Source organism: Miscanthus floridulus, chromosome 15 (assembly GCF_019320115.1).
Source record: "Miscanthus floridulus cultivar M001 chromosome 15, ASM1932011v1, whole genome shotgun sequence".
NCBI lineage: Eukaryota > Viridiplantae > Streptophyta > Magnoliopsida > Poales > Poaceae > Miscanthus > Miscanthus floridulus.
The window spans coordinates 74,334,300-74,406,388 of NC_089594.1; the positions used below are offsets into that span (position 1 = coordinate 74,334,300).

The 72,089-nt window shown below is 46.4% G+C and overlaps 1 pseudogene; it reads right to left on the minus strand.

The window, feature by feature from the left end:
* Positions 1-11,859: 11,859 nt before the first annotated feature.
* LOC136506517 (uncharacterized) lies at positions 11,860-59,346 on the minus strand (annotated as a pseudogene).
* Positions 59,347-72,089: the final 12,743 nt, after the last annotated feature.

The following is a 72,089-nucleotide window of genomic DNA, read 5'->3' on the forward strand; positions in this document are numbered from 1 at the left end:
TGTTTTTTGTCATTTATCTTAAATCACTCTTTTTATTGCCTATTTTCTTAAAAATAATTATAGTCTAAGGCAAAATATTTTGAAAAATATGAGGGTTTGAGAGAGGTCACTCACATCAGTCCCAATTGGTGTTTATTTGGATCTTATTGAAGTTGTGACTTGATTGGGAATAGGCAGCTCGAAGGATCATTAAAGATTTGCTGAAGAAGAGTGACCGAACGCTGCACCGGACTCTGATGTCCAGCGTCCAGTCAGTTCACAGGAGGTGAACCACTGCTGAGAAGAAGCGACCGGACACTGAAACAGTATTTTCCCTGCATCCGGTCAGATGGCGATCCAGCGTCCGATCAAGCGAAGGCGATCAAGGCAGTAGGACCGGACTCTGCCTGCGTCCGGTCGGGGTTCACCGGACGCGTCCGATCGTAATTCCAGGGGTTTTGGACCTCTCTGGAGTCGACCGGACTCTAGGTGGCAGCGTCTGGTCGTTGCCACCGGAGCGTCCGGTCAGTAGAAAATGTTTGGATCATAGACTCTTTCTTCTTTCCTAATCCAATCCGTCGGGGGACCCCATATAACTCAATCGCCGCGCGCATTTTTGACCTAACCCACCAACTTCGCCGTGCTGCTGTGCTTCCTCTCCCGCGCCGCATTGCCCGAGCCGCCTCCAGCGCCGCCGTGTTGCTCCTCCACGCCCGCACTGCACCTCCACGCACCAGCACCGCCGTCTCATCGCGTCGCCCTGCTCCCACGCCAGCGCCGCCCACACGCCACCGTGCTCGACGTCCACGCCCATGCCACTGCTCCCCACGCTCGCCGCTCTCCAGCACCACCATGCCCTAGCGCCCACTTTGCATCCTCGCCGGAGACCCCAATCTCCATCCAGTGCCACCGTCTAGTGCCTCAGAGCCGTCGCCAGAACCCTAACCTCTAGTTGCTGACCCGGTGGTTCCCCGATCTGTTCCTTTTCTAGTCGTTTCACCGGTTCGTCAGGTAGCAAGCCCTCGTTTCCAATTTCGTACATAATTGCTTGCTTCCTAGGGTTTCGTATCTCTAGATAAATAATTAAAATTATTTGTATATCCTATCTATTCTATCGTGTAGCGAGTCAGTGCCGTTGTGGTCCTATTTGCAGTTGTCAGTCAACTCAGGGCCAAGCTCACGAGTATAGATCGAGGCCAAGCCTCAGAAGTAATAGTTGGCAGTTGATCTTTGTTAGCGACAGTTATTCTTTTCAGCTCCATCAGATGGCTTGTGTCAAGAACGTCGGAGGTGGTCCCGGTGATGAGGATTCGAGGCCCCCGCCTCGCTTGCCTACTGATGCAAAAGGCAAGGCGACAGAGAAGCTTACAACGAAGAAGCAGAAGTATCCAGATGCCGACACAGCGAGAGCAGCCGTAGTTGCAGCCGTCGTAGAGCATGCAGAGAGAGGAGGTGCTAGGAGTGGTGTTGTCATTGCAGATTAGCTTACACCAGCACAGAGGGCAGCCATCGAGCAGGTCCAGTTGGGACAGCCATGGTTGGAGGATGGTGAGTTGTTTTAGAGGAGACTCAGCCTCAGGGGGAGCCATAGCAACAGACACAGCAGCAGTCTGAGGGCACTGAGCAGACTCAGGAGGGAGAGCATACGGAGGAGACAGAGCAGGCACCTCAGCCTCAATTACGCCGCTCTGGACGTACCCGTACCCAGGTGACACCGAGGCCAGAGATAGAGGAGGGGTTCTCATCCGCCTCCTAGACCACAGGGTCCGCCTCCAGTGACTCACTTGGATTTGAGGGCCGCCACGGCCAAGCAAGTGCAGCATCTCAGATTTGTGGACTTTGAGCAGTGGTTCCCATCGAGGAGGGATGACCGAGCTTTAGAGGGTTTCTACACACCACTGCAGGAAGATTTTTATAATGCATATCTTAATAGTGGGGCAGTATTCAGATCACAGAGGGTGTACAACATTGAGTCCATTGTAGCAGCAGCTGGAGAGCATATTCTCCCTTACCTTGCTTACTTGTCAGGGCTGACAGACTTACTCAGACGGACAGGCTTATATGTTCCATCTTGGGTCTGTGAGTTCTAAGCTTCACTCTGGATTGACCTGCAGTATAGATTTATACACTTTGCATTCAGAGGCAGAGATTACAGGCTGATGAGCTTTAGGGTCAGGGAGATTCTCAGGCTTCAGGAGTAGCCCGTTCGGCTACATGAGGTTTGCTATGGACAGACAGCGCCTCCCAGACGCCCTCATGGTGGTATTGTGCCTCCTACAGATCTAGTCTGCCATTGCTTCATAGAGCCATTCGGCGAGGGGTCGAGCAGGACTCCTAGGGATCTTACTCCTACTGCCAGAGTGCTTAATGCTATCATGAGGAGGACCCTGCTTCCGAGGATGGGGTATCACGAGGGCTTGACTCGTATACAATTATGGCTTCTAAACTCTCTGACGCAGCAGACTATGTTTGACATTTGGGATCTTATTCTATCAGAGATGGAGGATACTATTGCAGAGGGGTTTAGAGGTCACCGACAGCTGTCATATGCACACTAGATTACATTCTAGATTCACAGGGCAGTTACAGTGAGGCCTCCAGAGATACTGGCAGAGTACAGTGGTGCTACTATAGAGTTCCCAGCATACAACATGACTCAGATGCTCCACCATAGTGCAGTGAGGTCACACAGTCAGCCGCGCCATCGCCTAGAGGTGCTAGAGACTACAGCTCAGCAGGATAAGACTATCAGGGGCATTATAACTATAGAGGAGGAGGAGCTTGATGCTCAGTAGGAGGGTATGTTCGAGAGCGACCCCAGTGACAGCTCAGATGATGACTACCAGGCTATCCCTCCGATGCCTCCTCAGCGACATGACCATGAGGTCGGTAGCTCTAGTTCAGCTCCACCTACACAACAGACAGATCTCGCTCTACTTGCTATACTTAAGTGGATGAGGCAGGATCAGGCTCGCCAGGCTCAGGAGACGGCTGCCACATTTGCATAGTTTCAGACCAGGCAGGATGAGTTTCAGCGACAGCTGCAGGCGATCCAGCAGCAGCAGCAGGCTATGAAGCAGCAGCAGCAGGCCATGCATCAACAGCAGCTCCTCATGTAGCAGTAGTTACTCGGATTTATGCAGCATGTAGTTACTGCTATTGGAGCTCCACTGCCACAGCATACACCTCAGCTTGGTTAGGCTGCCACCACTTCACAGACTCTAGCTTTACAGCCCAGTGGGCTTCAGAGTCAGGGACAGACTACTACTCAGTTTGCTTCACCTACAGAGCAGGTGTCCCAGTGGTTTGCCTCGCCAGTGCCAGCCCCACAGTTCACACCTTTTTGTATGGGCTTCACACCGGCTCAGACTTCCTCACTGCTTGTGCTAGATACCTCAGTGTCTAGGAGCCTTGATGCTTCATTCAGTGAGTTGACAGGGCACCCTACACCGCCAGATCTACTTGCCCCTATACCGACCACCATTGCTCAGTGACAGGCATGATAGAGACGCTCCCTTCCTCAGTTGCATCATCAGAGCCGCCTGCTACAGTCATACATACAGAGTCACAGGCAGCACCAGTCCCTGATCCGACCCAGACTACTTCAGCCTCACTTCCAGTGATAGAGGGTCATACAGCTTAGAGCTCAGGATCAGATGATGATGGCACACAGTTCTAGATCGCTCATCGCACCTCAGCGCCTGACTCGTCCGCTACAGCCCCGCCGACCGACCCTTAGGTTTTGGTGTTTGACGCCAAAGGGGGAGAGGGATCGAGTATGTTAGACCTAGGGGGAGCGATTCATTTAGAGGGAGCTTATCTATTATATTTGGCTTTTTATGTGTGATACACTATTATGCATTCATGTGTTTACTTTCATGCATCGAACTATATTTATGTGATAGTGATATCTACGTGATTGTGATATTTATGTGATATGTGACATGTGTGCTCTCTACTTTGAATTATTTATATGTCATATCACTTGTGTTATGCTCATTTGCTTTGCTTCCGCATTTTACTCCGATGCAAATGAGCTTTATTACTTGTACTCATACTTATTTCATATGCTTTGAGTACATCATGTTGGCTTGTGTCATATAAGTTTGTCTAACTCTTTTGTTCTTATTGACAAAAGCTTATATGAATCAAGCATGTTAAAAACCTCAACTCTTTCACATACTCGAGGTGGTATTGTCATCAATCACCAAAAAGGGGGAGATTGAAAGCATCTAGGCCCCTAGTTGGGTTTCGGTGATTAATGACAATACGAGATTACTGTGACTAATGTGTATTTTGCAGATGCAATTAAGTTAGGTCATGGTAATGGAGATTGATTGGGCAATCATGGTTGTCATGCCCCTATGATGGAAATCATTTTGGTTTTCAAAGGATGGACGATAAGGTTAAGGATGGACTAGTTCTAAGTGTCGTTTGGTGTTGAAGAGACACTTAGAGTAGTTTAGGACTTTGTTTTTTCTTTGGCCGTACTATTAAGGGGGTATGGATGGGTAGCTTGACCTAGGTGAGTCTAGTGGGTTAGGTGTGGTGCACACTTATCAAATCTAGCAGTAGGTAGCTCCTAAATAGCCCTTAGATCAATTGGAGTAAACTTCATTCACATATGATCGCGAGTTGGAAGTGAATGGAGGGTCAAATGTTGATCGGACGTTGGAGCAGAGTCCGATCAGTTTATTTGATCGAGGTGATTTCGTCTGGTGAGACCGGACGCTGAGAGGTGAGCGACCGGACGCTCCAGTAAGGTTCCAGAGAGGGAAAATCATGACCGGACGTGTCCGGTCAGTGCTGACTGGACGCTGTCCAGCATCCGGTCACAACTTAAACACTGGGTTTCGGGGTAAACTGACCGGAGCGTCCGGTCACCCCGTAGAGGCACATAACGGTTCGTTTTGAACACGGATGTATAAATACTTCCTCCATTCATGTGAGGGGTTATTTTTGCTCATTCCAACAGCTGAGAAACACCTTTGAGAGTGCCAAAAAGAGCAAGGTCCTAGTGAGGTGATTGAGATTTGAGAATCCCAAAGAGAGCCCTCATTAGTGAAAGCAAGAGTAGCAAAGTGTGCATCCACCCTTCTCATTAGGCTTGTCGTGGTCAAGTGAGAGTTCGTGCTTGTTACTCTTGGTGATCGCCATCACCTAGACGGTTTGGTGGTGATTGGAAGCTTGGTGATCATCCGGCGAAGCTTGTGGATGACCCAACTCAAGTTGTGAGCGGTTGTGGGTGATTCACCGCGACGGAGTGTCGAAGAATCAACCCGTAGAGAGCACTTGATCCTTGCGCGGATCAAGGGGAAGCTACACCCTTGCACGGGTGCTCCAACGAGGACTAGTGGGAAGTGTCGACTTTCCGATACCTTGGCAAAACATCGTCGTGTTTCTCCTTCTCTCTTTACTTTGAGCAATTTAATTCTTGTCATTTACATTCATAGAATTGCCATGCTAGAGTAGGGTTGGAACATATGTTGCTAAACTTTTGTGCGGTAGATCAATAGAAACACTTTTTAGACACAAGGGGTTAATTGGGCTAACCGTAGGGTTTAATTATTATAAAGAATTTTAGAATTAGCCCAATTCACCTTCCTCTTGGACATTTTGATCCTTTCACCGCGAACCTTCTACAGTTCACAGCCTGTTCCACTTACACAGGACGCCACCAGATGAGGACGAGTCGCCTTCGCCCTCGTCTCCGTTCGGTTTCTTCACTCTTGACATGACTCCAGAGAGGGCCTTGCTGGCTTCCCGGTGCAGCACGCGCACAACGAAGCTCACAAAAGGTGTTCGCGCAAGGTGAGCACCGTCGGCGTAATCCTCCATTCCTGCAGGCAGTTATAAGGTCGATTACACTGCTAGAACAGGAAGCACCTTAGTTAAGGTATGTGTGTATCGCTTCCTTGTGAAAACAGAACTTACAGGTTCGTTTCGCAGATGGCGCAACGGTCGAACTGTGGAAGAATCTCCCTTCAACAGTGCCTTGCTCACAAGATGGCTTTTGACGTTGTCCACAATTTCGTTTATCAGAGCGCTATTTGGTGGTACATTCTTCAGGATAACCTAGAAGAGACCGAGACTATCAGATTGTTCAGGCAACCATAGTATTCCTATGCACGTGCGCTCACTCAGTCAAAACAAAACAGAACTTTTTGGTGAAACCATGCATGAGGTCACACAAAGGAAAGCAAATTGATATTAGGAAGTTACCTTGTCATCCATGATAGGAAGAGAGAATGAGAGAAAAGAAACTCTTTTTCTTTTTTTTAAAAAAAAACTGGTTTCAGATTCCAACTAGGTTTGAATTCAAAACCACACAACACTATCCTACACTCAAACAAAAACTGTGCACAAGCATGAATGCAACAAAATTGTTTCTAAGCCTTATATTTAATTTTAATATTCACAATAATTATTATTTTGCCTAAGTAAATCATGGAAAATTAAATAAAATGAAGCAAAATTATTACTATTTCTGAAAATGATTTTTAGGGTGTTACATTGTAGCGCTAGAATAGTTAGTTGCTTTTGTTAGTAGTAAATAGTTGTTAGTTGCTCTCTAGCTTACCTCTCTAGTGTTGTGTAGCTAGTAGCTTTGTGTGGTGAAGTGTTTAGGATAGAATTCAATTGCTACTAGAATTGTATAGGGAGCTTGCTTGGTTGAATTAGACCTAGTGCTTGTAGTGGCTATTAGATTCATATCTTGTACTAACCCCTTACTAATGTTTGTGCCTTGTAGAGGAAATTTTTATATAGGCCATTTACTCCATCCCTCTAGCCATCTAGGTTCTTACAACGAGCCCAGTTGGTGGTCAGACCACGAGACATGGTGGTCGGACTGGCCGCTAGGCCAAGTGCGTGGGAAAGTCCTTGGCCTAGCGCATAGGCCAAGGACTTTGATGTGACTATTGGTCTCCACCAAGGAGGATCTGATGTGCATAAGAGCAATCCTCTCAACAAAGCAGACACCTGCCATGTGAATCATGAACTGGAAAACGAATAGGACCCAAACCATGGTGCCCCGCCGTGGGAAGTGGCAGCTCATTGTTATTTTGTTGGTGAGTGTAAGTGGCAAGAGAATGAAAAGGGGCTTTGGTTATTTGGCCCCTAGGCCGGACAAACCATGGTGATATATATATAGATAGACTCCAGTGGTTTTTGAGGGAGAGCGAGCCAATATACGCGCTTCTCCTTTTGAACTGCAACCGTGAAAGCTGTTGGTTTACGGGTGGCTGTGTTTGTTCAGCTTTTGAAAATGTTTATGCTGCTAAAAGCAGAATATCAACCAAACCGATGAAATCTGAAGCTGTTTTTTTATAAACAATTGCTTTCAAAAGTATAATTTTTGCAGCACCTTAGATCCTATTTTCGGCTTTTGACTTTTTGCTTTTCGAAATGAGTGTAAATAGAGAAATATTTCACAGCTAATTAAGAGAAATAAATAGGTTTTATAGCTGTTTTAACTAAATAGATTACAGTTTTCCACAGCACATGGCACAACGGTTTTTTCACCATTCACAGCTTATAATATTCGTCAACAGGCAACTCACACTAGAAAGCAGTGATGATTCCATGAAGAACACTAAGTGTTGTGGTATCATACTTTGCACATGGATTATATTATCCTTGACAGGTATACTTTATTTACCAAGCTTTGATTGCAGCGGTATTGTAACAATTGACGTGAACAGTTACGTGTTTTCTTCAAGTTATACACTTGGGTCATGATCTAGTCTTATAATTGATGCTCCCTCCATCCCATAATAAATAAGTTTCTAGAAATTTTCGGACAGATTAAGGATGTTGGCAAAAGACAAATGCACCCTCATCTTCTTTCCTTTTTTGGAGGATATCTCTTGGATTTAGCAATTATTATTTGCATGCAACCATGATTAGCTTCCATATTAGGAGACAATATGTTCCATGTTTGTGTAGAATGTTATTTATTTTTGGACAAATTTTGAACCTTAGAATCTTATTTATTATGGGATGGAGGGAGTAGTTAATATTATGTTAGGCTCTCTCCTATCTTATTGTATTTAGATTGTGTTTTTATACAGTGATCAAAAGTAAATTCATGGTCATTATATCAACTTAATAAAATCGTTTCTTTATGAAAAAAAGTGAAGCACGCGAGTGTGAAAGAATGTTCCATTTCTTCTGCCAGCCACGACCACAACTCACGATAGTCTTTTCAATAAGCTAGTCTTTTATGTAGCGATTTAATTATTTGGGTGGCGACTGTTGTCGTCGTCGAGTAGTCGTCCAGGAGTAAAAGGAGATCGAGAAGATGGGTGTGGGTGATACGGGAAGGGGGCAGGGTTGGCCTTTTGGGACCTAATGGGGTGGGTACGAAGCACGTCCTGGCTAATATATACTACACTAATAGCTACTTGCACCACATAACACACAGCTGAGCGGCAACCGGGCTCTCAGCGCCCTTTTGACCTTTTTATCAGAGACTTGGGACATGTCCCTCTCTCGACCGTTTGTACCCCCTACTACGAACCTTTTTCAATGCTAATAATACAAGCAGCAGCAAACTGGACGTAGGGATATTCTGCCCAAATCAGTATAAACCTTGTGCCTTTTAGCACACCATCCGAGCCTAACACGCAACAAATATAAATTTACTAGTTGATGTTTATTCGAAACACGGTAAGCGGGAACTTGGACCGGATTACATGCCACGTGAACTCTCACACATATATTAAAGTTAATAAACAATTCCTTTGAAAAAGAGTGAATAAATAAATAATTTAAGACACCTCATAAATCACTTGGACCAATCTGCTCATTAGCCTGCTTACCGTTCGTGCGTGTGCTGCTGATACTAGGCGCCTGTACTGCTACCTGTGTGCTATACGCTATACGGAAGTGCTGCATGCCACATGGGCCACGGCCACACACCAGCAATTAATACTTTAAAAAAAAACCCTAACAGCATGGAAAAGTTCACACTAGCAGTAGCAGGCTTCCTACTAGTAATTAGCAAAGGGTACAGGATACGGAAGTTAGATGAAATAGATGGGCCGAACCAGTAGGCCTCATGTTTACGAAGCATGCATGCCAGCAGGTTATCCTGGATATATAAGCTGTAAACGGGATGAATACAGGATTATCCCGGTCAAAAACGGTATTCCGTAAATATGGATGGAAAAACCCTCATCCCGTTTTCGATCCTGGTCCCGGTGCATCTCGTCCCGTTTTCGGTGCCGTTTCCGTATTTTCCCTGAAAAACGAAAACGGTCGGGATGAAACGATAAACGGTTGCGGATGAAACGGGATCTATCCGGTCCGTTTTCAACCTTACATATAGGACCCACTCGCTTGTTACCTCACCGGACATCGGTAGTGTTGGAGTCTAGGAACAGCCTCCAGGGCCCAGGCACTTTGTCCAGGTTGGGCCACCACGCCCCCGCTAGGGTTGATTGGCGCCTGGTGAGTGGGAGTGACCGAAGGAGGGAGTACGTGCGAGACCCAAGCAAGAAGGTAAAGGCAAGAGTGAGTGTGAGATTATAGAAGAGGCTGTGGTAACCTCAAGTTATATTTTAGCCTAATGATCACTACTCCCTCCGTCCCTTAAAAAAGTTCTTTCTGAAGGTTTGGAGAGTTCTCACAAAGGAATTCGTTTTAGCTGTAGCACCGTGACACGAGACTAGTTTGCCCCTGCGTACTCTTGGTTTCGAGCGCATGATTAACGGCCTCTCGTTTCCGGCGCATGCAGTCATTAACACCCGGAAAGCCGCTGGCGAGCGCTGCATGCAGCTGAAAAACCGCTGGGGAGTGGGGACCGCTGCATGCAACGAGTACGCCCACATGAGCGCCATGCAAAAATAGAGCCAGAGGTCGAACCCGCACCAGCTAGTGCGCCTCGGTAGCCGGTAGAAGAGAGGTGGATATTCGTCTAATGGATGCCCAGGAGTCTAAGTCTATTTAATAAGGGAAAACACGGGAAATAGCATCTAATTAATCACTCCTTGGTATCCTATAAATCATTCCAAAACAAACTTATTTCTGGGATGGAGGGAGTACATCTCAAAGACTAGGGAGGTCCTCCTCTATGGCTCAAAATATTAATTTGTTTCATCCATGTGCGGTAGTGCTTGCAATTATACATCAATATAGACATGTCATAATATTTTAGTTAAAATGTATTAGTCTCTTTCAAACTAACAGTTGAATCAAAATTTTATTTTATGTTGGTTTTTCTATATCAGTAGTCAAAGGAATAGGTAAATTTTCTATGTGCAGTAGTGTTTTATTTACGGTTGTTTCAAGGGCGATAGAGATATGAGCTAGGTTTTATAGTTGTTTGAACCAAATAGTTTACAGTTTTCCACAGCATATAACATACATGGCTCACAACTGAACCAAACAGATTATATATAATATACCATCAAAAGGTAGCTCACTAATGATGAGTGATGATTCCATGAAGGACACGAGTGTTGTGGTACCATACTTGGCACATTGATTTCTCTTATATCATCCTCGATAGGCATACTTCACTTCTCAAGCTTTGGTTGTAGCCGAATCGTTACAATAATTGACGCGGACGTGTTTTCCCCCTGGTTAGACACTTAGGTCACAATCTAGTCTTAGAATTGATACTTATTATTAGAGTGCTAGGCTTTCTTGTCTTGTTCTATTTAGACTGTGTGTTTTTATATAGAGATCAAAAAAGTAAATTCATGGTCATTATATCAACTTAATAAAATCATTTCTTTATTAAAAAACGTGAAGCACACGAGTGTGAAAAAATGTCCCATGCCTTCTGGTAGCCACGACCACGACTCACGATAGTGTTTTCAATATGCTAGTCTTTTCTGCAGCGGTTTAATTATTTGGGTGGCGACCGCTGTCGGCTACTCAGCTTATCGCCGACTAGTCGTCGAAGAGTGAAGGAGAGAAGAGGTGGTCAGGTGGGTGTGGGTGATACGAATGATGAAAGGGGGCCCGTTTTTTTTTTTTTGAAACTGGGGCCCGGATTTGGGACTTAATGGGGGTGGGTATGAAGCACACGGCCCTGGCTAATATATACACACTAAATAGCTACTTGCAACCATGACAACGAAACGTAATTAGAGAGAAATCGATAAATAATAAAGCGGTAAGTATAGCTTTAACTCTGACAATGTGAATGTACAGCAGCAGGACATGCCATGCGCATGGTGCGTCAAAAAAAAAAAAGTCGTTCAACGCTGCATTCAACAGATAGGTAGGTGCGCAGGCACTACTACGAGTCTGCCACTCTTTACTGTCGAGATGACTGGAAATGACCGCTCTTGACATGGAGTCTCGCCGCATCGCGTACGCGCACTATATTTCTCACCCATCCGACTAGAATATTGGATTTAATTAGACCTATAAGCCGCACCGGCTCGTGTAGTGGCGCGCATAGTGCCACTATTTAAATGCCTAAACAATCTATAACGAGCTCACATGCCGATAGTTTATATAAGACATTATTGATTACTCTCTCCGTTTCAAATTATAAGTCGCTTTGATTTTTTTTACATCTATTTTACTATGTATCTATCTATATATATAAATAATATATGTCTAGATACATAGCAAAATAGATCAACCAAAAAATGTTAAAATGATTTATAATTTAGAACGGAGAGAGTATAATGTATTCCTTTTGTTCCAAAATATAAGACATTTTGGTTTTAAATACATTGTTTTTACATTGTATATTGTATATATCTAAATGCGTAGAAAAACTATAAATGTAGAAAAGCCAAAATGTATTATAGTTTAGAATGAAGGGAGTACTAATTAATGACTAGATCCTTCTGAATTTTATGAGAAAGTTTAGGATTCATTTTTTCTAGCGCACCTTGTGAGAATTAACATGGGCTTTATTAGAATCTCTATTTAGTAATAGTAAGATAAGATGGTTAAATAAATCAAGAGTTCCTCTCCCGGTAAGGTAGGAAAAGAACATGAAGTCAAGGAGCATGGATTAATTTTCGTGTTTGTATGGCAGCTTAGGTGCAAACATGATTTCCACATTCATGAAGCTGCAGAACGTTTAGGCCACGTTGACGGCGCCCGACGGAAGCTACGTCGATTTGCAAGGCAGTTGCCACTGGGGAGAACTGGAACTTGACGGCAGAGCATGCAAGAAACTGACGGAGAGAGTCACTGCACGTGAAGGCGCCGGACGCTTGGAACGTTTTTCATAGCCACACTTGCTGTACAACTCCCAGTTCGCTTGATCGTTTTTGTGGCTTATAAGCCGGCTGATTCTATTTTGTTGTGAGAAAAAAATACTGTATCATAGTTGATAAGCACGGCTGCGAACATGGCCAGTGTTTCTGTACACCAAACTTGCTGTACAACTCTGCAGTGAGCGGTCACGAGCACTACCACACCTCTGTTCCATGGTATGACTTATTTGCAGGTGACAGAAGACGAGGCCTTTTGTGCCGTGCCCGCCTATTCGTTGCCCCTGTTTTCGATGAAGCTCAGTAGAAACCCGCTCACGATCCTCCGGGCTATGGGGTTGGGTATGTGCCGGCACAGCCGACCATCTACATAGGCGACCATGCCTGAGGCCGCAAACCTCCCAACAGTCCACAGCCTGTTCCGCTTACACAGGACTCCAGCGGATGACGACGAGTCGCCTTCGCCCTCGTCTATAGTCGGTTTCTTCACTCTCGACATGACTCCAGCGATGGCCTTGCTGGCTTCCCGGTGCAGCACGCGCACAGCGAAGCTCACAAAAAGGTGCTTGCACAGGGTGAGCACCGTCGGTGCAATCCTCCATTCCTGCAGGCAGTTATAAGATCGATTACTCTCTCACAACAGGAAGCACCTTAGTTAAGTTACCAGCGCATAACTTCCATGTGAAAACAGAACTTACAGGTTCATTTCGCAGATGGCGCAACGGTCGAACTTACAGGTTCATTTCGCAGATGGCGCAACAGGAGTTCATCATGTAGAAAAGGAGTAATACCATGCCATTCAAACCATTTGTTTCTGCTCCTCTCACAACACTATCTGAAATTTCTGTGATGGCAGCAAAGAGAGCATTCGAACTTGCAGTTTTAACCTGCAGAAGACCCAACATTACATTGACCCCTTGGAAGAAAATGTTGATAGTAAGATTTGGAAGCTCACAGTTTTCCCAAGATCACCAAGGTACCGTTTTGTTCCAGAAAAACCACCCGACTTCATGTTCTTGCTTATAAATTTAAACATGCCTGCATAATCCAGAAATAAGTAAAGCAAACGGTTCAAACTATAACAGAGGAAAATCAGTCCATATTTTTAGATGCAATCCGATAACCCATTATGCAAAACCATAATACAGTAATTCAAATAACACAGCATCAATAAACACGCTATTGATTATTGTTCAATTATCACAGTGAGCATCTTCCAAACTACAAGGCCAGAGCTCCAATCAAGTAATTTTCCAACAGTCAATGACCATGGAGCATTCCTACAAATATCTGAACATATTTTCATTGTTTACCTATGGTAAGCCCAGGGACGTTGAGCGATCCATCAGAAGGGTCGAAGAAAACATCAAGAACAGATGAAGCAGAGTCATCAAAAATTGAGGCAAACGATGGAGGAAGCAACAAGCTTCCCTTTGTTACATAGACTGCCCTCAATACATACCTATCAATTACTCGAATGTCATTCATTAGTTTGGGATATCAAGATTCACCAGATGACAATGTAATAAATGGGAAAGATGTATCATACCATGAATAATGCTGAGCGCATTTTAGAAGTAGCTCACGAAATGTAACTAAAGCATGATTTAGGAGAACCCCATTGAGCTCCACAACTGAGTTGCTAATTTCAGGCACCTGAAAATGAAGAGGTAAGAGATGAAACTGTGATGTGAAGTGACGAAAGAGGTCCTTTAATGATAAAAAAAAGTGTCCACTTTAACAACAGATGAAATACGCTTTAAAACATACCTTTATAACACTATGAAGTAGTGCTCTCAGAGCCTCTTGAGCAGAACTATACGTTGTGCGTTGGCCACCAGGCCGAAAGCTTGCTATGATCTTTATACCATTGCATTTCATGAAAAAAAAAACCAATCAGTATTTCAAAATTAACAAAAAGGGCGTACCCAGTACAGAGAGCTCCCGCTCTGTGCGGGGTCTGGGGAAGGGTGTCAGTGGCGAGCCTTACCCTCGCCTGTGCAATGCGAGGAGACCGCGACTCGAACCCGGGACCTTCCAGTCATAGGCGGTAAGACTCTACCGCTTGCACCAGGCCCGCCCTTCTATTTCAAAATTAACACTACGAAATAATTACAGATGTGAAACAAAACGAGAGCAAGGAACCTTAATTGGATGTACTTCAAAATGTCTAAAATAAAATTGTGTACTCGCCGTGCCTGAAGGTGCAAGGGATGCTCTCCAAAATGGTACTAGCTTCATTAATGTTTCCTCATCAATCTTAAGATCAACAGGCTGTGACATCATATCTTTATTAGAGTTGCGATATTGCACTAGTTAACAATGTCCGAACCAGCAAGCCTAAGAACATACTGTTGTAGATGTTATCAAGGAGCAAGCACGCCATTTAAGTTACCTGTAGAATGATGGAACAATACTGTATTTGTTTGACACTGGAGTGGGTTGAATTCAGTACAAAGACCATACGAAGAATATTTTCATCGAGAGTAGCATCCTGAAGCTTGTTCCTTCTAAGAATTGACCCAAATGAAGCTCCTTCCCATTTTTCATCCACATTCAATGACTGCAGTTGTTTTGAAAAATCTTTATTTATTTACATACTAGCAAAATTGCTCTTGCATTGCAATGGAACAACAGAGAAAACAATTGTTATGACCGGCCTGCAGTACTTCAGGCGCCGGCCACCAAGTAGTGGCTAATAAGCCATAGTATTTATTTCGTGATTTATATTATTAGCAAATAGCCAAGGGGTTAATTAGCAAAAGGATTATTCATTAGCATAAATACTTGTAATCAGGATTATTGGAGATCAAGTAGAAACAGATTGTTTCCGGCTTCCTGAAGGGAGCCGGGAGACCTAAACCCTAGCCGCCTCTTCCTGCTCGCCTAAACCCTAGCCGCCTCTTCCTGCTCGCCTGAACTCGCGTGACCACGGCGCCCCGCCGCTGCCGCGCGACGTTCAAACCTCGCCCTCCAATCTTCCACAGCTACAACCTCCGATCGACGAGACACAGAGGACCGTTGCCTATCAACCTGGTATCAGCGTTTTCGGTTCCGATGTCGACCTCGCTGCCCACCTCCACCACTCCGCCGCGGGCCACCAACGCCTCCGCGCAGCTGCCTGTTCCGCAGATGTCCCAGCTGGTTCTGCCCGCGGGAACCCTGCCGCTCGTTCCTGAGACCTCGCTGCCGATGGCCGCGGGGGCGTCTTCCTCCGCCATTGGCGTCATGTCGAACGCATAATTGACGGCAGCGGTGCTCGACCTCGGCAAGATGGTGGCCGGGATTCATGCGTTTCTTTTGGGACCGCAAGGACCGCAGCCGAACCCACCGCCGCCGCCCACGCAGCAGCACCTGCCTCCGCCGCCGCCCCAATCTTCGGCCGCCCTGTACCCCTACGGGATGCCACCCGACGACACGGCGTCCACCACAACGCCGGCGCCGTCGGTTCCCCCCGGTGGTGTGCCGATCCAGCAGATACAATTTCCCCACTAGCCATCCCCATTGCCGCCATGGCTCACGGCGTCCTCGACCCCGATCTACTCCACCGCGCCGGCGCGCACTTCGATCCCGGCGCCCGACATCACCTCGGGCCTTGGCTATGGGGGCGTTCCGGCGTTGGGCACCCTCTACGGCGGCGTCGACGGGTCGCTCTTCCACAGCTCCAGCCTCTGGCCGGCGCACACCGTGCCCCCAGAGTCCGGCACGGCGGCCGCGCCCGCGGCGTTCGGATCGGCCGACTTCCAGCCCAAGGGCTACAAGCTCGACTTCACGACATATGACGGCTCTGCCGATCCGCTGAACTGGCTCACACACTGTGAGCAGTTTTTCTGGGGCCAGCGCACCCCGGCGGCGCAGCGGACGTGGATGGCCGCGTACCACCTCACCGGCGCCGCTCAAACGTGGTACTACGCCCTCCTGCTGGATGAGGGCATGCCTTCCTGGGAGCGCTTCAAGGAGCTGTTCCGCCTTCGCTTCGGGCCATCCATCTATGATTCGCGGTTGGCCGAGTTGGGTCGCCTGCCGTTTCACTCCACGGTCCAGGAGTTTGCGGACCGTTTCCAGACGATACTCGCGCACTCCAGGGACATCTCTACGCGCCAGAAGGCGGAGCTCTTCGTCGGCGGTCTCCCGGAACATATTCGAGTTGACGTCGCGATGCGCGCTACGCCCGACCTCCAGACGGCGATGTTCCTGGCCCGCGCCTTTGAGAGCCACGCCACGGCCACGGCCGCCCTACCACAGCAGCGCGGCGCTCGTCCACCGCCACGGCCGGGCCTTCCTCCATGTCCTCAGGGGGCGGCCGCGGCACCAGCAGCAGCGGGCGCACCGGGCCCGGGCGCCGCGGCCCCGGCGAGGCCGTTCCGCCGCCTTTCGCCGGCCGAGATGCAAGAGCGCCGTCGCCAAGGCCTCTGTTACAACTGTGACGAGCAGTATGTGCGTGGGCATGTGTGCCCCCGCCTGTTCTACCTGGAGGCGGACGACTTCGTCGACGACGACGGGGTGCCAGCGGGGGACGCCGCGGACGCGGTTTTGCCCGAGGAGCAGGCCGTCGACGGGGCCGCCCACGCTCACGCTCGTGGTCTCCATGCACGCTTTTGCACGGATCCGGACCTACCACACAATGCTCCTTCCGGTTACGATCAAGGGCGAGCGCCTCCTCGCCTTGTTGGACACCGGCTCCACCCACACCTTCCTCCAGGGCGCGGCCATGCGCCGCCTGGGGCTTGCTCCACAGGGGGGCGACCAGCTCCGAGTCACGGTCGCCAGCGGCAAGCGCGTGTCGTGCGAGGGGATCGCCCGAGACGTTCCCGTCGTCATCAGCGGGGCGCCCTTCTCCATCACCTGCGTCGGACTCGCGCTAGGCTGTTTCGACTTCATCCTGGGCGTCGATTTCCTCGGCGCGTTGGGCCCCCTCACCTGGGACTTCGAGGGGCTCACCGTGTCCTTCCAGCGGGATGGCCGCCGCGTCACGTGGCAGTGTGTGGGTGCCCCGGGCGCGCCCTCCCAGCAGCGCTCGTTGGCCACGGTCGCCACGGACCCGCGACAGCCGCTGCTGGACGCGCTTCTACTCCAGCACAGCGCCGTCTTCAACACACCACGGGGCCTCCCTCCAGCTCGTCCCTACGACCACCGCATCCACCTCCTGCAGGGGACCGCACCGGTTGCCGTTGAAGGGTCGAGATGGCGACTAGAGGGGGGGGTGAATAGTCCTTTTTAAAACTTAATCGCGTCGGCTAACCGATATAAATGCGGAATTAAACAATCGGTCTAGCCAAGACTATACCCCTCTATATATGTTCACTAGCACCTTGCAAAGATACTAATTATGCAACTAAAGTGCCGGGCTAGCTAGAGCTCTCCTAAACAATTCTAGGAGCAAGGTTACACAAACCTATGCCACTAGTACTTTAGGCTACAAGGGAGCTCCTACATATGCTAGTAAGCAAAAGCACAAAGCTAACTAGCAATGCTCAATAACAAGGCAACCAATGCCTAATTAGAGAGCGCAAATACTTAGCTACACAAACTAAGCAAAGTGACTAACAAGGTTACTAAAACCAAATTAGCCACGCAAGGGAGCTACTTCTATGCTACACAAGCAAGAAGGTAATTAGCAAGCTACACAAGCTATCTAATTACAAGAGCAACTACACAAGCTTAATATGTATAAAAGTAATTGCAAGCTTGTGTAATGGGGATGCAAACCAACAGGAAGAAGAAGGTTGACATGATGATTTTTCTCCCGAGATTCACGTGTTTGCCAACATGCTAGTCCCCGTTGTGTCAACCGCTCACTTGGTGGTTCGGCGGCTAATTAGCATCACCCGCTAAGCCCGCACGTCGGGCGCCGCAAGAACCTACCCCTTGAGTGAGGGTAGCTCAATGACGCTATACTAGAGTTGCTTTTCGCGGCTCCCGCGGGGCGAGCACAATGCCCCTCACAAGCACTTCTCCGGAGCGCCGCACAAGCTTCTTGCGCGCTTCGACGGAGACCACCACCAAGCCGTCTAGGAGGTGGCAACCTCCAAGAGTAACAAGCACCACCGGCTTGCAACTCGATCACCTAGTGCCACTCGATGCAACCTCACGATGCAATCGCACTAGAATCGCTCACTCACATAATCGAATGATCACTATCAAGTATATGTGTGATGGAGGGCTCCCAAGCACTCACAAGCATGGACACTAAGTCCCCTTAGGTGCTCAACACCAGCCATGGCCGAAGGCCACTTCTATTTATAGCCCCAATGGCTAAACTAGCCGTTACCCCTTCACTGGGCAAAAGTCGGGCTGACCGGACGCTCCGGTCGTGTTGACCGGACGCTGGACCCTCAGCGTCCGGTCGTTTACAGTAAGGTACCGACCTTGACCAGACGCGTCCGGTCGCATGTGATCGGACGCAGCCCAGCGTCCGGTCACTCACCAGCTTCTGCGTCACCGTACGTCAGCCTGACCGGACGCACCCTGCCAATGTCCGGTCACTTCCAGTACCAGCGTCCGGTCGAAGACCGACGCTGCATGCTCTCGGCTGTTACGAACCTTTGGGATCACAAAGTACAGATGCTCCAGAGGTGAAGGGGACCATATATAGAGAGCCGCATGGCTAATTATAGAGTGGGCCTATAGATAGGCCTAATAGAGTGGACCTATAGATAGGCCTATAGATAGAGCCTTAACCATACACTTAACACCCCCCTTCAAACTCAAGGTGGAAGTGGAGGATCTGAAGCATTGAGTTTGATCAAGTGAAGCCGATGCTGCTTCCGAGTTTGTGCTTTAGTGAAGAAGTCAGCCAATTGCAACTCTGAAGGCACATACTGGAGAGAAATTGTCTTCTGATGACAATGAGACCGAGTAAAGAAAGCATCCACACCAATATGCTTTGTGAGTTCATGCTTCACAGGATCATTAACAATTTGTATGGCTCCTGTATTATCACATAGAAGAGGTGTGGCAACATCACAAGCGATGCCTAAATCAGCCAACAACCATCGAAGCCATACAATCTCTGCAGTAGTAGTGGCAAGGGCTCGAAGTTTAGCCTCTGTACTAGAGCGAGATACAGCTGCTTGCTTCTTGGACTTCCATGCAATAGGAGAAGAGCCAAGAAGAATGCAATATCCAGTGATGGAACATCGATCTGTTGGGTCACTCGCCCAAGTGGAATCCGAGTAAGCATGAAGCTAAAGCGGACTATCATGCGCATAGAGTAAACTTTGAGATGATGTCCCCCATAGGTAGCGTAGCACGCGAAGTAAATGTCCAAAATGAACAGAAGTTGGGGCACAAACAAATTGACTCAAAATATGGACTGCATGAGCAATATCCAGCCTAGTGACAGTGAGGTAAACAAGGCTGCCCACAATGTGTCGATATCGAGAGGGATCCTTAAGAGGTACCCCATCAGTGGGACGAAGCTGCAAGTGAAGATCCATGGGTGTGGCAGCAGTTCGACTATCAGTGATGCCTGAACGAGCAATAAGATCTTGTATGTACTTAGACTGAGAAAGATGATAGCCCAGAGTAGATTGCTTGACCTCAATGCCTAAGAAATAACTGAGAGGACCCAAATCAGACATCTGAAATTCAGCACTGAGTTGTTGCTTCACATGGGAAATGTGATCCTTATCATCACCCGTAATCAGCATATCATCAACATAGAGAAGAAGCAACGTACGGCCACGTGGTGACAAATGAACAAATAAAGCCGGATCATGATCACTAGCTGAAAAGCCAACAGCCCGTATCACTGAGACAAAACGCTCATGCCAAGCACGAGGAGCCTGTTTAAGGCCATATAAAGCACGGCGAAGACGACAGACATATCCTGGAGGAGCAACAACACCCGGGGGCGGTTGCATATAAACTTCTTCAATCAAATCACCATGAAGAAAGGCATTCTTGACATCCATTTGAGATATGGACCAAGAAGAAGCTGCTGCAACTGCAATTAATGTACGAACTGTCGTCATATGAGCAACAGGTGCAAAAGTCTCATCATAATCTAGACCCTGAGTTTGTTGAAAACCTCTGGCAACAAGACGGGCCTTATATCTCTCTATAGAGCCATCTGACTTGGTCTTCACTTTGAATACCCACTTAGATGTAATAGGTACTGTGTGCGATGGCAATGGAACAAGATCCCAAGTGCCTTGACGATCAAGGGCGGCAAGTTCCTCAGACATAGCTAGCTGCCATTCCAGAATTTGAGAAGCTTCCTGATAAGTGGATGGCTCATCAACAACAGCATGCACTTGGGGAAAACCGTACTTCTCTTCAGGATGAATGGTACTGCGGTCTCGAAGATTATATCGTGGAGCAACCTGTAACTCATCAACATGTGAATCATCAATGTTATTATTAGAAGCATCAGCAGCGGGCTCATCTGGACTAGCCATGGTGGGAGAACTAGACGGAAGCTAGGAGGGACGACGGCTGTAGACACGTGTAATAGGTGGTTTTGAAAAAGATTGAGATGGAGACGAGGATGTTGTAGGAGGTAAAGGTGGTGTGATGGAAATAGGAGGATCAGATGGTGCAGATGCATCATCGGTGGATGAATTTGGAGGAAGGCTCAAAAAAGAGGTGGACTCTGTGGGAGAATATGAAGGGTTAGTGGAAGGGTTATAAAAGAAGGGGCGATCCTCATCAAAGGTAACATCACGAGAGATGCGTATGCGACGGGAAGAAGGGTCATAACATCGATAACCTTTATGCTCAGGACTATACCCTAGAAAAACACATTCAACAGATTGTGCAGTCAATTTTGTGCGCTCACGAGGTGCAAGCAGAACATAGCAAGTGCATCCAAAAACTCGAAGATGATCATAGCTAAGAGGAGTACCAAAAAGTACTTCACCAGGACAATGATCAGACAATTTGGATAAAGGTTGCCTATTGATGAGATAGACAGCAGTGGAAACAGCTTCTCCCCAAAAATGAGAAGGGACAAATGATGAAATCAAAAGTGTGCGAGCTGTCTCTATGAGATGGCGATGTTTTCGTTCAGCAACACCATTCTGAGCATGAGCACCTGGACAAGAGAGCTGAGCAAGTGTACCCTCAGACGATAGAAATTGGCGAAAGACAGCAGACAAGTACTCACCCCCAGAGTCTGAACGAAGAACTTTAATGGGAGCTGAAAATTGTGTGTGAACCATTCGAACAAAAGACTGATAAATGGAACACAATTGTGAACGATGTTTCATGAAATAAATCCATGTATAGCGAGAATAATCATCAATAAAAATGACATAGTATTTATGGCCACCTTTTGTAGCAAAAGGTGCAGGACCCCATGCATTAGTATGAATAATATCAAAAGGTCTAGCAGAACGAGAAACACTAGAAGGGTAAGGAAGTTGTATTTGTTTGCCAAGCTTACAACCCTTACAATGAAAGCTAGACTCAATAGAGGTATGATCTAAACAACCTTTATTTATCATGGACGACAAACGAGACCCGGAAAGATGACCAAGGCGATGATGCCACTTGGCAAATGAAGAGGCTGAAGACGATGCAGCGGATGAGACATGAGCTGTAGATGGAACGGACGAAGGAAGACGTAGAGTGTTCATAACATAGAGGCTAGAAGCACCTTTACGGCGATGGCCAGTCCCAATCACTTTCCCGCTGCGACGGTCCTGAATAAAACAAGATGAGTCATCAAAACCAACAAAGCAATTCTGGTCGGTAATTTGACCAACCGACAGAAGATTCATAGACAACTGAGGTACAAAGGAAACATTGGGTACAGAAAAGTGATTATTGCAAAGTGAACCCTGATGAGTGATATGACAATATGTACCATCAGCTGTCTGAACAGAAGCACCATCAGGGACCGGCTTGCAGGCAACCAGCTGGGACTGATCAGAGGTCACATGAAAAGAAGCGCCTGAATCAAGCACCCAAGCCGAGGGAGCACTAACAGTCGAGGAAGTAGCCACTGAAACTGAGCCTCTTGGAGTGGAACCAGTACCACGACCACGACCACAACCACCATGAGCAGCACGCCGTGCACGATACTCAGCCAACTTCTCTGGATGATGAGAGAAACAATTTTCTGAAAGATGACCAGTCCTGCCACAATGCTTACAAGGTTCGGCAGAGGTACTATTGGGTGCACTAGTCCTCCGAGAAGCTGCCAACACACCATGAGACACATTAGAGGACAGGGACTTGAGACGAGTTTCTTCTGCAAGCAAATCTGACAAAGCATTTGCCATAGTGAGATCAGAAGAACTGTGAAGCAACCGTGTACGGATGGAATCATACTCAGCTCGAACTCCCATGACAAATCTGTAAGTGAAAAACTTTTCAATAAATTTATGTGCTGGACAAGAATCAGCTGAACATTCAGGTACCATGGAAGTCAATGATCCCATCAATCGATCAAATGCAGAATAGTACTCATCAATGGACATATCATTCTGCTCTATGACATGAGTTTGCTGCATAAGACTATGTAAAAGAGCCCCACTGTCCTGTACATAGCGCTGCTTTAGATTTTCCCATATGGCCTTAGCAGTTTTGAACTTAGACTCATAATCAAGGATTGTTTAGTACTATTAACCATAGCAGCCATCACTTTGCCATCATTGATACCCTAATCCTTTACTGCAGTAGCATTACTACCATCCTCCTTAGGCTTAGGGGCATTGTCAGTTAAATGATGTAGTAAACCATGACCCCTTAAAGCAGTTTCTACACAGAAGGCCCATTCAGGATAATTTGGACCCTCTAAAGTGATACGGATGACAATTGCGTTGAGCTGAGACTGAGACATGATGGAAACAACTGCTAAGGAGGGAGGCAGCGATCTATTACCACTGTGGTATAAGAAGCAGACGACCCCCTCTATTTGCTGAATGTGCAAGACCTCCTCTGCTCTGCTCCCAACAGGCGGGCAGAGCAGGGAAGTTGGAGACTGAAGAGGCGTGGAGCAGCGACGAGCGGAAGCAGATGACGATCAGGACCTCCTCTACTCTGTTCCAACAACAGGCGGGCAGAACAGAGAAGCCGGAGATTGAAGAGGTTGAAGAGGCGATGAGCAGCGACGAGCGGAAGCAGCAGACGACGATCCCCGCAACGGAGACGAGTCGCGAGCGACGTGCCCCGCGACGGATGATCCGCGATGCAACTCACGAGCCGCGACGGAGAGGAGTCGCGATCCAAGTCGCGAGTGATGTGGACATGCGGACAGAAGCCTCGGGCGGGCGATGAGACGGCAACGGGCCGTCGGGCGAAGGGGCACGGCGACGGGCCACGCGAAGACGCGCGATGAGACGGCGACGGGCTGTCCACGCGGGAAGACAGGCGACGAGAGGGCACAGCGACGGGCCGCTCGAAGAGGAGAGGATCCCAAGGAAAAAAAATGGATCGAGGGTCAGACTAATCTAATCCTAACCCTAATCCCATAGCTCTGGTACCATGTTACGAACCTTTGGGATCACAGAGTACAGATGCTCCAGAGGTGAAGGGGACCATATATAGAGAGCCGCATGGCTAATTATAGAGTGGGCCTATAGATAGGCCTAATAGAGTGGGCCTATAGATAGGCCTATAGATAGAGCCTTAACCATACACTTAACATCGGCCACCACTGACCGGACGCAGGATCCCAGCGTCCGGTCACCACGTGACCAGCGTCCGGTCACTTCTGTGGGACCTTTCTCGTCTCCGTTTCTTCGCCGAGTTGATCCACATCAACTCTAACTTCATCTCCTTTGTAAATGTGCTAACACCACCAAGTGTACACCACCATGTGTATGTGTGTTAGTTTTTCACAATCATTTCCCAAAGGGTTAGCCACTCAACTTGCCACGCCACTCAACCCTAGCAACGATGCAAAGTTAGATCACTCAAGTGGCACTTAGATGACCGATATGCAAACAAGTTTGCTCCTCTTGATAGTACGGCCATCTATCCTAAACCCGGTCATAAACTTCTCTACACACCTATGACCGGTGAAATGAAATGCCCTAGGTTTACCTTGCGCATTCCATTCCATCTCCTACAACGTCGATGCAACACATGCACCAACACGATCAACAATGATATGATCCACTTCATATCATCATGTGATCATATTGGTTCATCGATCTTGACTTCACTTGCTCTTCACCGTTGCCATCGTCCATCGGCGCCAAGTCTTGCTCAAGCTTCACCGCCACGCGGTCCATCACTCCAAAGCCTTCGACTTACCCTTCACGCTTGCAACCGGTCTATCAAGTCAAGTCTTGTCTTGATCTTCTCCACCTTGATCACATGACTCAATGTCATGTCTCATGTGCATTTAAGCTCCTTCATCATCACATGTGTGAGCTTGCAACATCTCCAAGCCATTTTCACCTTCATGGCATCTGTTGCTCACACACATGTACCTGTGGACTAATGACCTGTGTATCTCACATAAACACAATTAGTCCACCTAAGTTGTCACTCAATTACCAAAATCAAACAAGACCTTTCAATCTCCTCCTTTTTGGTAATTGATGACAACTCTACAAAGATATATAAATTAAGCTCTTTTGGATTCATGTTGCTTGCCCAAGCAATTTTACCATGTGTAAATGATTTTGGACAAGTATCACAAACCCGAAATGGTAGTATTAGCTCCCCCTACATATGTGCTAGAGTATTTAATTTTAAGTTTGCACATATGCATAGATTTAAATTGTGGGAGAGTAATTACTACCGAATGATGCTAAGGTATATAGAATGAACCTTTGAAGCGTGATACCAATCGGAGTTGCACCTTTAATTTCATCCTTAGCACCATGGTTAGCTAGATATCACTTGAAAATAAAAACACTAGATACCTAATGAGATCAACATTAAAAGCAAGGTACTAGCATTACTTGTAAAGCATACCAAGTGCCTAGCTATCATCCTACGCATGCTAGTTATCAAATCATCATTCAAGTTCTACAATTAGCATACACCACACAAGCATGCATATTGAATTTAAGAACTTATGCAATGCAAGCAAGCACATGAATATGCATATATCAAATGCAATCAATCAAAGTTCATGAGCTTGCTCCCCCTATTTGTGTGCTTATCTTGTCCAAGACTTTTGATCCTTTTCTTTTCTTCAATGTTGCTCTCTCTTTGTCCATGTCCATGTCATATCTCTTGTACAATCTCTTCCCCATGGTACAATTTCTCCCCCATATATCTTTCACATTATATCTTTGTACAACTTCTCCTCCTTTGTCATCAATTTTCATAAAAGGTATGCTTCTTATTGATGCAAAGGTATGCACTTTGGGGTAGATGGTTGAGACTTGAATTTTACATTTTTAATGGACATTACTTGAATATTTGAATGACACCACATGTAGATACCATTTAGAATTTGCAACTAGTATTACTTGTATCTTATCATTTTTATGCATGGGTCATCCATTTTATACACTTAAATTCTTGTAGGTGAGGGATGTATTCTTCATTTTATGATCACTTAAAGTTGAGGATCACTTGTGGAACCATTGTTTTTATGATTGATACCAATTGTAGGATACCAATTGAAGGTGTGATATCATTTTAAAGAATTTTCTAGTATGGAATCACTTGTTGGATTTTCAAATTTGATCATTTTCTTGAACATTTGCTATCTTTATGAGTACCACTTATAGGATATCACTTGTGAGTTGATCTAGACATCACTTGTGAGTTCTTGATGAAATAATTAAGTCTAGATACTACTTGAAATATACAAATTAGATATCCATTTGAATTGTTGTCTTATGCTTGTACTCTTATCATTATCATGAGCTTCTTATGTGACTTGAACTAAATTGATTTTCTTAAGCTTTCAAGTCCGGTTTGAACCAATGACAAGCTTCTTCACACCTCATGTAAGGGTTATCTTGCCAATGTTGTACTTGTCACTTGTTAGCAATCCAAATTAAAATCAAGTACTTAGGTTAACTAGCTCATGAACAAATTCATATACTAACCACTAGATCAATTAATCATTCAAGCAATAGTGGTAGACTATGAATTTAAACATTTCATTTGTTATGCATGATCCTGTGAAACATGTACTATATGCACTAACTGCATACTAGTAAGGGATGAAATGATCATGCACATTACAATGATACGTTTGCTATGTTGGAGTAGAGGATAGTCACATAGATTCCAAGTCATTACTCGAATTTACAATGTGAAGTCCAATTATAAACTTGGTGAAGACCAATAGATACCAATTTGAATTCCCTTCTTCGTCCATATGAAATGAATACCACTAATGATCAAGTGCACTTTCTTGTTGTGGTTGACTTGCTTCATCTTTTGATCTTTGCTTGCATGAGAGCATCAATATGAGAATACTACTTGAAATACCATGATTAACTCTTTTTTAGGTGTTGCTTGCTTTTCTTAATCAATCCTTTTGATTGCTTCAACTAAGCATCTCAAATGTCCCTCGGATCACCACTTCCATGTTAGCCTTCCAAGTACCACACTTGGTTTACCTACTCATAGGCGGCAAGCCCCTACACTAGGGAGAAGTGACCTCTCTCCAAGAACCATTCTTGATACTCGCTTGAAATAACATGTTTGATTGATCCAAGTGATGGACTTAACTTGATGGGTAACCTTGATTCCTTCTTTAAGTCCTTTTCTTTCTACTTGTTTAAGTTCTTTTCTTTCTACCAAATGATCTCCAATCATATCTAGAACTTAAACTTCATCTTCATCTTTGAGTTTGATCTTGATCTTCTAATTTGAGTACCAAAAGTGTGCAAAGTACACTCCTCAATCAAATGGTCTTGTACTCTTTGTTTGTAATGCTTCTAGATCATCTCAAAACCAAACTTAGGTACCCCAATCACTTATGAACATGTTTCTAACTTGAGGACCTTTCAATCAAAGTGACTCTAAATCAATCCAATACTTGTCACTTTTCTGACAGATTCTGTACTATCCAAAGAAGTAAGCATATCTCTCAAAGCACAGATCACAGCTAGCTCAGATTTTGCAAGATGGGACAGATTTCAACACTTGAGCTATACTTCATCAAATATGAATCAAACTTGAAACTAACTTGTTTGAATACTTCCATAAGACATATATATCCATTCAAACCACTTTTCTAAAAATCAACTCATGAATTAATCCAACACAAATCAATCTAAACTTAATTACTAATCAATTTATCCAATCAAACATCTCATAGCAAGCAACATTGCATATTTATCCAATTCAATCAACTCATATGCACCGAAATGAAATGATCAACAAGAGATATACCTTGGTTAGCTCATGATCATCCAATTAGCAAGCTTCAACTCAAATATTTGCAAGCCATCAAATAATCCAATAAATCACCACAACTTGAATATGGCACTTGTATGTTGTATCACTTGGACTTCATTCAACTATCGTAGCATTGGGTTAGGATGTGCACTAGGCTTCATATCTTGATTCAACATTTGATGATCAATATGAAATCAATTGAATCAAGCCTCCAATGCCAATGGTACCTACACATATTCATTCACTTTTTGATGGTACCCAAACAACTTTGGGCCCTCTCAAGTTAGGAGCAACATACTTAGGCAATGTCTTAGTATGAGTAGCGGGATGTTTTGCAATTGCAACCAATGATGTACCATTGCCATCCTTTCTAAGCATATTATTATCAACAATTAAAATAGGCTTAGAAATTTTACCTAGGGGACATGAATGTGCCATGTGTCTCCTTTCCCGGCATGAGTAGCACTTCCTCTTTGATTGAGCCTTTTCTTCCTTGCTCATGTGGTGCTTCTCATTGCCTTGCCTCTCATGGATTGCTTAAGCCTTCTTCTTAAGCTTGGTAGGACACTTAGAGGCAAAGTGTCCCATACTTCCACACTTGAAGCACTTGATGTGAGCATAATTTTTCTTCTCATCTTCATTCTTGCTCATCATCTTGGCATCTTGAGTTTGCATTGGATGCCCTTGCCTTTCCACCCCTTCTTGTTTTCTTCTTCTTCTTCATCAAGTCACCACCATCTTCATGGTTGATCTTGATTTGAACTTGGGGTGTCTTCTCTTGCTCAACTTGTGGCTTTGGTTGAGGCTTCACTTGTTGCTTCACCAATTTCTTGGTTGGGCACATCGAGGTAAGATGACCCCAAGTGCCGCACTTGAAGCACTTGACATGCTTTAGCCTCTCTTCTTCTTTTATCTTCTTGAGCTTCTCAATGTTAGGACAACCATTTGCAAGGTGTTCTTACCTCTCTAACTTATTGCAATAAAAGAAGAAGAGGTGCTATAACTTCATCTCCTTTCTCAATGTTAGCACCTCTCTAACTTATTGCTCAAATTCTTCACTTCACTTTTGAGCTCATTGTTCTCCTTCAAAAGGTTAGTCTCATAAAACATAGAAGTATAACAAGTATCTATATGTGAAGAGCATGGCATATCTAATAAATCATCACAAAAGATGGATACATGCTTCTTGCCTACATCACAAGGGTTGTGATTGATCAATTGACCCATGTAATGAGCTCTCACTAGTTTTAGTCTTTCCATTTGAAATCTCCATACTGAGAAAAGCATGGTCTTGTACCAAGTTATTATGAGTAACACTTAGTTCCTCATGAGCCAATTTTAGCTCCTCATGTGAACAAGTAGTAATATAAAGTTGATGCTTTTGTTGTTCACATGTGTTCTTTAGAAAAGAGTTATCATTTTTCAATTTCTCGGTTTTAGCCATCTCTTTTTCTAAAGCTTTGATCATGCAACCATACCTATCTAGAAGCTCCTCATATGAATCAAGATCAATCACATTTACATTAGATACCTTAGTGTCACCTTGTGACATAAAGCAATGTGATGTAGTTGGAGAGCTTGTAGTAGCATTTTCATCATGGCTTAAGCATGAATCATTATCACCATCAAGTGTGCATGGGGTAGCATCATAACTTGCAACACTTGTGGCATCATTTCATCATGGCTTAAGCATGAATCATTATCACCATCAAGTGTGCATGGGGTAGCATCATAACTTGCAACACTTGTGGCATCATCATCAACCTTGTCAAGTGAACTTGTAGTGGATCGATCATCATCATCATCACTTGACCATGAGGTGAAGCAATCTTCCACAATCACCAAATTGTGGTCATGCTCAACACACTCATGTGTCTCCTTCTTGGGCTCATCCTCCTTCTTGAATTTGCCATCATCCCATGTGGAGGAATCACCGAAGGTTTCCTTGATGGACTCCCATATCTCACGAGCGGTCTCCTTATAGTTTACTTGCTTCATCAAATCAAAATATAAAGCATCCAATAGAAAACAACAAGCATGCCCATCAAATTCATAAAGGACTCTTTGAGATTTGGTTAGAGTTCTATGATCCAAGACATGGGTGAGACCACTAGTGACAACCCACCAAAATTTAGGTCCCTTTGCACGAAAATAATTAAGCATGTGATTCTTCCAAAGTGCAAAGTTTGTGCCATTGAAAATGTGATTCTCACAACCATCTAGCCCATTAGGCGCCATCCTCTCGGGTCGGTGAAGACCATAAATGAGAGACCGAGCTCTGATACCACTTGATGGGTTGAGATGACGACTAGAGGGAGGGTGAATAGTCCTTTTTAAAACTTAATCGCGTCGGCTAACCGATATAAATGCAGAATTAAACAATCGGTCTAGCCAAGACTATACCCCTCTATATATGTTCACTAGCACCTTGCAAAGATACTAATTATGCAACTAAAGTGCCGGGCTAGCTAGAGCTCTCCTAAACAATTCTAGGAGCAAGGTTACACAAACCTATGCCACTAGTACTTTAGGCTACAAGGGAGCTCCTACACATGCTAGTAAGCAAAAGCACAAAGCTAACTAGCAATGTTCAATAACAAGACAACCAATGCCTAAATAGAGAGCGCAAATACTTAGCTACACAAACTAAGCAAAGTGACTAACAAGGTTACTAAAACTAAATTACCCACGCAAGAGAGCTACTTCTATGCTACACAAGCAAGAAGGTAATTAGCAAGCTACACAAGCTATCTAATTACAAGAGCAACTACACGAGCTTAATATGTATAAAAGTAATTGCAAGCTTGTGTAATGGGGATGCAAACCAACGGGGAGAAGAAGGTTGACACGATGATTTTTCTCCCGAGGTTCACGTGTTTGCCAACACGCTAGTCCCCGTTGTGTCGACCGCTCACTTGGTGGTTCGGCGGCTAATTAGCATGACCCTCTAAGCCTGCACGTCGGGCGCCGCAAACCTACCCCTTGAGTGAGGGTAGCTCAATGACGCTATACTAGAGTTGCTCTTCGCGGCTCCCGCAGGGCGAGCACAATGCTCCTCACAAGCACTTCTCCGGAGCGCCGCACAAGCTTCTTGCGCGCTTTGATGGAGACCACCATCAAGCCGTCTAGGAGGTGGCAACCTCCATGAGTAACAAGCACCACCGGCTTGCAACTCGATCACCTAGTGCCACTCGATGCAACCTCACGATGCAATCGCACTAGAATCGCTCACTCACATAATCGAATGATCACTATCAAGTATATGTGTGATGGAGGGCTTCAACTGACCGGACGCTAGACCTCAGCGTCCGGTCGCCCACAGATGGCCACGTGTCCCGATTCCAACAGTCACTTGACCTGACCGGACGCAGCAGCTTCAACTGACCGGACGCTGGACCCTCAGCGTCCGGTCGTTTACAGTAAGGTACCGACCTTGACTGGACGCGTCCGGTCGCATGTGATCGGACACAGCCCAACGTCCGATCACTCACCAGCTTCTGCGTCACCGTACGTTAGCCTGACCGGACGCACGCTGCCAGCGTCCGGTCACTTCCAGTGCCAGCGTCCGGTCGAAGACCGACGCTGCATGCTCTCGGCCACCACTGACCGGACGCAGGATCCCAGCGTCCGGTCACCACGTGACCAACGTCCGGTCACTTCTGTGGGACCTTTCTCGTCTTCGTTTTTTCGCCGAGTTGATCCACATCAACTCCAACTTCATCTCCTTTGTAAATGTGCTAACACCACCAAGTGTACACCACCATGTGTATGTGTGTTAGCTTTTCACAATCATTTCTCAAAGGGTTAGCCACTCAACTTGCCACGCCACTCAACCCTAGCAACGATGCAAAGTTAGATCACTTAAGTGGCACTTAGATGACCGATATGCAAACAAGTTTGCTCCTCTTGATAGTACGGCCATCTATCCTAAACCCGGTCATAAACTTCTCTACACACCTATGACCGGTGAAATGAAATACCCTAGGTTATACCTTTGCCTTGCGCATTCCATTCCATCTCCTCCAACATCGATGCAACACATGCACCAACACGATCAACAATGATATGATCCACTTCATATCATCATGTGATCATATTGGTTCATCGATCTTGACTTCACTTGCTCTTCACCGTTGCCATCGTCCATCGATGCCAAGTCTTGCTCAAGCTTCACCGCCACGTGGTCCATCACTCCAAAGCCTTCGACTTGCCCTTCACGCTTGCAACCGGTCCATCAAGTCAAGTCTTGTCTTGATCTTCTCCACCGTGATCACATGACTCAATGTCATGTCTCATGTGCATTTAAGCTCCTTCATCATCACATGTGTGAGCTTGCAACATCTTCAAGCCATTTTCACCTTCATGGCATCTGTTGCTCACACACTTGTACCTATGGACTAATCACCTGTGTATCTCACATAAACACAATTAGTCCACCTAAGTTGTCACTCAATTACCAAAACCAAACAAGGACCTTTCAGCCGTGCGACCGTACCGGTACCCGCAGTTGCAGAAGGACGAGCTCGAGCGGCAATGCGCCGCCATGCTGGATCAGGGCATCATTCGCCCAAGTACTTCTCCGTTCTCCGCGCCGGTGCTGCTCGTCAAGAAGGCGGACGGGTCGTGGCGTTTCTGCATCGACTACCGCGCGCTGAACGACCGCACGTCCAAGGATAAGTTCCCGATCCCAGTGGTTGATGAGCTCCTCGACGAGCTACATGGGGCGAAGTACTTCACCAAGCTCGACCTCCGCTCCGGGTACCGCCAGGTGCGAATGCACCCGGCGAACGTCGAGAAGACCGCCTTCCGCACCCACCACGGCCACTTCGAGTTCCTGGTGATGTCGTTTGGGCTCTCCAACGCCCCGGCGACATTCCAGGCATTGATGAACGATGTGCTCCGCCCCTTTCTCCGCAGGTTTGTGCTGGTTTTCTTCGACGACATTCTCATTTACAGCTCGTCGTGGTCCGAGCATCTCCAGCAGATGGGCCTTGTCTTCACCGCCCTGCGAGCACACGGTCTCTTCCTCAAGAGGTCGAAGTGCTCCTTCGGGGCCCTCTCCGTCGCATACCTTGGCCACGTCATCTCCGCCGATGGCGTCGCTATAGACAGCGACAAGGTGACCGCAGTCGCCTCTTCGCTGACGCCATGCTCTCCACGCGGTGTGCGCGGCTTCCTGGGGCTCACCGGCTACTACCGGAAGTTCATCCGCGACTTCGGCTCCATTGCGGCGCCCCTCACGCGTCTCCTACAGAAGGAGGCGTTCGTCTGGACAGCAGAGGCGGACGAGGCCTTTGCTGCCCTGAAGCGGGCGCTATCTGCGGCGTCGGTTCTCCAGATGCCTGACTTCGAACGCCAGTTCGTGGTCGACTGCGACGCCTCCGGCGCCGGCTTTGGCGCCGTTCTACACCAGGGGGCCGGCCCCCTGGCCTTCTTCAGCCGACCATTCACCGCCCGCCATATCAAATTGGCGGCGTACGAGCGCGAGCTCTTTGGGCTGGTGCAAGCAGTCCGACACTGGCGCCCGTACCTGTGGGGGCGCCGTTTCCTCGTCCGCACCGACCACTACAGCTTGAAGTTCCTCCTAGACCAGCGGCTGTCCACTGTGCCCCAACACCAGTGGATCAGCAAGCTGTTCGGGTTCGACTTCACCGTCGAGTACCGCCCCGGGCGGCTCAACTCGGCCGCCGACGCACTATCCCGCCGCGACGAGGAGGCTGCGGCGTTGTGCGCCCTGTCAGGGCCCTCCTTCGACCTCTTCAACGACATCCGAAGGGCCACTGCGACCGATCCGGTCACCCGTGACCTACTGCAGCAGCTGGCTGTCGCCTCCCTGGACGCGCCGTGGGCAGCCGCGGACGGTTTCCTTCTCCACGGCAAGCGCATCTACGTTCCGGCTATCGACGACCTACGCCACCAGGTGGTGGCCCTTGCACACTCGGTTGGGCATGAGGGGGTCCAGAAAACCCTTGTGCGCCTCCGAGGTGACTTCTACATCCTAGGCGACTGGCAGCTCGTGCAGGACATCGTCCGTGCCTGCGACGTCTGTCAGCGCAACAAGGCGCCGACCACACAGCCAGCCGGCCTCCTGCAGCCCCTGGACGTGCCATCTCAGGTGTGGGCTGATATCGCCATGGACTTCATCGAGGGGCTTCCAAAGGTGCACGGCAAATCCGTGATCCTGACGGTGGTGGATCGCTTCTCGAAGTATGCTCACTTCATCGCCCTGAGCCACCCCTACACCGCCGCCTCGGTTGCTCGCGCCTTCTTCGAGGGCATCGTGCGTCTACACCGCGTCCCCAACTCCATCGTCAGCGACCGCGACCCGGTCTTCACCAGCAACCTGTGGCGTGATCTTTTCAAGTGTGCAGGTGTGAAGCTTCGTCTCAGCACGGCGTTCCACCCTCAGACTGACGGCCAGTCCGAGGTCGTCAACAAGGTGATCGCGATGTATCTCCGTTGCGCGACTGGTGATCGGTCGCGCTCATGGGTGGACTGGCTCCCTTGGGCGGAGTATTGCTACAACACCTCGTTCCACACTGCGCTCCGGGCGACGCCGTTTGAGGTGGTGTACGGCCGCTCCCCGCCTCCCCTTCTACCACACCAGGAGGGGGCGGCAACGACAGAGGCGGTGGACGCCATGCTGCGAGACCACGACGCATTCCTGGAGGAGGTTCGCGAGCGTCTTCTCCAAGCGCAGCAATACGCCAAGCGGCACTACGACGAGCACCATCGCGAGGTGGAGTTCGACGTCGGGGCATGGGTGCTTCTCCGCCTGCTACACCGCCCCACCCATGCCCTTGCCTCACCGTCGAAGGGCAAGCTGCGCCCACGCTACGCCGGGCCGTTCTAGATCGTCGAGCGCATCGGCCCGGTCGCCTACCGCCTCCAGCTTCCAGCCGAGGCGCGTCTCCATGATGTTTTCCATGTGGGGCTGCTGAAGCCCTACAACTACACCGGCGCTCCTCCTGCAGCCCCCGCAGTGCTGCCACCAGTCCAGGATGGGCGCCTGCTGCCGGCCCCCGAGCGTGTGCTGCGTGCACAGCTCCGTCGTGGTGATTGGAAGCTCCTTGTCAAGTGGCAGGGTCTCTCAGAAGATGATGCGACGTGGGAGCCTCTCCAGGACTTCAAGACCCTCTACCCCGATGTCCAGCTCGAGGACGAGCTGTTTGCCGAAGCGGGGAGAGATGTTATGATCGGCCTGCAGTACTTCAGGCGCCGACCACCAAGTAGTGGCTAATAAGCCATAGTATTTATTTCGTGATTTATATTATTAGCAAATAGTCAAGGGGTTAATTAGCAAAAGGATTATTCATTAGCATAAATACTTGTAATCAGGATTATTGGAGATCAAGCAGAAACAGATTGTTTCCGGCTTCCTGAAGGGAGCCGGGAGACCTAAACCCTAGCCGCCTCTTCCTGCTCGCCTGAACTCGCGCGACCACGGCGCCCCGCCGCTGCCGCGCGACGTTCAAACCTCGCCCTCCAATCTTCCACAGCTACAACCTCCGATCGACGAGACACAGAGGACCGCTGCCTATCAACAATATGTACAAATGATTAAACATGTAGATAATTGCTAATGCATGCAAATTAAATACGACAGTAAGCGAGTTCCTAATAATCAGCCTCAGTGGTGGTGATGGCATGGCAGCAGGTACACCATCATCATGAACTCCAATGGGTAAATCTAAATAAAGGGTGCAAAAACTGCAAACTTTGTTCCAGCCAACAGGTAATCTAGTTGCATGCATTTTTGCATTGAAATATAAAATTGCAGAGGGGCCAATACTTACATGAATTGCAACAGATACATGCTTGAATCTATTTGTGATAACTGAATCAGAAGAAACATGCTGAAGTCTTGCTGCTAAGATTGTAGATGGCGATTGGACATTTTCCCCATTCTTCAACAAGGTGAACATGAAAAGAAAAGGATATTTGAGACTGAGTTTGACTTGCAAGTATGAATAGATTACTGGCATAACAACAACAACAACAACAAAGCCTTTAAGTCCCAAACAAGTTGGGGTAGGCTAGAGTTGAAACCCAACAGAAGCAATCAAGGTTCAGGCACGTGAATAGCTGTCTTCCAAGCACTCCTATCTAAGGCTAAGTCTTTGAGTATATTCCATCCTTTCAAGTCTCCTTTTATTGCCTCTACCCAAGTCAACTTCGGTCTTCCTCTGCCTCTCTTCACGTTACTATCCTGACTTAGGATTCCACTACGCACCGGTGCATCTGAAGGTCTCCGTTGCACATGTCCAAACCATCTCAACCGGTGTTGGACAAGCTTTTCTTCAATTGGCGCTACCCCTAATCTCTCACGTATATCATCGTTCCGAACTCGATCCCTTCTTGTATGACCGCAAATCCAACGCAACATACGCATTTCCGCGACACTTAGCTGTTGAATATGTCGTCTTTTCGTAGGCCAACATTCTGCACCATACAACATAGCAGGTCTAATCGCCGTCCTATAAAACTTGCCTTTTAGCTTCTGTGGTACCCTTTTGTCACATAGGACACCAGACGCTTGCCGCCACTTCATCCACCCTGCTTTGATTCTATGGCTAACATCTTCATCAATATCCCCGTCCCTCTGTAGCATTGATCCTAAATATCGAAAGGTATCCTTCCTAGGCACTACTTGACTTTCCAAACTAACATCTTCCTCCTCCCGAGTAGTAGTGCCGAAGTCACATCTCATATACTCAGTTTTAGTTCTACTAAGTCTAAAACCTTTGGACTCCAAAGTCTCCCGCCATAACTCCAGTTTCTGATTCACTCATGTCCGGCTTTCATCAACTAGCACTACATCGTCCGCGAAAAGCATACACCAAGAGATGTCCCCTTATATGTCCCTTGTGACCTCATCCATCACTAAAGCAAACAAATAAGGGCTCAAAGCTGACCCTTGATGTAGTCCTATCCTAATCGGGAAGTCATCCGTGTCTCCATCACTTGTTCGAACTCTAGTCACAACATTGTTGTACATGTCCTTAATGAGCCCGACGTACTTCGTTGGGACTTTATGTTTGTCCAACGCCCACCACATAACATTCCTTGGTATTTTATCATAAGCCTTCTCCAAGTCAATAAAAACCATGTGTAGGTCCTTCTTCTCCCTATACCGCTCCATAACTTGTCTTATTAAGAAAATAGCTTCCATAGTTGACCTTCCGGGCATGAAACCAAATTGGTTCATAGAGACCCGCGCTATTGCTCTCAAGCGATGCTCGATAACTCTCTCCCATAGCTTCATAGTATGGCTCATCAACTTAATTCCTCGGTAATTTGTACAACTTTGAATATCCCCTTTATTCTTGTAGATCGGTACCAATATACTTCTCCTCCACTCATCAGGCATCTTGTTCGATCGAAAAATATGGTTGAACAGCTTGGTTAACCATACTACAGCTATGTCCCCGAGGCATCTCCACACCTCGATTGGGATACCATCCGGTCCCATCGCCTTACCTCCTTTCATCCTTTTCAACGCCTCTCTGACCTCAGATTCTTGGATTCTTCGCACAAAGCGCCTATTGGTGTCATCAAAAGAGTCATCCAACTGAAAGGTTGTGTCCATATTCTCACCATTGAACAATTTGTCAAAATACTCTTGCCATCGATGTCGGATCTCATCCTCCTTTACCAAGAGATGCTCCCTTTCATCCTTAATGCACTTAACTTGGTTGAAGTCCCGTGTCTTTCTCTCACGAACCCTAGCCATCCTATAAATGTCCTTCTCTCCTTCCTTCGTACTCAAATGTTGGTAAAGATCCTCGTACGCTCTACCCTTTGCCACATTTACAGCTCGCTTTGCAGTCTTCTTTGCCACCTTATACTTCTCTATGTTGTCCACACTCCTGTCATGGTACAAGCGTCTATAGCATTCTTTCTTCTCCTTAATAGCCCTTTGGACTTCCTCGTTCCACCACCAAGTATCTTTAGCCTCACGTCCCCTTCCTTTGGTTACTCCACACACCTCTGAGGCTACCTTCCGAATGTTGGTTGCCATCTTGTCCCACATATTGTTTATGTCGTCTTCTTCCTTCCAAGAGCCCCCTTTGATAACCCTTTCCCTAAATACCTCTGACGTCTCCCCTTTCAGTTTCCACCACTTTGTTCTTTCAATCTTAGCTTGTTTATCCCTACGGGCACGCATCTGAAAACGAAAATCTGCCACCAAAAGCTTATGTTGAGAAACAACACACTCCCCTGGTATCACCTTGCAATCCAAGCATGCTCGTTTGTCCTTTCTTCTTGCGAGGACAAAGTCAATCTGACTACAGTGTTGTCCGCTACTGAAGGTCACTAGATGAGATTCTCTCTTTCTAAAGAAAGTGTTGGCTATCATCAGGTCAAAAGCTACCGCGAAGTCTAGAGCTTCCTCCCCCTCCTGATTCCTACTACCATACCCAAAACCTCCATGAACTGCCTCGAAACCTGCGCTTATAGTACCTACATGCCCATTAAGATCTCCTCCTATAAAAAGCTTCTCACTACTAGGTATAGCTCTAACCAGGCCATCTAAGTCTTCCCAGAACTGTCTCTTAGCACTCTCGTCGAGGCCTACTTGGGGGGCATACGCACTAATTACGTTCAAGACCATATCACCAACGACAAGCTTGACTAAGATAATCCTATCTCCTTGCCTTCTCACTCCCACCACACCATTCTTGAGGCTCTTATCAATCAAAACTCCTACTCCATTTCTATTCGCGACTGTCCCTGTATACCAAAGCTTGAAACCTGTATTGTCCACCTCCTTCGCCTTCTGACCCTTCCATTTAGTCTCTTGAACGCATAATATATTTACACGCCTCCTAGTCGCGGTATCAACTAATTCTCTTAACTTACCTGTAAGTGACCCTACATTCCAACTACCTAAACGGATCCTAGTTGGTTCGACTAGCTTCCTTACCCTTCGCACCCGTCGACTCTGATGCGAAGACCCTTGCTCATTTTTCACTACACCCGGGCGCCGATGTAGCACGCCACTAAGGAAGCGACAACCCGATCCTTGATTACTTGACACCATGCCCAGATCACGACACGGCGCGTCACGGGGGTGACGACCCGGCCCTTGCCCATTTAACACCATACCCGGGTTCTGATATGGCGCGTCGTTAAGAGGGTTACGCCCCAACGATTTTCTTTCGGGTTTCATCTCCATTTAAGTGGCTAAGTTTTTACATTGGCTCGCCACGCCTAACACAACCCTCCTCCTTTACCAGGGCTTGGGACCTGCTATGCTGGGACACCAAAGGCGCCCCACCATAGGCGGAGTTTAATAGATTACTGGCATAATTCATGAAAAAATGGTTTCATGCTTAGGCCGGGTGGAAGTCCAAAGGAACAAACCTGGCCCTTGTCAAGAAGATGAATACACACATAAGAAATTCTGAACTGTACATTTGCTATTGGCCTTTGAATTTTCTCAATTTTGGGATTATCTGCATGTTCACATATTCGTAAAACTCTTGCCAAACCATCGGCATACACTTCATAGCCAATTTTGAACACTCTCAATCCAAATGATTCATCAAATCTTTGTTTTCTTGAATTGAATCCATCACTGAATGAGAAATCCAGATTAAGCCTGATATTTTGGCGCATCTTCAAAAATGGCTTCCATGGGCTGATTTTATCTATTTTAATTTCACGCAATGCAGGTGTGTCTGGAGAAGATCAATCGTAGTGTTACTTGTTAAAAACTATGATTGAAGAACCATAACAAAGATTAAAAGCACTAATGTGTTAGACAGGGACAGGGAAGTTAAGAGCAAAAGGGCATGTGAATAACCAGGAGGCATCTCACCGAAAATATTTTCCTAACTATACACACTGCAACTGAATCAGTGTGCTGCAAACCACTCTGATGTGGGCATGTGGCCAATCTAGTTTTATTTTATACTAGTTTAAAACTTTAAATAGTGTGAGGTGTAATTCGAGCTCACGTGTGAACTACCCACTTATGTTTCAAATTACCCCTCAGTGTATCCAAATTATAAGACGTTTTGGCTTTTCGTAGTGCAGACCATAGTCGAGGGTGCCCGCCACATAGCGAAGGATACGCTTCACGGCCTGCAGATGCTCCATCGTCGGCTGCTCCATGAACCGACTGACATACCCGACGGCGAACGCTAGGTCCGGCCGGGTATGGACCAGGTAGCACAAGCTCCCGATCAGTCGCCGGTAGTGAGTCGGATCGACCTCCTCCGCCGTGCTATCCCGACTGAGCATGAGCTGCTCCTCCATCGGTGTGTAGGCTGGATTGCAGCCTGTCATGCCGCCGAGCTCAGGGATGCGCTTGGCGTAGTGGGTTTGGCAGAGGGCGATGCCGCTGGCATCCTGGCGCACTTCGATGCCGAGGTAGAAGCAGAGGAGGCCGAGGTCGCTCATGTCGAACGCCTTCTTCATCTGCGCCATGAACGCCTCCACCTTTGCTTCATCAGTGCCGGTGATGATGCGGTCGTTGACGTAGACGCCGACCAGCAGGACATTGCGCCGCTGTCCCCCCCCCCCCCCCCTCCTCGGTAGACAGCCGCCTCATGCGCGCTCTGCTTGAAGCCCATCTTCTCGAGAGTGGCGTCAAGCTTTGTGTTCCAGGCGTGTGGGGGCTGCCGCAGGCCGTAGAGGGCCTTGCGCAGGCTGTACACCTTGCCTTCTTCTCCGGTGACGGCAAAGCCCAGTGGCTGACGCACGTACACCTCCTCGAGGTCGCCATTGATGAAGGCGGACTTGACGTCCATGTGGTGGACCTGCCACCCCTCCTGAGGCGCTAGCGCGAGGACGACCCAGACCGACTCCATGCGTGCCATAGGGGCGAAGGCGTCGTCGTAGTCGATCCCCTCTTGCTGGACGAAACCACGCGCCACCAGTCGTGATTTGTGTTTGATCATCGCGCCCTGCTCGTCCTTCTTGAGCTTGAACACCCATTTGAGGGTGATGGGGCGGTGGCCGCCAAGCAGTGGCACCAACTCCCAGGTGCGGTTCTACTCGACGGACTTGAGCTCCTGCTCCATCGCCACCCGCCATGCCAGATCACCCTACGCCTCAACATAGGTGGTCGGCTCACCGGCATGCGTCAGATGAAGCTGGGCGAAGAGCCGCTCTGCCTGGCCTGAGGCAGACTGGTCACCGAGGATGTTCGCCACCGTGCGGTACCGCAGGGGCTCATCGTCATAGTAGGCGTCCAGGTGGTCTTCATCGTCCTCCAGCGGCGTCGCGTACTTGATCTCCGGTTGGCCTACGTGCGCTGGTGTCGCAGCAGGCAAAGCAGAGGATGCCGCAGCTGGAGACGAAGGTGGTGTGGTCGGTTGTGGCGCCGATGTGGTCGGTTGCGGTGCTGAGGTGGTCGGCGGTGGTGCCGAGGTGCTCGGCTGTAGTGACGAGGTGGTTGGCTGAGGTGACGAGGTGGTCAGCGGTGGTGTCAAGGCGGTCGACAGTGGTGCCGAAGATACACTTGATGCTCCCCCGTCTTCTCCAATCCACGAGTACTCAATGGTGAAGTCGCGGAAATCCGCCGCCGATCCATCGTCCACCGCCTTGTCCCACACCCAGCCGCGGCCTTCGTCGAACACGACGTCGCGCGCCACCCGAACGCGCAGCGTCACCGGGTCGAGCACGCGGTAGGCTTTAGCCCCCTCAGCGTAGCCGATGAAGACCCCGGGTGAGCTGTGATCGTCGAGCTTGCCGACATGGTTGAGCTCCTTGACGAATGCCAGGCAGCCGAAGACCCGCAGATAGTTGACCGCCGGCTTGCGCCCGTGCCAGGCCTCATACGGTATCTTGCCGTCGAGGGCCTTGGTCGGAGAGCGGTTCAACAGGTGCACGGTGGTGATTACGGCCACGCCCCAGTAGACTGCCAGCATGCCCCGCTGCTTGAGGAGGGCGCGAGCGGTGGCCACCACTGTCTGGTTGCGGTGCTCGATGACGCCGTTCTGCTGCGGGGTGTACGGCGCGAAGTGGCGCTGGATCCCCTCGTCGGCGCAGTACGCCGCGAACTCAGCCGCCGTGAACTCGCCGCCGTTGTCCGTGACCAGCACCCGAAGCTTGTGGCCGCACTCCTCCGCAGCAGCTTGATGGCACTTGATGGCATCCACAGTTGCCGCCTTGGTGTTGAGCAGGACCGCCCACATGTAGTGGGACACATCATCGACGAGGAGGAAGTAGCGCCGTCCTCCACGTGTAGCCAGGGTCACTGGTCCACAGAGGTCCCCTGCACAAGCTCTAGCTTTTCCTTGGCGCAGAAGCTCGCCTAGCGGGGGGAAGGGGAACCGTCGCTGCTTGGTGAGGACGCAGGTGTCACAGAACTGCTCCACATGGTCTACGCGCGGCATGCACTGCACCATCTCCTTATTGCCGAGCAGCTTTCAGGGCCTCGAAGTTGAGGTGCCCAAAACGCTCGTGCCACCGCCAGGCATCGTCATCGCGGCGGACTACAAGGCACACGGGCTGCGCCACCTGCACATGGAGAACATAGAGGCGATTGGCGCCTCGGTTCACCTTGGCGAGGAGTCGGCAACAGCGATCCCATATGCGCAATACCCCGTGCTCGATCTCCACGCGCGAGCCGTTCTCATCCTGCTGTCCCAAGCTGATGATGGAGTTCCTCAGCGCGGAGATGTAGTAAACACCGGTGAGCAGCCGGTGCTCGCCAGTCTCGGCGGTGAAGACGACAGAGCCGACGACCTTGATCTCCACGGCGGAGGCATCCCCGAACTTGATGGAGCCTCGCACGCCGGAGTCCAAGTCAGAGAAGGGACTCGCGCCGACCAGTCATGTGGTGAGAGGCGCCGGTGTCGAGGTACCACCCGTTGATCTTATCGTCGCCGGTACCTTTGCCGAGAAAGGCGTGGGCGCGCGGCTCGTCGAGGTGGAGCAGGGCGGAGCCAGCCGACGCGGGAAGGGGAAAGTTTGGACCTTTCTCCTCCTCCCCTGCTTCTTGCCGCCGCTCAACGCACCCGTGCACCAAGAACAGAGCATAGTCCTCCTCTGTTTGCGCGACGTGGGCTTGCCCACCGTGGCGTGGAGGAAGGAGGCAGTCCTTGGCGCAATGGCCGGTCTTGCGCAGTTGGCGCACGTGTCATCCCGGTTCGCCTTGCGATCGCCGGCGACGCCGCCATCAGCACCGCCCTGCGCCCGGGGTCCCCGCTCCTCCTTGCCGCTGCGCGGACGCCGACGGCGCTCCTTCGACGATCCGGTCCCCTCGTCCTTCTTCTTGTCGAAGGCCCGCCACAGCTCGGCAGTGTAGAGTAGCTTGCCTCCGGCGGTGCTCGGCTCAGTGTAGGGCGCTTGCTCGCGATCTTGCACCGCCTTCACCCTCCCAGTGACCTCCTCGATGGTGAGGGCATCGAAGTCGAGAAGCGTCTCGATCACCAACACGATCTGGGAGTACTTCGGGATGCACCGCAGGAGCTTCTCCACCGCGCGGGCTTCGTCAAGGTCGGTGTCGCCGTTGAGCGCCATCTGCTCCTTCAGGCTGGAGAGGCAAAGGCAAAGTCCTCGACTTGCTAACCGGGGTTAAAGGCGAGACCTTCCCACTCCTATCGGAGCCGCAGCAGCGTCGCGCGGCGGATGCGGTGGTCGCCGAGACGTGCAGTGGCGATGGAGTCCCACGCCTGCTTCGTCGTGGCCTTGATGGCGAGGGAAGCGTCGATCTTCTGTAGCACGGCGGCGCACAACACCTCCAGCGCTCGCCGATCGTCGTGGTACTCGACCGCATCCCAGAGCTGCCGCGCCTGCATCTTGACCTTCATTAGCAGGCTCCACTCGTGGTAGTTGGACCTCATGAGCATCGGCCATGGCGTCCCCGCTCCGGAGTCGCGGTAGATGGTCTGCAACACCGGCTGCATCACCGGCGAGCAGCCGCGGCGTCCACGGCGCCGCTCTGGTGACGGCGACCGGGGACGACGCCCTGCTAGGCTTCGCGATCCGCCTGCCGGCTCCCGCTCCATCTGGACGCGCAGCGTGGCAGCGGTAGCCGCCGCGGCTTCAGCCGCAGCTGACGCACGCCTGACTGCCTCGACCACCGCCGCAGCCACTACTTCTGCGGCAGCGAGGCACGTGGCACGGTCGTCGGCTCCACCTACTGCTGTACCGCCAGGGTTGATCACCGCGCCGGCTGCAGCAACTGGCGGTGGACATTGCTGCTCTCTGGTCTCTCAAGAACCCTAGGCTCTAGATACCAATTGTTGGCCCGATTGAATCTCAGATTCAGATTGAGAGAAAACCCAGAGGGCAGCTTGGCCCTTGGCCGCTTGTTGGAATTGGAAAATGCCAGGTCTCTCTGCCCTGCTTTTATAGGCAGAGGGCATCTTCTACTTTCTACCAGCTCCAGCATATCTCCTAACCACTAAAGTGGATGCTGAGCATATTCCTAATGCAAAAGTAAATTGCAGAAAAGAAAGATACAAGTGCCAAGCACTAGGCTTATCTATCACGAATTGCACATTGTACAAACCATTCAAGCTAACAAAGTAACCTCCAGCCAATAAACCACATCCTGCCTAACAAACAAATCGAAATCGACTTGATGATGAAGGAAATAGTAAATGCAAGTTAGAGACATGTATAACAATATAATATCGAAAAGTAATGCTGTTTCTTTATGCTTTCCAGTTTCATTGGTTTTGTAATTAGTAATAACCACCAACATAATACATTAATCAACAGAATAACTATATGTTATTAGGAGTTAAGAACTTGCCAACAATGCGGACAACCAGTTTGCGAGGTGAACTTAAATCATCCCAAGCATATTGTTCTGACTCTTGAGGGCGTAATACATCTGAATCAACTGAATCCTAGAACAAATTAATATATGTATCAGTAATATCATGATAATGATTGGTTCCCTGATAGAATAGATTAAAAGAGCTAAAAAAGGATCTGCACCTTCTGGAAATACATGATAGATGATTCACTCAAGTAATTTTCTATTCGATATGGGAGTGCAACCTTTGGTGGTTTAGTGAAGTGTAAGACAAAAGAAGCTGTCTCTTGAACAACATCAACAGAAGCAAACAGTTTCAGCTTCCCAGCATTCAAAGGATCTCTTTTAATACCATCTGCCACCATTCCTTCTGATCTTCTAAATTTCAAGAAAAAACGACCAATTGATGAAACACAGATTGGTCCAGACCAACTGTATCCAGGTTCTTTTGGACAGAACTGGATAAAAATGTGAGAATCCTCAAAAACATTTCTGTGCTTCTTAACAAATAAATAAAAGTAATTTACTTCTCGCTTTTTCCCAGGTTTCCATGTCTGTAAGGTTGATAGGATTACGGATCCTACCGCGTAGATCACGGAGTCTGTAGAGGTGAGAGGGAGGTGGAGCAGGCTGGGAACCTCGCTGCCGGCGGCTGGACGCCGTGGTGGAGGATGGGCGGCTGCGGCTGTAGCCCTAACCCTCGCGTAGCTACAGTAACAGTGGCACTGTTCACACGTGAACAGTAGAGGCAGCTAGGGTTTCTCCCGGCTCCCTAAGGAAGCCGGAAACAATAATATATTTCTGCTTAATCTCATAAATAGAGTCTTACAAATATTTATATGTCTCTCTAATAGCGATAATTATAAAATAACCCTCTAGCAATACTATAATTGCGACAATTATATGGGCCATAGCCCTTTGATGGCCGGCTTCCCTCCTAGCCCTTAGCTGGGCTGCGACGGCTGTAGGGGACGCCGGTCATAACAAAGGTAGCCTGCTGTTTAGCTTCAACTGTCAATCCATCAATGTCGTGCTACATAATTGGTAACCAAAAACATTAGTATCAGATGAAGGCAACTACAAATATATTATCTTGGATCTCAACAAAACATGTTACAGCATAAGTGACGCACCTCAACAAAACATTGACGAACAGCAATTGCAGCATCAGACTCATTTGAAACAACATATCTTGGAACTATTAGTACTACTTGTGATGGCACAGGCAAGTTATAAAGAACAGGTTGCAAAGACACTCCAAAAGCAGCCATACGATGGGGCAATATATTATCTTGGATCTCAAGAAAAAATTCAGTGAAGCCAGACAGTGCTTCCAAATCAATAATAACTTCTGATCCTTTCTCACTATGTAGGCTTATTCGTAACTTGACCTGCCATGTATAAGTTACATAGTGTCGGATACCATAACAAGGGGTACCCTAAGCAAGGACCGAAACAACTGCTTAGACCTCATAAACACCAACAATCAGTAACAACCACAGGCCTCGGCCGATCCCCCGACTCGCTCGAGGCCCCCTCGCCGCAAGGCCTCGGCGAGTTACCAACCCCCCGCCTCGGCCGAGGCCCCCTCGGCCGAGGCCCCCTCGACCGAGGCCCCAAACCGCAAGGCCTCGGACGAAGTGTCAACTCTCCGACTCGCCCGAGACCTCGCCCGTAAGGCCTCGGACGAGTTACCGATTCTCCGATTCGCCCGAGACCCCGTCCGCAAGGCCTCGGACAAAGCACCGATTCTTCGCCTCGCGCGAGACCGGCTCGGCAACAACCTCGTCACCTCCGTCCCGACCGACTTCTCTGACAAAACGTCACGCATCCAACCACTCCCGCAGCGACAGCCACACGACGGCGCGGTACAGCGGAGTGGCCAACGGGACAGGAGATAAGACTGGGCAGGGGTTACCGGCCACTGTGCACGGCACTGCACCCGTAATCGACACCCGTACCACACTGTGCCACCTAACTCCTGCTCCGAGAACAACGCGGCATGGGGAGCCACATCCGGGTGACTGTGGTCTCGGAATCAGTGCCCAGGACCAACTGCTCCCTCGAAGGCTCGGCAATCTGCTTCGGGGGCTCGGCAGCCTCGGGATTCACGCCCGCCGAGCCCTCCACGATGGCTCGGCCTCGGCACCAACCAAGCCTCGATTCCTTACGACGTCAGCACACAGCGGCCGGCACGTCGCCCGCCATACCCTGCGACAAGCTGTCGCTGGAGCTCCCACGACGCACAGGATCGGGTGTGACCGGCGCATTGCTCCAGCACATCAAGGACAGGGCCACTCCATCAACCATACCGCCACAGTAGCAAGCTACAGGGCTCGGACACGCCATCTCTGCTTACAGGACACTGCGCAGCGAATACATGTATTACCCCGGTTCCCCCTTCGACTATAAAAGGGAGTGACCGGGGCCGATTAGAGAGGGGCACGGGCACAGACGGGTAGAGAGCTAGACGAGATAGACGAACACACGCTTGACCCCCTGTAACGCACACGCCTCCCCGCTACCTGAGATCAACATCTCAAGCAACCACGACCGCCCCACGCAGAGACCTGGGACTATCTCCCTCTCTCGCCTTGCTTGTAAATCCCTACTACGAGCACTTCGGTGCAAGGAATACAAGATCGATCTCTCAGACTGGACGTTTGCATTTACATTTACAGTAACACCGAATATATCTAACAAATGAAGAAAATGGAACCACTTTCCTAACTTTATAATCTATATCATCAATAATCAAAATTATCTTAGCCAATGAAGAATGTTTCACAATAAACAAAGTGTTAGCCTAAACGTTTAAAAGGACTAAACGGTACCTATTGTCTAGCTGTTTATTCGAGCTAAACGGACATTTAAATGGACTAAACGGTGATTAAACAGGATAAATGGCCGGTTAAAGGGACACGGCAAGCCATTGTGTAGCGTTTATGCGGCATGTAAACGGGCTAAACGGCCGTGTAGGGGAACAGATATGAATTAAATGGTCCTCACCTTGAATAAGACCAAAAGATAAGAAAAAATGTGTGCTTGTAAGTTGTAACATTGAACAGACGATGCACGTTGCTGTTTATGAAAAACTTTCTGGCAGGAACCATTAAACCTGCCATATGATTATGATAGCACATCAGGTGGACAATTGGCCATATATCAAACATTATCTATGGTAATGAAATAATTGTGTTATGATCAGGCAAGTCATCATTGGGCTAGGGCTAGAGCAAACAAACCAGCTCAGGCTTAGGGGAGGAACAAAGTGTTCATAACCATAGCAGATGACTATTTGCAAAAGCAAACTCTACGATACAAGACATGGTGACTGAATGAAATTTTGTGCAAAATAGCTAGCGCCACTGTGTTGAATCAAGAACCATTTTTCAATCAGCAGAGAACAAAGCCAATGTGACTGCTTACTTTATAAACCAGGAACTCATTGACATTGAGGGCAAAATACAACCATGTTGTAGAGGAAGGTTGATACTGTTCGTTCCAGATTCCAACCTGCAAGATTTCAGCATTTCATGAGCAACCATGTAAGATTGCTTACCTAGTACTCAAATTTACATACACAGGTAGTGGTTTTTGATGTGAAGCTGTGCACTGTAGCGTGTAGTCACTGTTATTGTGTAATGTGTATCTTGTGAATACAGCAACCTGCACAATCAAGAGACTAACTATCAGGTAGATCATTTGAAGTCTTCAAACTTTTTAATTCCCAAAGGCATGCGGTTTCATCAGATGTCAATGGGAAATTAAGAAGCAACAACATCAAAATCATCATCCTACCTCCAACAAGCCTTTCTCCTGACGTAGTAATCTTAAAGAAGAATGAAACTTCCCAGGAAAAAATTATAATTGCATGTCAAGAAACTGAGCTTTACTCTGCTTTTGCATTCTCTTAACCCAGTCACTACTATTAACTGTCTTAGACTTTGAACCATACGAAACCAGTGTGACTGAGAAATTAAATGGTGTAGGATTCACATAGAAATAAGCACTTGAACCACTTATGATCGTTGCCTGCTTGCCAATACCGCCAAAGCCATCTTCTATGACATTTCCTGTATTATAGTATATAAACAAATAAGTAAAACATATCCTTTTGTTGTTTGCTTCCTTCAATAGGAACATCCACTTTTTCAAAACTAAATGCTCATAGATAAGAGTTTACCCTGTTGGCAATCTGTTAGAACCACGTGTATGTCTGTTTGCAAGAAATTATACACTTGTACAGTTGGATATATGAAAATTTCTCTCTGGAACTGTAAAGCTACTGGTGCACTTCTTTCAGAAACGTGAATTCCATTTGTAGGCTGCACAGGCACATCTCTACCAAGAATATGAATTAAAAAATGAAGATCTGTAACATGATGGCCATTGGAAAAAACAGGGCAACTTAGAGAGCTGAAAGAAGACTTCATGGAATCAACATTGAAGGCTTTCCTTAGGTTATAGTTAAGCTTTTCTATAACCCCAGATATTCGGATGGTTTTTTCACCAGTGATGTCCTCTGACCACTTCACTAAAGCTAGCTGGCCAATATTTTCAGAATGTTCCGAAATATCAGGTCTAATTGACAACATAAAATTTCCTGAAATGGATTGGACAGCTGTCAGATAAGTGTCGTATAATAACTACTACCTGACCTGAATAATTGACATTTTAGGCTCATGCACCTGGATGCTTAATAAAAAGTTGCAACCACAAGGAGCATGAACAACACATAACACAGATAATGTATATGGGATGATAATATTTGAACTTAGTTTATGATCGGGATTGCATTTTATCAATATTCGAATATTAGAGCACTACCTGGCTATTTAATTGATAATAATAGCACTACATACAAAAAGAAGAGAAAATACATGATAACACATGGGTTATGAAACACATAAAATTTACAATTTGAGAGGAACCTTAATGCAAATAAACTTGCATCTGTTAGACTTCACAAGTGTTCATGTAATCGGGTGCAAGGTAAGTACTGCCTAATAATTTACCCATGAAAGGCATCTGAAAACACAAGAATGACTGCAAGAAGTAGCCAATGAGAGGGCCCTTTGGCTCTTGGCTGGGGCTGCAGCACTCTAGGATTTGCTTCTAAGGACACGCTTACATTGCAATCTAGTCGTGTTAAGTGAGTTGATCGCTATACCCAGGGCCTGTTTGTTTGAGATGCAGCTTTTGAGCTTTTGGCTCAAAAGCTAGTTTTCTTGCTTTTGGCTTCTGGCTGTTGGCTTTTTGTTATTGACTTTTGTAATAAATTTTTTTATTGACTTTTGTAATAAATTTTTAGCTTCTCAGCACAACAAAAGCCAGAAAAGCTCCTCTCATAGTTTATTTCCTCAAAAGCCAGCTTTAAAAAAGCCACCTCAACAGTTGGTCTGTTTGTTTCAGCTTATGACAAACAGGCCCCGAGTGTGGCGAGCGTTTTTAGCTTTACCCTAGGATGTGGGTGGGTGGGTGGGTGGGTGTCTTTGGGGCGGAGATGGGATTTAATCCCTAACCTTCCCATTTGTACTTATTTCTTCTTCTTAATGAAATGACACACAGATATCCAGCGTGTTCAAGAAAACCCATGAAGGCATTGAACATGGAAACTCTTTCTTGCGCAAGCTACATAGAGGAGTCTGCGGAATAACTGCTCTGCGGAATAACTGCAAAGTATACAACTAATGGTATGCAGAATTAACACTACAATAATGTGTAATCAAAATCATTCTAAGTACTACCATTTTCCAAGGTAAATAATGCTATTGCTAACAAGAATAAACAACACTGCAGTTTTGGGCAGCCAGCTGGGCCCTTTGGGCTGGGATGGCTTGTAGATGGCCCAAGCCCTGTAGCACTGGGCGGTACTGTAGCAGTGTGGGTTGTCAGTAGGGATAAGATTAGGTTGTTAGGGTTAGGGCCAGCTATAAATCTATATAAGCAGGCACTGTGCACCATTTGTAACCAAGCAATGAAGAAGAATTAATCATAAATGCCTCAATCCTCTAGTCTCCCTCCAAACCGACTCTGCTAATGATCTTAAGGATCATAGCATCTGGTATCAGCCATACGAAAAGATATAATGTTTGAATATACACTAAATAGTGAAGATAATACCAAAAGGAAACTAAGTAAAGTTTATGTACAGTGTGGTCCTATGGAGGGCCTTTCCTATCCCTTTTCTCCAATAGTTTTCCATCGATCATCATGCAATAACTTAGCAGCTAATAAGAGCTATTTCGTCATGAAAAATGGGAACCAACATCATGCCAAGATAATGTATAGTTACTTGCCAAGAGCTAGAGACATCAATGCTCTTTTCAGTCCACCAGACAAATCCATAGCGTCGAATACTCCAGTAGATTCATCAACCATATCTCCACTTCTAACTGTGACAAATGCAGCCTCTTCACTACCTTTGTTTGGCCTCTGAAACCGAAGTTCAAGAGGAAAGTCACTTTTATTATGGATCCTCAACAAAGGTTGAACTGAAAGAGATAAGCCTTCCTGCATTTAGTTAGCATTATGAGAAGACAAAATTAGAATACAATGATCATTATGCAAGGAAAAGTACAAAAGCATTTGCTTTCCTACCTCAGAATTATGGGACACCTTGACCACAATAAATGGTCCAGAAAAGGTTCTCGGGTCTACAGGGTTAATGGAAAGTAGTTCAAACCAAAAGATACTTTAAAGCAAGCAGACTCAGAACAAAAATATAACTTTGGAAACATATATCTAAAAACTGCTGAAATTTCTATGAATGAATATTCTCTGAAAGAAATACCTTTGACTGGTGACATGCGGGTTCTCCATGCAAAAATACCAGACTCAGAGAGAGAAATGCTGATTGGAATAGTTGAAAATACCCCCTCCTTGAGTAAGAAAATAGAAACCACATTTTGATCATGTGAAATATTATCATCAAATGTTAAGTGCCTGGAGGATGTGTAAACATGGAGTGTCAGACAAACCAGGAGTGGAATACAAAGCGCAAGCGAAGGATCAACATCCAGAGGACTGAATGAGTCATAATCCATTATCCAATGATGACAATGTGCAAAGCATTAAACATATCCCTTGCTAAGATGACAAGAATTATCTAAGTAACCAACAAAATAAACAGACCTCAAGAAAACTGAAGTTGACTGTTGCCCAGGAATTATTGCATCCCCATTATCTTTAAAATGACACACAAGTGCCAACCTTGAACCGTTCTCTATCTGCAGAAGTAATGGTTAGTATGGTCATACATCAAGAAAGAGGCAACAGGAAAAGACAGAGAGAAAAAAAAAGAACATAAGTATATATGCAATACCCTACTGTGAAATAATGTGTAGAATATGGCAAAATAGGATCGCAGAGCTGTCAGCCATATCATTAGAAAGGTAGATGTAACATTGTGGCTCATATTCATGCATCCAAAATGAAATTCAACTCTGGTTATCTTGAATGATATAAACAGAAGTTTCGTTTATACCTTGCAGGAGTTAGGAAAGATAGCCGAGCTTCTAACAGCATATGGACCCATCAAGTCTAACTTTCCAACCAAATATAGAAGGATGTCAAATGAAAGCTCATTAATAAATATATCCACCTGCAAGAACAAAGATGAACCATCTATCAAAAGAAAAGAATAAAGGTGAGATTAACTACATTGCAGCTAAACAATTATGTGCAGTTGAAACATGCATATTATTAAAGTATCGCACCTGCTTTAATTCAAAGAAGAAACGGATGGCCGTCTTTCCATAGTTAGTTACTGGGTCTGGGGTAAGAAACCTAAATCGAAAGAACGTATAGGAGGCGATAGGAGAGATGAGCTCTTCCCTGTGTGTCAGATAGCAAGAACTCAATTCCAAATCTCCTTGCCAGTTTGTACGAAACAGCAAAATACAATTAGACAGGAAAACTAATATAGATATTAGCAGAAGACTGACCACAGATTTCTTCGTGCGATGAAGTACTGCGCTGAGACTTTGAATGAACTTAGAGTCCTGATTTTAGATGGGAATATTTGTGTAACAATACGGATATCACTTATGCAGGTTTGGACAAGTGGGGAAACATTATCAGTATCAGATACTTCATGAGTGATGGTAAAAACAATCTTGTCAACATTGATGATTACATGTTGAGAACTTGCACCACTTGCCAATCTATCCCTCACAGAAAAAGGCACATCATCGTCCACATCTAAGTAAGTGTTATTGTCCAAATTCATATGGTTAACAGTTAGTCTTGAAGCATCAGAAAAAAAAAAAGATTCATCAAAAACCTGCACTTTAAACGGATTTCCTGGCTTTTTCACAAACTCTAGCAAGCCATCAACAAATGCAATGCCATAATTGTTTTTCTTGTTAACAAGATGGTACGAACTTCTTGGTATAACCTTGTAAGGTTTTCCATCATCGCTGTCATCATCAAAACTATCAACCCTGAAAGGAAGTGTGCTCCAAATTGAACATGGCTTGTCAACATCAGAAGAAATTTCAACGAGATCTGATCCTTGAGGAAAACTAAGGGCCAACTCTTTGCCTTCATTATTCTTTGCGCATAAAGACAAAAGAGAAATACACTGTGTGTTGGATCTCCAGCTCTTATGGTGTTTCACCTGGAAAAAAAGGTGATATAGTCTTTCTAAAAACCACATAGGCGCAGCATCCCTAGTAGATAACTATGATTAATAGCGAGAAATCAATTCCAGTATATAGGATTATAGGTATCAAGCGATAACATTAAATAGAGAAATTAATTCTAGTATAAGGTATCAAGCTATACAACCTTAAACAATGTGCATTCACCAGCAAGGGAATAATGGTATGCACCAACCACTTGGTATGTACTTCCAGTGTTTTTGACTGATACATACAGCTGTTGATTAAGATCCCTTATAGCAACAATAGCTCCTGTTGGCAGTAATACGTGGATTAGCACAGTGTTATTTAGGTCTATAAGATGCATGTCTGTCATTAAGCAGAATTGCCATCAGGTATAGTATAATCCATGGGATCTAGCTGTGCTTGGTGACTGGTGCCACCAGACTGTATTTTCTTCTGAGTTGAACCAGAACTCGTTATCCCATAAACAGGAGCAAGTAGCGATGAGATCATCTGCAGATAGAAGCTATACTCATTGGATGATTCGTAATTTCATAGAACATAATGTGTAGTAGACCTGGACCAAATCTGACTTGGATAGCCATGACCAAATGTTTTATACTCATAAACTGCAATGGATGCATTTCCATATTCCTGATGAGATATTTTTCTCAGTTTATGTCTCCAAAACTGAGTGCTTGTCACAGAAGTGGATGCAAATGGCACATGTTGGCAAAAAGATATATATTTTTTATGAAAACTTTTGCAAGGAATCATGGTTAAATGGGGGGAAAGTGTTCATAGCTGAAAATAAGGGTGTTAGTATATGACATTGTCCATGGAATTAATGATGAAAACAGACGTAATATGCAGTCATCAATGTGCCAAATAAGCTCCAATTCTGAACATGGAGAGGAAAGAACAATTGAAACCATTTGGTCTAGAATGTATAACAGGGTGTCAAAAAATGATGCTAGTTCTCCTAATTTTTATTGTATTCTCTACTTGTTTTTCTATTTCTAGAACTACTAGTCACCCATAAATTACAGACAAAGCATAATAAGTCCAGAGGAGAGAGAGAGATTGAGGCATTACCTCAACGTTTGAGAGTGACATTGCCACCTCCAAACCAGAAAGAGACCCACTTCCAGACCAATCACCACACAAATGTTCCAAACCGGAGTGACCATCCAAATTTTTTCTCTCGATCTTGAGATAAGTAGAGAAATGCTTCAGGATCTGATTTTCATGTGATGAAAAATCTAGTGATGTGTTGCCTGTTAAACTTCCAAGTGCAGAACTTGAGCTTGAAGGAGCTTCGTGATCATAAGTATGCATATTCTCTGCTTCTACAAATGGGAGATATTCTTGAATTTCAGACTGAGGTGAAAGATCAACAGACTTGCTGGATCGAAAACGAGGTCCTGGTACATCTCTTAATTGTTCATGGGAATTCTTGCGGATACTACTAACAGTGGAGATCGAAAGGCGCTTCAGTTCAAACAAAAACTCCATGCCAAGATTCATTTGTTGAAGACTCACATCAACTTCAAAAGTTAATCCCTGATGTGTACCTAAATGCAGGAAAAAGATATATAGTTTATTGGCAGCACAATTGAACTAAGGATAGGCATATAAAACAATTACCTGATTTATCCACGACAACAAGAGTCAGGGACAGCCAAGTTAATTCAATATCAAGGCATTTGATGACACTCAATTGGGATTCCTCACTTTGAACATGAGCACCTAAAGGCACTGTTGTTGCCCCTCTCTCGGTATACCTGTCGGTAACAATATAGTCACCTCCTGCAGAAATTGGAGCTACCTTATCTTTGACTAAGTTTGATGTTGCCCGCAGTGAGAGATCCACAAGCAGCCATAAGTAAACTTTGCAACACAGAACAAGCTTAGCTAATGAAATTGTTTCCAGAAAGATCAAGCCACCCTGTCAATAGCAGTTATAAAGTATGCCTTAAAAATGAGAGAACAAAAAGGGGGAGGGATGCCAATGCTTCATAGCTGGACATTTTCACGATAAAAGCATGCAAAACAATGTCAATATAGCTAATCAGAAACCATGTTAGCAGAATCAGCAGAAAAGACTTCAAGAGGAGTGGTGCACCTGGATTTTGCATTTGACAACCTGAAGATCATCATGGATCAACAGCGAGATTTTATGTTTGCTGTGCTGCCTCAATTCGGATAGGTAACTGTGTATTCTGTAGTCTCCAACAAAAACCTCTGTAAATTCAATTTTAACTGAATACCAATTTCCTAGAGAAGCAGATATGCGATGACTTCTAGATTCATGCTGTAATTTCTTGTCAGTCAAGTTGATATTGGAACCAACACTAATATGAAAGATGCATTCTGATATAATGAGCTGGTTCTTGCTATGCAGTAAGCCACTAGATATGTATCCATGCTGGAGTATATCATTATAAGTACTCGTTTGAGATTGATTCTCGAATATCACACACTGAATTCCAGATAAACTAACGAGGAAGTCTCTGCATTCTCCATTAAGCAGAAGTTTCACAGAAGAACTTTTGATGCAGAACCCAACACCTAGAGCTAATACATCAAGTAATTCCTGTGTTGCTATGCCCTCAAATACAGGTGAGCTGCTGATGTAGTTTACAAAACTATTGATAAACACAGCAGGATTTATCAAAAGTCCACCACGCGAAGCACTAAAGATGATGTCTGCTGACTCCAAATCAAGTTGCATTTCAACACTGAGTTCTACATGAGGATCCACTGTGTCTTCCTGGGCAATATGTTCAACAAGCTCCATTATGCTCCCCTTCATATTTTTTTTATAAGACGATGCTAGTCTTCCAATAAAATCTCCGGAATACTTAAAGTTTCCAGGATCAGACTTCAAGGCCTCCAAATGCATGCTTTCGATAAGCTGCAGAGTGTTGATAACCACCACAAGTAGAGTAAAGTAAAGTGAGTTAAAGCAGACATTATAAGGAGTAGAATACTTGGTTCAGAAATATAATCCATGAAATGATTTAGGGAAAAATTCCGATTGTTGTTCTTAATTCTAATTCTCACATGTACGCAAATCTAAGTCATGCATTATTCGTCCCACTGACAAAGCATAGATAAATATAAATCAATAAACGATTTAATAATGACAAAAAAAATGATATAAAATGCTGTGCATACCTGGCAAACCATGAAGAGTTCATCCATGCAGAAGAAAGCTAGGAAACCAATGATCCTTCCTTCTAAGTTAGTTGAGATGACGTTTCTCGCCCCAAAGAAGGAATAGACATAGTTCCTGCAAGGAGAAATAAAAGAATTAAATGCAGTTGAAACATGCAACCTGATTCCACAACAAATAGCAGTTGGTACAATAAACAACTTCAATTGTTCATCATAGCTTATTGGATTACATGCTACTATTATAACAGCTCTCATAAGACAACCTTTCAGACTCAACTTCTCATGCCAAATACCAGACCAAAAATATAGTTTAGGTAACATACTGAACGAAAATCTTTTCAGAGTCACACATCCACAAAAATGAAAGGTCAACAAATGCTACCTGCTAGCTGAAATCAGGAAACTGCATGACAGCGGTCCACAAATGTGAGACTGCTGATTTGCCTCTAGATTATCTATCAGAAGATTTAAACCAGCAAAGATGAAGCAAGCATCAAGCATAACATGCCCTGGATAAACATTCCTTGCACTACTTTCTATTTGTAGCTGATGATGTTCTTGGGGCTCCTTCGCACTAATAAATGTTTTATGTGATTCTTTGGTATGAGAATTTGCTCTTGGAGGAGTTGAAGAAAGAGATGCTGGCCAAAGAGCACATTCCACATATGCTAGACTGAAAACTATGCAGGACATGCTATTCATCTGAGAAAGCAAGGGCTTGTATACGTCTTTGCTATTTTGCAACATATTATATTTATCAAAGAATAACCGTACACTTGGACAATATGAAGAGTGTTTTCTGGAATCACATCCAACATTGCAACCTTTATTCTATTATTCGATTGTCTCAATTTGTCAACAAGTCCACTTGTAGAGTCTAGACAGGTATCACCACTGTTCGAAAAATCAGCTGATCTTTCAGTTAGTTCTTTTGGCTGTTTGTGGTGCATGAACTGTCTGTACAGCAGATAAGTTGATGAAGCACATAAATAATCCAAATCAAGGTTTAGTCTCCCAATTGTGAATCTACATTGCTGGTAACCACTTATACTTTTGTAAGGATCAATGAGAAAATATTTGAATTCAAAAATAACAGAAGGTTTTTCGTGATGAACCACACCGGATTCATTGTATGCATTGCTAACTATCATCCAATTTGACCATAACTCATCCATATTACTCTTTATAAGGGCAGTGGACAAATCATCATTGAAGTAAAAAGATCCGTCGGCTTGTTGTCGGGAGAATGGGCTCATACTAGCTGAGTCGCACCAGAGAATTATCCTAGAGTCGGTGTCCTTGGTGAACTCTGCTGTTCCAAAAGATGAACTCCTCCTGGGACTGTTGCTACTGTCTGCTTGTACCAACTTTGGGACACTGAAAAGGCATGTCTTCAGTTCCCCGAGAACTAGAAAAAATGATTGTGTGGTGCAACCAGCTGAGTAAAGTAAGCATAATGACTTCATTACAAGATGCACCAAAGCTAACTCAATCTGAGTGTTTCTTCTGTCTGATCTTTTCATATCAGTGCAACAATCAACGGCTGGTAACAAGGTTACAGACAGTTCCCCAAGGTGTACACTAACATGAAACTCCATGTCAACATCATAAGTAGAACCAGGAAAAATATATGGGTATGATGCTTTGTTTCTGGGGCCCATCGTTGCCCACATTGACCTTCATATGAACACAAGAAACCTCCATAAATATAAGAAGGGTGTAAGAATTTTCAACAAGGAAGAAACCAGAAATGCCTTTGATGATTCCTGCTTTTTCAGTTGCTGTGACACAATCAGTTTTGAACATGCAGCGCACCGTGCTCTAGCAATAGCTTCTACAGGAATTTTATCCTCCAGACCAACAACAGTTTCCCACTGATGTCTAATAGTATCCAAGAGTTTCTTGTTCCTTGATACCCCACCACAGTTCCTTGCTACAATCTTGTCTGAGGGATACCCTACCAATGTCAGCAACAGTACATAAGCATGGACATAGCTCCGCCAGAAAGCAGCACAGCTTACGGCTTTGCTTAAAGAAAACCTTCGGCGCACTACTGAGCTGTCAACCTTTTGTGCAGCAGCTTTCCAGAGCTCTCTGCCATTCCTAACCGCATAATCTTCCTTTTGGCTTGCTATATCCAATATCACCATCAAAGAAGGAGCAAACTTTGGTGAAATTTCCCAGCAACCTTTGGGAACATGAACACTAAAGCCAGAAAGTTGTAGATTATCCAATCTGACTGAAGCAGATACGCCACTGAAAGATGCACTGCAATCTACAGATTCATTCTCCTTCATCAGGAATTCAAACTCAGCGCATTCAGCCGACAAATTCTTCTTCTTTCTGGATGACATTAAAGACGCAACCAGTCCTCTGAACAGAGTGCTGCGGGAAACAGGCTCAGGGCCAAACCGTAAGTCGGTTGTCCTCAGTACCAAAACATGGGAATCGTCAAGGTATCGAACTTGTATCATGACATCGTCAAACCGCACCTGACCACAGTTCAGAAGCACAGTCGAAAACACTGAAGCTAACTTATCCTCCAGGGAGTTAACTACACCTTCAATCATCTCATGCAACATTTCACCCTAACAAGTGGAACAGGAGGCGGAACGTTTTGTCAGTGTTTAAGCAAAGCATCGAAATAGCTTGACTAAAAATACAGGCGGCTAATGATGCAAGTACCTGAGGGTCCAATGATGCAAGCACTCGCTTCTTCTCCTTAGATACCCACTCCTTGTAGTCTGGCCGCTGCTTCCTCGGCGCAGGCTCCCTTCAGAACAGACACCATTGACGCGTCACTCTCTTAGTTAAGCAATCAATTTCACAAAGACAGGATGAGAATACTCCATGATAGCGCAATGCCACAAGCCCACAATGGTTCAGCACAATAGCAGCGATAACTGTTCCACCGACCACCAGTACGGGCGGCGCGAACGCAGGGGTCGCCAATCATACCTGAGTGTGAGCGCGACGTCCACGCCGCGCACGACGGCGTCGATCGCGGGGGCGGCCCAAGGCGAGGCGGCGAGCTCGACCTCGGCGGCGGCTGCGCGGTCGAACGTGGCGGGCCAGGACGGGGACTGCCCCGCCCCGGCGGCGGCGTTGAGCGCGGCGACGTCGAGCTGGAGCCCGCGCGCGACGGCGCGGGCGCGGGCGAAGAGGCCCGGCTCCACCCGCAGGTCCGCGGGGTCCGCCGCCAGCCACGGCCGCAGCGTGGCCAGCAGCCGCGCGCGCAGGGCCTCCGCGAGAACCATCGAGACGTGGGGCGCGCCGCTAGGGCTCCATTGGGGGGGTTTCGCTAGCGGCGAGCTGCGAGGGCGGGGAGGAGTCCGGATTGCAGTTGCAGCGGTTGCGGTTGAGGGGGGCTTTGGGGGCGGCGCGGGGAGAAGGGATGTTCGCGTGCGCGATGGTAGAGTAGAGACAAAAGGGGGGAGACGAGAAGACGCTGGCTGTTTGATCAACGGCGACAAACGGGGATAACGATGGCGATAGTGACGACGCGAGCCGCTAGAGCTTTTCCATAAAGCAAAAGTGTAATGACCAATCAGCTGCTGCCATTTTCGACTATTATTTTTTTTCTCATTTTTATTTTTTTCCAAATATAATGCTGCAACTAGAGCTAAAAGATTTAAAAAATCTCATGCGGTTTCTTAATTATGGCAACTACATGTTTGGTTACCAAATGATAGCCGGTGTTTTTATAGGAACTACTAATAAATATGGACATAAGAACCATTTTAGATTTTACCTCCATGTTACTTTTTTCTTAAGAATTCTAGATGTCAAGTGTTTTTGGGCAAAAGGATTATTACTGTTAGTATATATATTTTCTCAGTTCTAAATTATAAGTCGCTTTGATTTTTTTGATACATCTATTTTTCTATGCATCTAGATATATAATAATTTGTCTAGATACATAGCAAAATGGGTGAACCAAAACAGTAAAAACAACTTATAATCTGAAACGGAGGAAGTACTGTAAAGTATTCATTGAAGGTTCAAAATTTATGCCAAAATATAAGGTATTATGTGCTCTAGGCCCCCTCTGTCCTCTATCTTTTTTGGTCGAAAATATTAAGATTCATTTTAAACTTGGTGTCATCTAAAAAGCCAGCATGTAACTAAGGAAAGTAAAAAACTTAGCTACTCTATCTATCCTAATTAGTGAGAGGCCAAGACGCAAGGCGGTGTTTCGCTAAGTTCCTTATTCTGTGCTTTCAAAAAAAAAGTTCCTTATTTAGTTATTTTGTTTGAAAATTGCTTAGACCCCTTATTGTATTTGAAGACAGAGGGAGTACTAGTCTCCTACAACTAAAAAGAACGAAGTGTAGATATTTTTTTTTTTTTTTTTTTTTTTCGACATCTGTTTTGGTTTGTCGGTCTGCCACGCCCGCGCGATACCTCGCTCGCTTCGTCGCTCTGCCTTCGCCAGTAGGAAAAAAAATTCTACCTCATCGCTCGCGTAAGTCACGCCTCCAATCGCTCTCTCCCCCTCGCGAGATCCCTCTCCACCGTGCGGTTGTGCCCCTCGCCGTGCGCATCGGCCACCGCATCAGCGCGAGCGGACGGCCTGGACCAGGCGCGGCGGACGACGTGGCTGAGGCGGAGAAGGTCGCCGGGGACCGCCGGTTTCTCAGGCGCTCGCCGGGGCACGGTGCAGCCAGGCCTGATCCGGTCGGCGCTCGGTCGGAGATGGCGTAGCTGAGGCGGTCAGCACCTGCTCGAAAGCTACCTTCGGCCATGGCTCAGAACACTCTCCGTATCCGTTGCTGCAGCTGAACTCGACCTTGCGCTCCCCGCGCGGTGGGCAGGCCCGATGGCTCGACGAGCCCGCTATGTCCGAGCTGCGCCTCCGTTGCGTTTGGCGGGGTTGCGGGTAGGCGCGGACGTAGAGGTGTCGCTGCTGGGAAGACGGATACATACATATGCGTCTGCGGCTGCCGGTCGCGGATAAAGAGCCGTCGGAAGTCGCGAGCGGCCGCGGCCGTGATCACGGAGGAGTAGCCGGGGGTCACGCGCGGCCGCGGCTGCCGCTGCCGGGACATGCGCGGAGGCGCCTGGGAGGGCAGGCAAGGGCGGCGCGGAGGTACGGCAATGGCCTGTGGCCACGACGACGGCGCTTCCACGCCATGTGCGAGAAAGCGACGGAGGGTGGCCGGTATGCCGTCGAGGAAGGCGACCTAGCCTGTGGGTGCTCTGCCGGTGGTGGTGCCAGTGGTGTAGGTACAACCTCTCTCAGCTACACAAATCGATCTAGTTCGTCATCTACGGTTCTTATGTCCCCAGATCGATTTGGTTCTTCATCTTGGGTTATTACAAATCAATTTGGTTCTTCATCTAGGGTTCAGCTATTATGGCTCCAACTTGATGCCCGACACCATTGAGGTGTTTGGAGTACAGGTCAAGGGGAGCATCATTGCGGCGCGTTTGCATACGATGGCGATGGCCTTTACTGGTCCTCGCCATGTCCTCTGTTTATCACACATTCTAGTTCTCATGTCGACTTGCTAAAATATAAAACACGTTTCCAAGTTCTTCTTCAGACTTTATATTCGGATATGCCAGTTCGTTTTTCTGTAATGTGTGCAAATGATATCCATGTTTTGACGGTCCAAGAAAACACAGTTGTGCAGATCAGTTGCAGTTCGACTTTGCTAAATTCAGATCTCATAAATAAACTGTGTTAATTTTCAGAGTTGTTTACTTTGCTCATTCTGATGTCGCCTTTCATATTCCTCTGTTGCTTCACTCTTACTATCGTGTATTCATATATGCAGATATTCCTATACAATTATACACTGTTATGGGAAAACAGAGCTCTGCAGGTCAGTTGCACTTCGGCTTGGCTAAATTTGGATCCAAATAAATAAATTATGGAATGCATGATATCTGTTAATTTTCATAGTTGTTTGCTTTGCTCATTGCGATGTGGTCTTTTATATTCCAGTGGTGCTTCACTTTTACCATCATGTATTCATACATACAGATATTCCTATACAGTTATACGCTGATAACCTCAAAGTACAGTATACACAGGTTTGAGGCTCTTGCATATGGTGATTTCTCAAATGTAAGGTGCAATTGGTGGCTTCTTAACCACAGTTATATCACTTGATATACTTCCCTCCTTTATTTCTTTTTTCTTTGTTCTCAAACTAATGTTGTGTTCGCCTTTCCCTCAGTATGATCCAGAGTTGTTCCGTTGCTTAATAGGCCCCATTTCAGTGACAAACTATATATGCAGGTGAGGTTCATATATAGCTTTTGTTCTCATTCATATCGTACAACATATATCAGTTTCTTGCAGTGATCAGGCAACGTAGGACTGCATGCCTGCATCAATATATCATGGTTTCCCAAGTGTTCTGAGTTTATGTTTTAGAACTTCCATCGCACTCCCTATTTTTTGTTTGTTATTAAATTTTTAGCCATATTCATTCTGGTAGCCTCAGATATTTAAGCTGCTTCCCATATTGCTTACATCAATTGTCTGACAGTGAGCTTGGCTTTGAGATCGAACCTGAATGTCTCATTTAGTTAGGTATAGGTTACTTGGATGCATCTTACAAAGTTTAATAGATTCATGGTCTATTTTTATTTTTTTTGGGTGCAGTTCCATTTTATTGTTTTTGTATTTTTGATGCTCCTATAAGAAAATTTACAAGATTCAGTTGCTTTATAGCTGGCTGCTTCCAGCACCTATTATTGTACATGTCAGTCTGTCTACCACAACTCTGAGTGCCTTCCACATTGAACTTCTGATGTGCAGGTATAGGTATATGTGCATTGGATGAATGATTACATTCTATGAACTTGTGATTCACATGTGCTCTATGCTCAGCACACCAATGCTTTTTGTACACTAGGATAAAACTTATTACAAAGAGATGAAATAAGCAGGTATAGTGAACTCAACTCTAGACCCACTTACCAAGGTCCTTAAATTTCAATGTGACATTTTTAGATTATATGCGCCTTCTCTATTTATCATATGGAATATCTGCTGGTTTTGAAATTAACATTTTGCATTTTGGTTTATTCTAATTTCATATCAAAGGTTGTTTTGCATTTCAGTTTATTGTAATTTTACGCCTATCACTTTAATTGGACACCATGTATACTATATGACTCCCATACATTTCTTTCTTTAATAAACGCTATTTTCTTTTCACACTTACTTTGAGGTTTAAGGTCCCATTGATCATCTTCCTGGTAGTTTTTCTCCTGCAATCTACATGTCGTTGCTCAAAATACCAATTAAGTCCACCTTTATATTGGTATAGGAAGTTAATCTAAGTGATTTTTTTTTGTTTCCTTGCAGCCTTGTGATCTGATTTCTTCAACTCAAGATTCCTAAAATTTCATGTTCATTTTCTTCAACTCGGCTTCCAAAACTTGGAGATTTATGACATTCCACGGTAGGTGAATTGTACAGTCATGACAGTTGCAGTTTGCTAATGGTACCTACATTGCCAGTGCTACAAATAAATAGATTGTACAGTACATTTGATTATATATTTTGTTTTCCTGATATATAAAACAATAAACTTAGCTTCAATGTATAATAGTTACTTAAAAAGGCTCTTGAAATGAGTTACCCTACTGTCTATGGTCGCTTTTGCGACTACTGCTTATGATTGGCTATAACGCTTGGCATGTAATTCAAAACATCAGATTTATTGTGCTACCTAAGCTGAATCTCAGCTATTACACATTGATTACAAGTTAATCTTAATTACTGATTAGGTAGCGTGCCCTAGTGTTGCTACGGGACAACTAAACTTTTGTACTAAAAACACACGGATCGCACGATAAGATAACAATAATGTAAGATATTAAACTGACATTTAATCGTAGGTACCACTGCATCATAATAACCGTTAAGTATACACACATAGCAACGTGCGTCAGTATTGTTATCTTATCGTACGATCCGTGTGTTTTTAGTATAAAAGTTTAGTTGTCCCGTAGCAACGCACGGGCACGCTACCTAGTTAGAACTTAGAAGTATTAAGGCAATGTTTAGATCTTATTCTTACGGTGATTGTAGATGGTGATCACTATGGTAATCACTACTTTGTGATCCAGAATATTAGCACGAAATAAGATACAAAGTCACTATGATAATCACTGTTTTGGGCTGAGAATCCAAATCCTCCATAGCAAGCAGCTCCTTTGGGCTGGGCTACTTCCTCCAAAAGGATGGGCTGGTGGCTGGAACATGGGCTGGCCTAAATGCTGAGCTGAACCCTACTCCGTACACCGTACTTTCCAAAGGCCGCCACCTTCAACATCTCTGAGACTTAAACTTTGCTTAGCGCAAACCGTATATGGCAACTGGCAAATCAATAAAAGAAAACAATATAGGTGCAAAGCCTACAGGTGTTCTGAAAGATGCTCTGTTGATCGTTGTGCAGATCGGCGTGTCAAGCTGTCACCAAAGACAAGATAGCGGCCGGCCGGCCAGGTCCAGTTGCGAGTGATCCTGGGCTCCATTTGCTCGGCAGATCAGTGTTGACGACAATGACACACAACGCTTGCGGCTGCTGCAATTTTTTTTTTTTTTTTTTTTTTTTTGACTCTGATAGCTGCTGCTGAGTCGCAATCACTTGGGTAGGTTAGAGCAAGTATAATACTAAGCTGAATGCTGACGTGAAGGAGAGATGAGAGGAGAGAGAAGAAGCGGGCTATAAGCTTACAGTCGGCTTAGATATAAGAACTGAGAAACTCTGTGAGAGAGACAGGTGAGCCCTACTATATGGGTGGGCTAAGAGGTATGCTATAAGGATCCTTGCACCAGCAGCCGGCTGAATTATTAGTCTTGCTCTTAGGCCAATCTCAATAAAAGTTTCATGGAATTTTATGGGCATTAAATATGCTGACGTTACACTGTATTTATTAAAAAAGAGATGGGGCCTGTTTAGATGCCGAAAAAATTGGCAAAATGATACTGTAGCAGTTTTCGTTGTTATTTGACAATTAGTGTCCAATCATAGTCTAATTAGGCTTAAAAGATTCGTCTCGTGGATTTCGTCTAAACTGTGTAATTAGTTTTATTTTTTATTTATATTTAATACTTCATGCATGCGTCTAAATATTCGATGTGACGGGGAATCTTGAAAAATTTGGCATTTTAGGAGGAAACTAAACGGTATTATGATAAAAGTTCACGAGAGTAGAGAGAGTTTTACAAAAATAAAACTCTATGAAATCTCCGCTGAGACTTATGTTTGAGAAGCACCTTTCCAGCTCCAAGCCCAAGGTCGTACTAGGTGCTTCTCTTGAAGCTGCCTTAATTGCTTGTCCCGGGGTTACCTGCCGGTTTCGATGGTTTTATTAGTCCACAATTTCTGCAGAGGGTATCAGCAGTGACTCATCAGCAGCTGATAAAAAGCCATTCGTTTGGGGTCCGTGATGTGTCCAGTGATGGCGCAGTAGTCAGCGACGTCAAAGAGGTCAAGCGCGCAGGAGGCCGTCGAGGTCGCTGTGGTCTGCAACTCTGCATAGTACGCGCCGGCCGTCATGTCCGTGTCGGCCTCCGCCCAATGGCTCCGTTCTTGATTCAGTACGTGAGAGCTCTAGCTTGTCACACAGGCAGGGAATGGCCGTCGAGCTTGCATGAATGAGCTCAAGGAATTGAACAAATGGAGATGAGAATTTGTATATGAGCGGCCGGAGCCTCTCGCAGGTTCGCTTGACTTATAAGTCGTACTTTTTAGCCAACAAACAGTATTTTTCTCTCACAACAAATCAGCCAATAGAACTTTCAGCCAAACGAACAGGGCAACGGTGATGGGTGCACTCGACACTATTATTGCTGCTCCCCCTCCGGCTGATTCCAGAATGAAACTCACTTGCGTGTTCCCTCTGCCTTAGACTGTCTCCAACGATAAGAGCGCAAATATGAGACCCATTCCGGATTTGAGTCACGTACAGGAAAATACGTCACGGACCCAAATCCCTCGTTCTCCAACAACGAACCCAGAACAAGACTCGCAGTTAGCAGCGCTCCTCGCCGGCGGCGCTGCTCCGGCCCCAGCCTGGTCCCCGCGTGCCTGGTCCTCCCTTTGTCGCCAAGCAGCACCACGGCCACGCCCTTCCTCCAGCGAGCCCTCCGCGCTGCCTCCAATCGAGTCCCGCGAGCCCTCCGCGTCGCCTCCAACGGATGCACTGGAGGAGCCGGCCGGATCCGGGGAAGAGAAGGCAGGGGCGCCGGGGAAGGAGCCGGCCGGTCGGATCCGGGGAAGAGAAGGCATGAGCTCCTCCGGCCGTGCCCCTCCTTCCCAGGCGCAGCGCCTCTAGCCCCGCCTCCAGCGCCCCCTCCGGATCTGCGCGCAGGTGCAGACGACGCCGGAGGAGCCGCTCCCGCAGGGGCACGCCTCGCCGCGACGTCGCCGGGGATGTGAGCCGCTCGCTAGGGATCCACACAGGCTCGCCGAGGGAGCAGAGCCGCTCGCCGCGACCTCGTCGGGATCCGCTTTTGCAGGGGCACCAGGTCGCCTACCCTAGCGAGCCCTCCGATGGCGGCCGGGCGGATCCGGGCTCCACGACGACAGCCGCGCCTCCACCGACCTCCATCGGCCCCGCCCCTGTGCAGCGTCGGTCGCTCCTCCCTCTCTCTCTGTAGCGTTTTGCGTCGCCGAGAATGACGACGCTTTTTTGTCTTCCCACTCGGTGCCTACGCAAAATGGCTGCCGTCTTTGCGTCCTCCGTTGGAGCATAATTTTAGGACGCAAAATACTGTGCGCGAGGTATTTTGGGTATAGGTCGCTCTTTGCCTTTTCCGTTGGAGACAGTCTTATCTTGTTTCCTCCCGAAAATTTCCTAATAGTAGTCAGGTCTTTCCCAGCCAGCTAATGGCTTCTTGCCGTCAAGAAAAATCGCCGCTTTAGTTAGTGTCACCATTTATTTATATTAACTAACACGCAACCATGGATGCCTAAGGCACTAATCCAAGTTAAATCACTTTCACACAACAGCAACACTCTGATCACAATAGCAAAAAAAAAAATTGGTTACAAGTTACAACCGCAACACTCTGATCACAACAGCTTGGAAAATAAAGGTAAATAAAACATAAAAAAATACACATAAAGGACAATGATGAAAGCATAATCCATACTACTACTACTAGCTAGCCGTCGTTAGCTTAGAGTGAGACTGGCTAGCTAGCAGCATGAGCTGCCGTCCTTCATCATTGCAGCAAGCACGCTCGAGGCCGTGGCCGGATCGCTATCGCTGGCCGTGGCCGTGGTATTCACCAGGGAAAAAGTCTACTAAATCTCCAATCTTTCATACTTGGTCTACTTCACCTCCAACTATGAAACCGTCTATTTTACCCCTAAACTTTTCAAAACCGTATATTTTAACCACCGGGCGGTTTTTGACAGCGGCTGCTACAGCAACGGCGGATTGCTACAGTAACAGTGGGTTGCTACAGTAACGTTGGGTTTGAATTTCCTTTTTATTTTCGGTGAATCTTGGAAAAATCACAGTAAATCATAGAAAAATCATAAAATAAAAAATCTAATTTTGTTGGACTCCACATGAGTAGATCTACATAGTGAATATATAATACGGTATGCTTTAGTACAAATTTTTTACTGTAGCATTAGATTAATTGGAAAATCTAATTTTATCTGTAATTAATTGGAATAATTCATAGCTGCAGCTTCTATGGTCCAATTGTGGTGAAATTTTTATGGTACGCTAATTATTGTATGCTTGAACTATAGTAAAAATTTCGTACTCATTGGACTATGTATAACTTAGTTATAGATAAATTCTAATTAATTACAGACAAAATTGGATTTTCCAATTAATCTAAAGCTACAAAAAAAATTTGTACTAAAGCATACCGTATTATATATTCACTGTGTAGATCTACTCATGTGGAGTCCAATAAAATTAGATTTTTCAATGATTTACTATGATTTTTCAAAAATTCACCGAAAATAAATAAAAAAAGGAAATTCAAAACCACTGGCACGGTAGCAGAAACGATGTTACTGTAGCAAACCGCCGCTGAAAACCGTCCGGGGGGTAAAATAGACGGTTTTAGAAAGTTCAGGGGGGTAAAACAGACGGTTTCATAGTTGAGGGGTGAAGTAGACCAAGTATGAAAGGTGGGGGGTTAAGTAAACTTTTTCCTATTCACCAGACACCAGCACACCTAACGTGTTCCAGAGGCCCTCTCCGCGGGACCTGTTGTCCTTGGACTGGGGGAAGGGGAGGGGGAGGCGGCGCTTGCCCTTGCCCTCTCGGATGCCGGCATAGAACCAGTTGCCGGACCGGTTGGCGAAGGCGGAGACGCCGGAGGCTAGCTCGGACCTCTGGTCGGCTAGTAGCCTGATCTCCTCGCCGTCCTTGTTGTGGAAGGAGACCAGCATGTAGGCCTCGTCGGCCCGCGGATGGCATTGCTTATCTCCACTGCAGCTGCAGCATCGTCGCCGTCGCCGCCGCCGCCGCTGCCGCTGGCAGCTGCGAGCACAAGCGTGAGGAAGAGGAGAGCAGCGGCAATAATTGAAAAACGTACTACTACCCCCTCCATGTCCATGGATCAGCTAGCGTTTGATGAGCAAAAGCAGTGTGCTCTATGCTGTATGTATAGGAGTAATAAAGTGGCGAACTTGGCAAACGGACACAGCACGCATGTCGCACTGGATAACTGTACTAGCAGTGAGTTGGACCACTCCTGTGTCCTGTACGTGCCCATCAGCTCATGCACAGGACACAGGGACGAAAACGGTACGAATATTTTCTGACCGTATTTGAAACCCAATCTGTTTAGAGGGGTTGAGATCTGTCCGTATCCGAGTCCGGATATCCAACATCTGATACCGTATCCGTATCCGAATACTCAAATCGCATATTTATGATGTCGATATCCAATCGTATCCTATCCGACATAGTTGACACCATCCGTATTCAAATCCGAATCCGGACAGAAATATAAAAACAAATGTAATATCGGTGATATCCGTCCGTATCCGATCCGTTTTCATCCCTGACTGGACATGCAGTGCAGAACCACATGTTACTGGGGAACGAGCTGTAGCTCTGTCCACATTGGCTTCACAGTGGTGGAGCGGCAGGTCTCCCATCGGGGTTTTTCCCTAATATTTTTTAGACAGCCTCAGAAATGGACGCGTCACAATGGTCAGGATGACGTGTCTATCATGTGCGAAGCATGTATGACTTCGGACGTGTAGCCTCTTCTTATAGGTGTAGATCTAGCTTGCGCACTAGGAAGTGTGTGTAAGTCTATGTGTGGTGGTATGAGTTGTTGCGTGAGTTCAGATACTATATCTTGTACTTGAAGAGTTGAGGAATAAAAAAAAACCATATTACTGTAGGCAGAACCACATGCTTGTTTTTCGGTCAGAACCACATGCATTGGGCAGACCGGCCGGCAGAACCCATGGACTGTCCGTCCCTCTGTGATGCGGCGGAGATAGATGGGTCGTCTCACTAAAAGAAGGAGTAAGACACTAGAAAGAATAAGTTTATCAACTTCGACTATATGAATGTTGGTCGTTGGTCATTTATTCTTAGGCTTTTTATCGAGTGTTTGCCTATACGGTCATCCATACTGCAAAGTGTCGTACGTGTTTGGTTTTGAGATATGAAGCTATTCACAGTATGGGTATAATTTAGATGAAAATCGGTTTCTGGATACTTGTGTAATTCAGAGTGCTGGTAACATTTTGATATACCCAGCTATTATCTAATATAATTCTTCTTTCATCGAAAAAAGACGACCATGCATGCAAAAAGTTCGTCGGATTTCATTTATCTTCTCCTTTAATTTATCTAGCAAACCTTAATATTTAAACTATGCATTGGCGTATATATAGAGAGATGGTTGAAAATGATTTCTACACATACGGTTGGGAATACTGCCTGTAGTGATGGGATGGGTGCACTAGTGCATAAGTGGGCTTCAATCCTGGTTGGGAACTGGTTTTAGTCCTAGTTTTTCAACCGGGACTAGGGATCCGGGACTAAAGGCCGTGATCTTTAATCCCGGATCACGAAACTGGGACTAAAGCTCATCCTTGGAACTAAAAAAATAGTTTAAATCATGGGAGATCTCTCTTGTGGTGCGTGAGATTCGAACCCAAGACTCAACTACACACCACATGTGACAAAGTCCTGGGCGCTCTCCTTTTGAATTAACCCATGGGGACCTTTAGTCCCGAGTGAGAGACCTTTAGTCCGGATTGGTGACACGAGCAACCGGCATTAAAAGGTTAACATTTAGTCTCGGTTGCTGTTACCAATCGGGACTAAAGGTTTGAGGACGTCCAGATTGGTAACACCAACCGAGACTAAAGGGTGGCTTTTAGTCCCGGTTGATGTTACCAACTGGGATACACAGGGCCTTCGGTGCTTGTAAAATTTAGACCCGGGACTAATGCTCACATTAATACCGAACCCCAACACAACCGAGACTAAAAGTGCGAACTGAAAGTCGTTTCTCTACCGGTACTGTCTAGAAATAACCATTTATTAGGCCGGCTTCTTGAAGCTCCATGTTTCATTTGGATTTTATTTTGGCTCTGACATGAAATTCAATTCAAAATTCTTTTGAAAACCTTTCTAAACAAAAAAAAAAAACATGTTCCAAAGCCTTCCAGCCGCGTAGGCCACTTCCTGCTCGTACCCTTTCCGCTGGTTCCTTTTATCCCCGTTCAGCTTTCTCAGCCTCGCTAGCCTGCCATCTCTCCCTTCCCTGTTTTTCTTCTTCCCAAACCGGCTCTGTTCTCCGTCAAGGACCATGGGATTAAGCAACACCACCGTTCTTCCTTCCCCGCTTGTTATCACCTGACAGGTCATAACTAAAAAGACATAGGGTAACTAAGAAAAGTAACAACTTGACTACTTTCTCTATCGTAATTAGTAAAGGCAAGGACACAATGCGGTCCTTTGCTAAGCTCTTTATTTTGTCTAAAAATCGCTTGGACCCCTTATTATATTTCAAAACAGAAGGAGCACTAGTTAGAAGTATTAAGGCAATGTTTACATCTGATTCTTATAGTGATCTGTCCGGTTCGTTTGGACTTGTTTGACTGATAAGTCATGGTTGAAAGTAATGTTGACTGATTTGGTGTGAGAGAGAAATACTGTTCATTGGCTGAAAAAGTACGGCTTATAAGTCAAATAAGCCCAAACGAACAGGGCGATTGTAGATGGTGATCACTATGGTAGTCACTACTTTGTGATCCAGAACGTTAGCATGAAATAAGATACAAAGTCACTATGATAATCACTGTTTTGGGTCGATAATCCAAATCCTAAGAACTAAAAGTAGTCCCTCTCCTCTTCATCCAGCCTCCATATATAGCAAGCAGCTCCTTTGGGCTGGGCCACTTCCTCCAAAAGGATGGACTGGAGGCTGGAACATGGGCTGGCCTAAATGCTGAAACCCCACTCCGTAGTTTCCAATCTCTACGACTTAAACTTTGCATAGTGCAAACCGTAAGTGGCAACTGGCAAACGAATAAAAGAAGAAACAAAGCCTACAAGTGTTCTGAAAGAAGTTTTGCTGATGGTTGTGCAAATCCTCATGTCAAGCTGTTACCAAAGTGAAGACAAGATGATAGCCGGCCGGCCGGCCAGGCCATGTCCAGTACTCCAGATGCAAGTCATCCTCCTGGCCTCCATTTGCTCGGCAGATCAGTGTTGACAATGACACACAACGCTTGCGGTTCCCGGCCGCATTTTTTACTCTGTGTTGCTGCTGAATCACAATCACTTGGGTTAGAGAACAGAAACACCCTTCCCATCCAACTCCAAGCCCAAGGTACTGGGTGCTTCTCTCCTGAAAAAAAAAACAAGGAGAGATGCTGGCTGCCTTGCTTGCTTGTCCCGGCTGGGTTACCTGCCGGTTTCGATGAGTGGACTCGACACTATTATTAATGCTGGAAAAAAAATTCTCTGCAGTCGTAGTGTATGCCGACTCCCGTGCAGCACCGACTCCATACCGTCCACATATCTTTTGTGGTGTCGTCACCATTTATTTATATTAACACGCAACTTAACCATGGATGCCTAAGGCACTACTAATCCACGTTAAACCACTTTCACACAACAGCAACACTCTCATCACAATATATAGCAAGTGGTCCAAACCTG